The sequence below is a fragment of the Oncorhynchus mykiss genome, chromosome 10, assembly GCF_013265735.2.
Source record: "Oncorhynchus mykiss isolate Arlee chromosome 10, USDA_OmykA_1.1, whole genome shotgun sequence".
NCBI classification, from domain to species: Eukaryota; Metazoa; Chordata; class Actinopteri; order Salmoniformes; family Salmonidae; genus Oncorhynchus; species Oncorhynchus mykiss.
This window is the reverse complement of record NC_048574.1, coordinates 59,364,307-59,425,254: the sequence shown is the minus strand read 5'-3', so window position 1 is coordinate 59,425,254 and position 60,948 is coordinate 59,364,307. Positions and strand designations below refer to the sequence as shown.

The window sequence follows — 60,948 nt, the reverse complement described above, 5'->3', positions numbered from 1 at the left end:
ATGTAGGAGTTTTACCTAGTTACATCAGGAAGAAGAGATCTCTGTGGTGCCACCTCTGCTCCTAGTCTCTCCTGTCCTGTTTGAGTCTTTATGTGTGATTGACTGACCCAACAGGATTAGTGGGCTAATTACAGCTTTGGAGAAAGAGCGAGAGAGAGAGAGGGGTGGAGACAAAAGGAAGATGGAAAAGAAGGACAAAACAGGCGAAGAGGGAGGGCAATGAGGAAGAAAATGAAGAAAGCATTAGAGGTACAACACACCCACTTTGGAATGTTATTAGTTGACACAAGGAAAGTATATGTTTTGGAAAAACTTTATTTTACTGTATAGACATTAGCAAGTATTTACTCAAAATGACACTAAAATGGTAATTACATAGTAAAAAGCTATGAATTACAAGCACCAGTAGATTAAGATACGTCAATTGCTGACTTTGCATTTTGGAAACTGGCCTTTCTCTTCCATCCCTTCCTTTCCCCCACCCCCCACTAACCTTCTCTTTCTCATCCATCCCTTCCTTTCCCCCACCCCCCACTAACCTTCTCTTTCTCATCCATCCCTTCCTTTCCCCCACCCTCACAAACATTATCTTTCTCATCCATCCCTTACTATCCCCCACCCTCACAAACCTTCTCTTTCTCATCCATCCCTTCCTGTCCCCCACCCCCACTAACCTTCTCTTTCTCATCCATCCCTTCCTGTCCCCCACCCCCACTCACCTTCTCTTTCTCATCCATCCCTTCCTTTCCCCCACCCTCACAAACATTACCTTTCTCATCCATCCCTTCCTTTCCCCCACCCCCCACTAACCTTCTCTTTCTCATCCATCCCTTCCTTTCCCCCACCCCCCACTAACCTTCTCTTTCTCATCCATCCCTTCCTTTCCCCCACCCTCACAAACATTACCTTTCTCATCCATCCCTTCCTTTCCCCCACCCCCCACTAACCTTCTCTTTCTCATCCATCCCTTCCTTTCCCCCACCCTCACAAACATTATCTTTCTCATCCATCCCTTACTATCCCCCACCCTCACAAACCTTCTCTTTCTCATCCATCCCTTCCTTTCCCCCACCCCCCACAAACATTATCTTTCTCATCCATCCCTTCCTTTCCCCCACCCTCACAAACATTATATTTCTCATCCATCCCTTCCTTTCCCCCACCCCCCACTAACCTTCTCTTTCTCATCCATCCCTTCCTTTCCCCCACCCTCACAAACATTATCTTTCTCATCCATCCCTTACTATCCCCCACCCTCACAAACCTTCCCTTTCTCATCCATCCCTTCCTGTCCCCCACCCCCACTAACCTTCTCTTTCTCATCCATCCCTTCCTCTCCCCCCACAAACCTTGCACCTAAGAACTTATGAAAAATGTATGATGATGGCTCAGATCACAATCAATGTCTTACCTCTCTCTCTCTCTCTCTCTCTCTCTGTCTCTTTCTCTCTGGGAGACTCAGCACTTCGTACTGCAGTAGTTTAGGACCAGCAGAGGGAGTTCCTATTACATCATAAATGTTGCCAACTGAAATCTGATCTGAGAATAACATTAACGGGAAGGAGGCACCAGGAAGAGGGGAAAGGAAAGAAGGGAGGGATTGATCAAAGAAAGTTCCGTCTGCGAAAATTGGGGATTTGTTAAGGGCGTGGTCTGCTGTTGTGTGTGTTTGTGTGTCTTTGCACACCCTTGCGAGTGTTTGCGTGGTGTGTGTGTCAGGTCTTTCTTGTTTCTTCTCTGTCATTGAAAAGTCCTGCTGTAGTGCCTGGTTTGCTTTGTTTACAGATTGTGAAATTTGGCTCACGCATGGGTGGGCTAGTTGAAAAGTTCAAAGGTTGCTGACTGCTCAGTATAACTTGGGAGACTGTAGTCCCAGCCAGGGAAGGAACTTTCACCTACACCACACGGTAAGACTGCTAGCCTTACACCTTTCTCTATACCATGTCGAGAGTTCTTACCTGTCTCTCATATGGATTCCTTTGGATGTTAGTGACTGAGTGTGAGTGTGTGTATACTTGCACAGCTGGTGTCTGTGTGACTGCACACTTGTTTGTGGGAGGGGTGTTTTGTATACATACAATATGTGTGCCTTGAAGTGCAGAAACTGAGTGGCCGGAAAACACATGCTAGTATATCAGCTGATACATTTCCTGCTTGCCTGTTTGTCCGGAATTGAGATTTCCCTTGCTCTCTGGCACAGTGAAGACAAACGAAGTGGGTCTGTTCATATGACAGAGGGTTAAAGTTCAGGACACGTTATATGACAGAGGGTTAAAGTTCAGGACACGTTATATGTCAGAGGGTTAAAGTTCAGGACACGTTATATGACAGAGGGTTAAAGTTCAGGATGTAAACATTGTTGTCAGTGTATGGTGACACCATGGTGGATTTATACAACATGAGCTCTGAGAGCCACTTTATATATTTATGATCGAGCATTTCAGAAACACCATTCTCTATGAAAACAGCTTTATAATATTCACAGTTGGTTTCCATAGAATGTGCCATGCAAAAAAAATACATTAGGAGAAGCCACTTATAGATTAGAGCACAGGTGGCCAACCATTCTGGAGAGCTTGGTTATGTAGGCTTTTGCTCTAGCCTTGATTCAGCTAATCAATGTCCTGGTGAGCAGCTGATGAGTAGAATAATTTATGATAGATTGGGATTAGATTGAGGGGAAGTGAGAATAACATGGAGAAAGACAAAGACGGACAGAGAAAACAGAGTGTGATAGAGATAGAGACAGAAACCTGAAGATGATTCCCCTGCTCTTACAATAACCCAGTGACACAAAAAACAGTGATAGGATATCTGAGTCAAATTTTTCAACTGTGGATAAGTAACATACAATGAATAGAAGCTATGAGGTCAGGCCTTAGTTTCCTGCATAGAATAGTTTTACAATGGTTGTTACCTAAATGCAACTTTAATTATTATTATTTTTTTTAACCTTTATTTAACTAGACAAGTTAAGAACAAATTCTTATTTTCAATGACTCGCCTAGGAACAGTGGGTTAACTGCCTGTTCAGGTGTAGAACGACAGATTTGTACCTTGTCAGCTCGAACTTGCAACCTTTTGGGTACTAGTCCAACATTCTAACCACTAGGCTACCCTGCCGCCCCAAATGGATTCATGTAAACATTACAGTTTTGAAAACAAAGTTTGTCCAAAAAAAGCTGTCTCCTGGCACAATTTACCACAGGTATGGGGTAAGTTGAGTTGTGTGTAACGATCTCCTTCATCTGAGGAACAGGAAAGATCGGACCAAAACGCAGAGTGGTAAGTGTCCATGTTAATTTAATAAAACAACATAATCACTTTTTTGTCTTTTAATAATTGTAAGTATCTTTTAACACTAGCTTAACACCTAACAAACGATTATAACGCATTTAATTAACACTCATTGTTACCTCATATCCCAGTGATAATGCTTTGGATTGCGCATAGGAACTAAACACTTACATTTGGTCAACTTGCCAATGGCTCAACTTACCTCATGGTCATTTCATACTAGGTTTACGGACCTCATATTGAAGCTTATAGAGACCCCAACGGATGAATAGAATAATCTTAAAATGATCTACTTTTGCTTCGATAAGCGTCATGAAACCTTTAACACAAAACATTTATTTTACTTGGTAACAATACGTTTTTTTGGAACTAACTTTTTCCATGTGGTTTCTTCCTTCACAGACTCCATGAAATGATGACCTCTTCCTAAATACTTGGTCAAATGATTAATTTTGTGTATGCTTTCCTAGATACACCGGTGGCTCAACTTACCCCTTTGGCTCAACTTACCCCACTCTCCTCTACCCATTGTTTCAAATAACACCGCTGACCCTCACTAGCTTGCGAAAACTGTAAAGGTTGGTGCATTCATAGTTAATGAGAGAGAGAGAGAGAGAGAGAGAGAGAGAGAGAGAGAGAGAGAGAGAGAGAGAGAGAGAGAGAGAGAGAGAGAGAGAGAGAGAGAGAGAGAGAGAGAGAGAGAGAGAGAGAGAGAGAGAGAGAGAGAGAGAGAGAGAGAGAGAGAGAGAGAGAGAGAGAGAGAGAGAGAGAGAGAGAGAGAGAGAGAGAGAGAGAGAGAGAGAAACTTCTGTATCTAATCGGTTGTTAGTGTAACCATGGTTAATGGTAAACAGCTTGGATGCTAACAATGCTCCTTAACTGGAATCTAAACAATTAACTTAACCTTACCAAGCCTCAGTTCATACAGTAAACCTGGACCAAGGAGCCCATGAGGAATCACATAACCACCCCAGAGGACATCGGAACCAGAAGAAGTAATGGTCTTATTGGGGAGAGTTGTCCATAGTAGACTGTGAACATAATAACCGGGAATACCTCTAGGGCCTCTGGGGTTATTTAGGGCATTGTCTGACTCTTGTACCTGTAATGAGCAGAGGTGGCACCACAGGTCTCAGAGTGGTGGTTCAATTTTATTTTCTTCCTGATTGTAACCAGGTAAAACTCCGGAACCTTGTTCTGGGGCAAGTGAACTGAGCAGCCGGGCAAGTTTAGCCTGCTGTAATGTTGCCCCAAAAAACTGTAATGAATGACAGTAGGCCTAGCCTAAAACTTATCTTTCTGGTTTATACCCATTGTTTAAGTGAAAGATTAACAATGTATGGCATTCATAGCTAGGGGTGCTGAGGGGGCTGCAGCACTGGCTGATCAAATAAGAAATGCTAGGAACTAGGCCTTTATTGCTCCTGTATGTGAAGACAGAAATAGTCATCAGCAGATCATTAAGTTTATTAAACTAAATCAGAAGTGGTGAAAAGGGCTGAGGCGAATGTCTGCTCACCACATTACCATGGCCCTGGTAATGTGTAATGCGATAGAGAGCTCAAAGATGACTATTTGCTTACACTGTGGTTATTATTTTACAATACCTCTCTCTCTCTCTCTCTCTCTCTCTATCTCTTTCTCTCTCTCTCTCTCTCTCTCTCTCTCTCTCTCTCTCTCTCTCTCTCTCTCTCTCTCTCTGGCCAGCAGATGGAGCCAGTCTCTCTCCCACCGCAGTCCCGTGTCGCCCTCTGCGGCGGCACCCATGGCAACGAGATGTCGGGCGTGTATCTGGTGAGGGAGCTGCAGAAGTTGGAGAAGGTAGGGTCGGCGACCTTGACCACAGTCATATCCAACCCGCGTGCCGTTCAAATGTGCAAACGCTACACCGACGTGGACCTCAACCGTTGTTTCACCGACGCCATACTCAGGTAAAGGTTGCCATAAGCACAAATGAAACTACGCATGCAATCAGTGTGATCCAGCAAGGGATAGTCCACCACAACTACAGATGTATCCTATCATCTTACCACTAACAAGTATGGACCTGTTGGCAAATTAACTATTCAGGTGTGAACTGTATGAATCAAAGACGAGATCTTACAATGCATTGTAAAGAGACAAGGAAGCATACACAAGATAGTTTCCAAATAATATATCCCTCCACCGTGGAGTCAGTAAATTAACAATGTGGTCATGGCAACATTTCCAGATAACTTTGTTTTGGAATATTCTGAACCTTGCAGCCTGGGTTGTTATGTGCCTGGTTACCAAGGCCACTAATTATCTGAACAGTCTATTAAAGTTTTTGCATTTATGGGACTATATCATAATTCATTCTTAGTACTTATTGATACTCAAGATTTACTCAACCCTACAGAGCTGAAGGGATGACATCCCACAGAGTTTGGTGGCATTTACTTCCTCCTCTCAGTCTCTCACCAGCATAGATGAGTTGTTGGTATTCTCCCATGCCAAGGCGATACACCTTTCTTCTAGTATGTTCACTCTCTGTTTCTGCCTCTCCCACTCCCACTCTCTCTTTCGCTGTCTCCATTCTCTCTCCCTCCCTAGTTCACCTGTGACGGACGCCACTCCGTACGAGGTGAGGCGAGCCCAGGAGCTGAACACTCTACTGGGGCCCAAGGGCAGCGCGGGGGCCATGGACCTGGTGTGTGATCTCCACAACACCACAGCCAACATGGGCCTCAGTCTCATCTCCTACTCTGCCCAAGACTGGGTCATCCTGCACATCTATAGACAAATCCAGGTGAGCAGAGTTTCAATTCAATTAAATCAAATGAGGGTTAAGGACAAGGTGAAACTGATCCAAGACCTGATCTTTGAAACAACGTCCGCTTGTCCTTAGTTGTACTGCCAGTCCCCAATGTGGGCCATCAAATAGGCTCTCTATGTTGTTTTGTTTCCGTGCGTGGGAATTAAGAGCAATCTTCTTTGGACACTGTGTTAACTAACATCCAGACGGGCTTCAATGCCATACAACTCTCCTTCCGTTGCCTCCAACTGCTCTTAAATGCAAGTAAAACTAAATGCATGCTCTTCAACCGATCGCTGCCCGAACCTGCCCTCCCGTCCAACATCACTACTCTGGACGGTTCTGACTTAGAATATGTGGACAACTACCAAATACCTAGGTGTCTGGTTAGACTGTAAACTCTCCTTCCAGACTCACATTAAGAAAAAATAAATAAAAATAAAATCTAGAATCGGCTTCCTATTTTGCAACAAAGCGTCCTTTACTCATGCTGCCAAACATACCCTCGTAAAACTGACTATCACCGATCCTCGACTTCAGCGATGTCATTTAGAAAATAGCCTCCAACACTCTACTCAACAAATTGGATGCAGTCTATCACAGTGCCATCGTTATGTCACCAAAGCCCCATATACTACCCACCATTGCGACCTGTACGTTCTCGTTGGCTGGCCCTCGATTCATACTCGTCGCCAAACCCACTGGCATCAGGTCATCTACAAGTCTCTGCTAGGTAAAGCCCCCCTTATCTCAGCTCACTGGTCACCATAGCAGCACCCACCCGTAGCACGCGCTCCAGTAGGTATATCTCACTTGTCACCCCCAAAGCCAATTTCTAATTTGGCCGCCTTTCCTTCCAGTTCTCTGCTGCCAATGACTGGAACGAACTGCAAAAATCACTGAAGTTGGAGACTCATATCTCCCTCACTAGCTTTAAGCACCAGCTGTCTGAGCAGCTCACAGATCACTGCACTTGTACATAGCTCATCTGTAAATAGCCCATCCAATCTACCTCATTCACATACTGTATTTATTTATCTCGCTCCTTTGCACCCAGTATCTCTACTTGCACATTCATCTTCTGCACATCTATCACTCCAGTGTTTAATTGGTATATTCTAATTACTTCGCCACCATGGCCTATTTATTGTCTTACCTCCCTTATCTTACCTCATTTGCACACATTGTATGTAGACTTTTTTTCCCTACTGTATTATTGACTGTATGCTTGTTTATTCCATGTGTAACTCTGTGTTGTATGTGTCAAACTGCTTTGCTTTATTCTTGGCCAGGTCGCAATTTTAAATGAGCCCAACTAGCCTAACTGGTTAAATAAAGGTTAAATAAAAAAATCTGTTTTAAAGGGAAAGTGGATGGTTGATCTGACTGTTGCTGTCATAGAGACGATATGCTGGTTGGAAGCATTGCTGTCTGGAAGGGGAAGGAAATGACTCTGTCTGTTGCTGTCTTTAACCATGCTTCCATCCACAGTTTTTATGCGAGTAAAGTCACACTGTGTAACAAAAATAATCATGACAGCTGTGATGGAAACAGGAAGATTCGGGAACAATTTATCAATGTTCCTTCGATATGGTGGGATCTTTTTGCGTAAAAAAAAAATGTATTATTGTAAAGAAATGGCGGTGGAAACACATTTAATGCGCAAATATTGATATAATAACCATCATGTATAAGTCAACTTGGAGTCACACGGTGATATGGTGTGTGGTCCTCCCACTACGACTCGCAGTTTATTAGGTTGCAGATGGTGAAAGTGCTTGATGCTCCTTTCCAATGAATATCTCGAGTCTTATTCTGGTGACATGATGATCGTGATTGACTGCCGTTTGCCCCAAATAAATTTTTTGTTGCTCTTATCCATAATAATCTTGTAACGTAGACTAGCCTACCCACATAGCCTACCCGCACTGTATCTGCAAGCTGTTGTGCGCTGCGGTTTACTAGAGTGCGAGTGCCAAGAACATTTGCTATTTAACTCAACAGTTTTTTTTAGTTGAAAATGTGATGGAAACACATTGCGGAAAAAGTACATTTGGTGGAAACACATCACTGGTGGGAAAATTGGCATATTTTCTTTATGCAGATTTTAAAATATTCGTATGAAACTCTGTTCCCAATTGGATGGAAACTTAAGTTGGCTGGCTGGACTGATTGGAGTGTATAATTTCAACATGACTCTATTACTGTCTTAAAGGGGAAGTGCATGCACCATCTGACCCGGTTTCTATGAGAAGGGCTTCATTTTACTGCTACAATCTGGGTTATATGGGAGTGTAAAGTGTTAATCTGTTGTGTTCTCAGAGGAAGATCACCTCGGCGCCAGTGAGGTTTATCCTGCTGGATCTACCACTAGCTGACGCCTACTCCCAGGACTCCCTGGGCAAGCATGGCTTCTGTAAGTGCTTGTGCTGTGTGTTCATAGGAAACACACCATGCAATCTTCTTCCTGTCATAGGAAACCAGTGTTTTTTTTCCTGTATGTTTTCCCATTTACATGACAAATGTATTCATTCAAATGCTGTCACTCCACAGCGATAGAGGTGGGACCTCAACCCCATGGTGTGGTCAGAGCCGACATCTTCAACATCATGAAGGAGGCAGTCGACTAGACACTAGATTGGGTCCAGTGCTTCAACTCAGGTACTTGAACTCCCATCAACCGTAAACATTGCTGACCCCTCACATCCCCTACACACAGAGTACACAACCCTTGATCATCGCTACCTGGCCTACAGCCTTGGTCAACAACAAGAATAGCATTAACATCATTCATACCTACAAGCATTTAGCACATTTATTGGATATTTCAAACTTTTTTAACAAATCAAAAACTGAAAAATTGGGCGTGCAAAATTATTCAGCCCCCTTAAGTTAATACTTTGTAGCGCCACCTTTTGCTGCGATTACAGCTGTAAGTCGCTTGGGGTATGTCTCTATCAGTTTTGCACATCGAGAGACTGACATTTTTTCCCATTCCTCCTTGCAAAACAGCTCGAGCTCAGTGAGGTTGGATGGAGAGCATTTGTGAACAGCAGTTTTCAGTTCTTTCCACAGATTCTCGATTGGATTCAGGTCTGGACTTTGACTTGGCCATTCTAACACCTGGATATGTTTATTTTTGAACCATTCCATTGTAGATTTTGCTTTATGTTTTGGATCATTGTCTTGTTGGAAGACAAATCTCCGTCCCAGTCTCAGGTCTTTTGCAGACTCCATCAGGTTTTCTTCCAGAATGGTCCTGTATTTGGCTCCATCCATCTTCCCATCAATTTTAACCATCTTCCCTGTCCCTGCTGAAGAAAAGCAGGCCCAAACCATGATGCTGCCACCACCATGTTTGACAGTGGGGATGGTGTGTTCAGCTGTGTTGCTTTTACGCCAAACATAACGTTTTGCATTGTTGCCAAAAAGTTCAATTTTGGTTTCATCTGACCAGAGCACCTTCTTCCACATGTTTGGTGTGTCTCCCAGGTGGCTTGTGGCAAACTTTAAACAACACTTTTTATGGATATCTTTAAGAAATGGCTTTCTTCTTGCCACTCTTCCATAAAGGCCAGATTTGTTGTCCTATGGACAGAGTCTCCCACCTCAGCTGTAGATCTCTGCAGTTCATCCAGAGTGATCATGGGCCTCTTGGCTGCATCTCTGATCAGTCTTCTCCTTGTATGAGCTGAAAGTTTAGAGGGACGGCCAGGTCTTGGTAGATTTGCAGTGGTCTGATACTCCTTCCATTTCAATATTATCGCTTGCACAGTGCTCCTTGGGATGTTTAAAGCTTGGGAAATCTTTTTGTATCCAAATCCGGCTTTAAACTTCTTCACAACAGTGTCTCGGACCTGCCTGGTTTGTTCCTTGTTCTTCATGATGCTCTCTGCGCTTTTAACGGACCTCTGAGACTATCACAGTGCAGGTGCATTTATACGGAGACTTGATTACACACAGGTGGATTGTATTTATCATCATTAGTCATTTAGGTCAACATTGGATCATTCAGAGATCCTCACTGAACTTCTGGAGAGAGTTTGCTGCACTGAAAGTAAAAGGGCTGAATAATTTTGCACGCCCAATTTTTCAGTTTTTGATTTGTTAAAAAAGTTTGAAATATCCAATAAATGTCGTTCCACTTCATGATTGTGTCCCACTTGTTGTTGATTCTTCACAAAAAAATACAGTTTTATATCTTTATGTTTGAAGCCTGAAATGTGGCAAAAGGTCGCAAAGTTCAAGGGGGCCGAATACTTTCGCAAGGCACTGTATGTATCAAGACAAGTTCCCTTTCAAGAGAAATGACATTTTCGATTCTATTCTAGTCATTAACCAATTACAAACCATCTCTCATCTTATCTCTACCAGGAAGTGCCTTTGAAGGTGGCGAGGTGGACGATGTGTACACCTTCGTGAAGAGTATAGACTACCCAAGAGACCCAGAGACCAATCAAATCACTGCTGCCATACATCCCCAACTACAGGTTCAGGAACCTTCTGCCCTTGTATATAATTTAACCTTCCTGCAGTTGGTTAAAGTCCTGTACATGGACCCTTCAATGCATAGCTGCTGCAGCACTCCCTGATAAATTGAAATACTTTTTCCATAATTAGGCAACAAAAATCAAATGTTTTCTCCTAAAGTTATATTACTCCTGTCTGAACAGTCATAAATGACATAATTCAAAATACTAAACCAGAGTGCATATTTTAGCCACAGAGGATAAATAGCTTCTAAAAAATAGCTGTGGATTAAGTTTTATCACAAGCACTTACAGTCGGGAAGTCCGCAATTTGGGCAGCATGCGAGCCAAGTATGAAACAGGTTGTTGAGTTGTGGCCATAGACATAATCCCCAAAATTTAGAACCAAAAATTAGAACCAAATTTAGAACCTCTAACCATGGAACTTTGACTGTTAAACTCATGGGTACACTATCAATGGCTGCCAGTTCTGACATGAATGGGAACTGTAATTTTTGCATTATATTTCTATGGGTGGTTGCAGCTGCCAGTTCTGACATGAATGGGAACTGTCATTTTTGCATTATATTTCTATGGGTGGTTGCAGCTGCCAGTTTGCCTTTCGCAAATTTCAAAATACAATTTCGAGAAAAACGTAGGCCTACCGTTTGAAAAGTAAATGCCTTACTGCCGAAAAATTTGAAACAACTTTTGAATGAGTCTGAGTAAATAGCACTGTTTTTCAAAGTAGCTTATCTTGAGATATTGGCACGAGCTCATCGGCCATCACCAGTGAGTAGCCTCTGCTTCATCTTCATCATTGGGTAAATCAGTGTCACTGGGAAGTGTATATTGTAGCCTACTGTAGCCTATACTATATACTGTATACAGTATACTACATATCAGGGTTTCCGATTATGACAAATTGACACCGGACAAGTCGTTGGGAAGGTTTTTATTTATCGGAAATTTGAGAAGTTTACCGGTAGTCCATATGCATTGGGTGCTTAATCCATTAGAGCGTCCACCCACGCAGCCAACGCCAACAATAAACTATGGATAATGGCCAAATGTATACATGCTCTTAAAAACAGCCTATAACAAATTACAAAAACACTATTAATTTTGTTTCCATGTTTAGCATAAGCAAAACTTCATAGCATATTGTTTTATTATTTTTTTTTGTTTCCTAAAACAATAATTGTCCACCTCGCGGTTCAGCTGTGCATCGTATAGGCTTAGGTGTCCACTATATGAGAGAGAGAGAACTGCCTTCATATCATAGGCCTGCAGTATAATAGGCTAGCAGCCACACCGTTTCAACATTTTATTAGGGCAATATCAAAAGTAAGTCAAGCCATTGTTTACAGGGAAAATATGAGTAGAATATTATATCAAGACAGACACAACATTACAGTTGGAATGTAATTTGGCCAAAGAAAATGGCTCAACAGAATGAAACAAAACCTTCACAGAAGATATAAACAGTCTATATTGCAGAAATGACCAAGAAAGGCAAGTGCCTACCGTACTCAACACATGCTGACAGCTATAGGCTAATGATATTTATTTTACAAAAGTTACTTATAACACTCTTAAGTTAAATACAGAGCACATCATTCAAAAGACAGCTCAAACTTAATTTAGCCAACATAAATGTCTCAGCAGAATGAAACAAAACACATTTAGCATATTTCAAGAATATGTTTAGATGAATAAATAGGCCTACAATAATAACAATGATATGCAGTAAAGATACCAACAAAAAAAAAAGTTCAAAAATTGCATCCTACCTGAATAGCATGCTGCACTGCTCAGACACATCAGATGATACGGTGTCCCGTAAAGCTGAATTGGTCACCTTCTAAAGTAAACAACTCCCATGTAATCTTAATCTTTTTGACCTGTTGCATAGACATACAATGATGTACAAAATGTCCCAAATTTCCTCACGGTGTCTCTTACAGCCTGTTCGAGTTCAGTGTGTACGTACTGGCAGCTATCGTTCCACAGGAAGCTTATCTTAAATCACAAACAACAGATGACTTAAACATGAGAGCAGTGGACCAGGCCTTGAAGAGTGAGCGGCCTCTAATTTAATATCAATCCCAATGCTCAATCTTCTTCAAATTACTAAAATATTGCATTATTGGATTGCTATCTGAAAGCCGATTACCATTTACTTGTTACCTTCACTAGTCTCCATAATCTGTTTCCTTCAACCAGGACTCTCTTCTTCCCAATAGGAAGACTTTCTCAATCTACTACTTATGTACACTGATCACTCCCAAGCAACATTCTGCTTTTCCCCCTATTAGAAGGTTTAAAACAAAACAAACGATAACTTTCTCCATGTTGGAAGGCATTGTTCTCATTTTAGTATAATTTCACAGCATAGAAGTAGTACATGATCTAAATGCAAAGCATGCTGATGTGAATCTCTCTCACCAGGACCGTGACTTCTGCCTCCTCCATCCGGGAGATCCCATGTTCCTGATGTTTTCCGGGGAGATAGTGAAGTACGAAGGGGTAGAAGTCCTCCATCCCTACTTTGTGAACGAGTGTGCGTACTATGAGAAGAGCATCGCATTCCACCTGGCACGAAAGATGACACTCACTATCCCCCCCTTGCGAGTGAAGAGAGATTGATGGGGAGGAAAAGAGAGACCATTTGAAGAGCGGGAGAATTAAAGGAAAAACACGCACAGAGCCTTAAGAAGCACTTACTAGTCTAACCTCATTTTCAATTGATTTTTTATTATATTGTTTTTAGTCATCACCAAATATTCTCAGGAATACTGTATGTGAAAGGATGCACGGTTTAATGCCATAATCTAGTATTTCAATTAAACATGTACATTTTCTGTTTAATTAGTTGTCTTCATAGTGATGTAATGTTGCATTTCATTGCTCCATCTAAGTTTGTGCTAGGTACAGACAACACCTTTGAGATAGTTTAATGCAGGAAAAGGTTACAAGGTACACTATATATACAAATTATGTGGACACCCCTTCAAATGAGTGTATTTGGCTATTCCAGCCACAACCGTTGCTGACAGGTATATAAAATCAAGCACACAGCTAGCAATGTCCATAGGCAAACATTGGCAGTAGATTGGCCTGACTGAAGAGCTCAGTGACTTTCAACGTGGCACTGTCATAGGATGACACCTTTCCAACAAGTCAGTGTGTCAAATTTCTGCCCTGCTAGAGCTGTCCCTGTCAACTGTAAGTGCTGTCATTGTGAAGTGGAAACATCTAGGAGCAACAACGGCTCAGCCATGAAGTAGTAGGCCACACAAGCTCACAGAATGGGATTGCGAATGCTGAAGCTCTCGTAGGGGTAAAAATTGCCTGTCCTCGGTTGCAACACTCACTACCGAGTTTCAAACTGCCTCTGGGAGCAACTTCAGCACAATAACTGTTCATCGGGAGCTTCATGATATGGGTTTCAATGACTGAGCAGCCGCACACAAGCCTAAGATCACCATGTGCAACGCCAAGCGTTGGCTGGAGTGCTGTAAAGCTCGCCGCTATTGGACTCTGGAGCAGTGGAAACGCGTTCTCTGGAGTGATGAACCACGCTTCACCATCTGGCAGTCTGATGGACGAATCTGTGTTTGGCGGATGCCAGAACGGTACCTACCCTAATGCATAGTGCGAACTGTAAAGTTTGGCGGAGGAGGAATAATGGTCTGGGGTTGTTTTTCATGGTTCGGGCTAGGCCCCTTAGTTCCAGTGAAGGGAAATGTTAATGCTACAGCATACAATGATATTCAAGACAATTCTTTGCTTCCAACTTTGTGGCATACATTTGGGGAAGGCCCTTTCCTGTTTCATCATGACATCGACCCTGTGCACAAAGTGAGGTCCATACAGAAATGGTTTGTCGAAATCGGTGTGGAAGAACTTGACTGGCTCGCACAGAGCCCTACCCTCAACTCCATCAAACACATTTGGAATGAATTGGAATGCCAGGCCTAATTGCCCAATATCAGTGACCGACCTTACTAACGCAGTTGTGGCCGAATGGATGCAAGTGCCTGTAGCAATGTTCCAACATCTAGTGGAAAGCCTTGCCAGAAGAGTGGAGGCTGTTACAGTAGCAAAGGGGGAACCAACTCCAAATGAATTCCCATGATTTTGGAAGATTTTCAACGAGCAGGTGTCCACATACTTTAGGTCACGTAGTGTATCAACGCAGAATGTCGTCATGCAAAAAACAGCTCGGGTTTGGCATGAAGTTGGATGATTGATAGGTGGTTGTCTTGGTAGGCATCGTCAGAGGTAGTGTCGCAGAGGAACCCTGGATGATTAAAGGAGCATAATGGTTCGGAATGGTTGAAAGAGCGTGGTGGTTTCGGGAGGATGGTTTCTTGGACGTTATGGTATCGGGAGATGAAGACAGTGTTTGGGGTGGGAGTCCTAGTGGTATCTGCTTCTCAGCAGAGTTAATGTATCCTGGAAAAAACAAGAAGAGCAGAGAAGGGAGGAGATGGGTGGTGGAGGGATGTGGAACGCTATCAAAGATCAAGAGAACAAGAACTGGATTGGGTGAGTATATACAAATCAAATCAAATCAAATCAAATCAAATCAAATCAAATTTTATTTGTCACATACACATGGTTAGCAGATGTTAATGCGAGTGTAGCGAAATGCTTGTGCTTCTAGTTCCGACAATGCAGTAATAAGAAGTAATCTAACTAACAATTCCAAAACTACTGTCTTGTACACAGTGTAAGGGGATAAAGAATATGTACATAAGGATATATGAATGAGTGATGGTACAGAGCAGCATAGGCAAGATACAGTAGATGGTATCGGGTACAGTATGTACAAATGAGATGAGTATGTAAACAAAGTGGCATAGTATAGTATAAAGTGGCTAGTGATACATGTATTACATAAGGATACCGTCGATGATATAGAGTACAGTATATACGTATGCATATGAGATGAATAATGTAGGGTAAGTAACATTTATATAAGGTAGCATTGTTTAAAGTGGCTAGTGATATATTTACATCATTTCCCATCAATTCCCATTATTAAAGTGGCTGGAGTTGAGTCAGTGTCAGTGTGTTGGCAGCAGCCACTCAGTGTTAGTGGTGGCTGTTTAACAGTCTGATGGCCTTGAGATAGAAGCTGTTTTTCAGTCTCTCGGTCCCAGCTTTGATGCACCTGTACTGACCTCGCCTTCTGGATGATAGCGGGGTGAACAGGCAGTGGCTCGGGTGGTTGATGTCCTTGATGATCTTTATGGCCTTCCTGTGACATCGGGTGGTGTAGGTGTCCTGGAGGGCAGGTAGTTTGCCCCCGGTGATGCGTTGTGCAGACCTCACTACCCTCTGGAGAGCCTTACGGTTGAGGGCGGTGCAGTTGCCATACCAGGCGGTGATACAGCCCGCCAGGATGCTCTCGATTGTGCATCTGTAGAAGTTTGTGAGTGCTTTTGGTGACAAGCCGAATTTCTTCAGCCTCCTGAGGTTGAAGAGGCGCTGCTGCGCCTTCTTCACGATGCTGTCTGTGTGAGTGGACCAATTCAGTTTGTCTGTGATGTGTATGCCGAGGAACTTAAAACTTGCTACCCTCTCCACTACTGTTCCAACAGCCATTGATTGGCGAATGGGAGTTGTAAATTGTTTGATTGTCAAGAGGGAAGATGTAAATTGTTTAAGGTGTGGTCTTTCCTCATGTTACACACATCATTTCAATTATTTACAACACACTCTCACGCACATACAATATTAACACTCAGACAACCAGACCGGAGGTCAGCATAGGTTTACTTTATTCTTATGGAAAACAATTAAGCAGTGTGCTTTAGGTATAGTGACATATAAAAACACAAAAGCCACAAGGTGTTTCAACACATTTAAACACCCTTCATAAAATGTGTCCCGGTAAACCATATCTGTTGAGTGCTCATTTACCAAGCGTACTTGGAGTTAGTGTCAATAGTCTTGTGATTGGTGGTTTCAAGCTGGCTTCAAAACACTGTAGGCTTCCGAAAACCTAAGTATTGTAAGTACACTTCAACATAACCGAGAAAATATCATAAACATCAAAAGGAAGATCAAAACACTGGTTAGCTATAGTGGTGTCAAAACGACACAGGGCAACATGTCTTTACATTCAAAACGTTTTAAGTTAACAAAGATGGATGACAATGGCAAAGAAGTGGTTACATTCCAATAGGTGACATTCAGTCAACATGTGACAAAATTAAGCAGAAAATTCTCATCTGCTGAACAAAAAAAATGAAATGTAGGCAAATGGGGTCATGTCACTACAACGCGCTATAGATCACATAATACAAAACCACAAAAAAAAAAAAACATTTAGTTGAGGAAAACCCACAAAAAAGGCTAGGATTATCTATCCATGCAGTGATGCAAAAAGCTTTCATTCATAAATGGTAGAGATGGCAACAGAAGCAAAGGCAAAATATGACTCCAACTGTTGTTTACTTGAATAATAAAAAAAAAAAGCATTGCTAAAGATGCACCTACAAACAAATGGTTTCAAGAAAAAAATGTAGAAAACGCACCTCACCTTCTCATAATCAACCACAGGTTTTGTTATACCTGATGCACATACAGTACATGCTGCTGGGGAGAAATGAATCGTAAAATCAAATTGACCACTTGTCTCTATGAATCTCTTAGGATATGTTTATACAGGTGATGTCTCGTTTGAGGTTTTATTGGCTAGTGTCAGCTGTCAAACAGTTGTGCTTAAGGTGGAGTGATCGTTTAGGCCACCCTGTGGGGTGTAGTTAAGGTGTTGTGAAGATTCAGTCACCCTAAAATCTGTCATTCAGGTCTAGGAACGGGGAGGATTGTCATGACGACAACACTGTAAATCCGTAGCTGTTTCAGAGTGAATGATTGGGCCACCCTGTGCTCTTCATGCCTCGTCCTGGCGAGGCCAAAGTGTGCAGGCTTTTGTCCCAGCCCGGCACTAAATCACTCGAGTTGTGTTCAGTAGGGCACAACGTTGTGGAGCCTTCGGATATTCTGACATGACGAGTAAGAAATGTCAGCTCTATTTATCCCATTTCTATTCACAATGTTTCAGTACATTGCACCCCCCTGAACGTGACCCAGATCAGGACCTTTAACAGCTTCGGTGCTGGGCGAAGACAGACGCCTTCCAAGAGCAGAGGGGTGTCCAACGAAGCAAGCTAAAACTACTCAGCGTTTTCCAAAATTAACCAGCCATCTTCGTTTTATTACTTCTCGCGAATGCCGTCTTTGGTGCGCTCGTCCACGCACAAGCACTTTCTTCCCACTCCAACCCCCTCCAAAAAAATATTTATGATGTTATATACAAAAGTGTTACATTGCTTGAAGTTTGAAATGCATTCGGTTATTACTAAATGTGTAAAGTAATACATTTCTTTTTTTCAACACAAACAAAACATTTGATGAAATTATTGAATCATTTGTCTTCCTCAAATGAAAGGGATGACAACGCAATCGTTGATAGAGGGGAATCTGATTTCATTGGTCCTCAACTCAAGGCTCAGTAATTTTATTCAGGATAAGTGGAGTTAGCTGCAAGTTAGTCTGCCCCGGAGCAGGTTAGTTCTGAAGGGTTCGTTGCCATAGAAATGTACGTATTTGGCTAAAAGATGAGCCACTTTTGTATGACTGGTATCCCGAATTGAACTCAGACTTGACCAAAGTTACATTGCTAACTAACTACTCAAATCTGCTTCGTAGGACACCCCTCAGGAGTATGAATCATTGTTGTGTAGACTGCCGTTTAGGGTCACATTCAGTAAAACATGCAGTTTGTAAAATGTTTAGAAACGTAGCCATTTCATAGAAACAATCTCACCTTCTACAAATTGGAGTCCGCATGTGACTGGAAACACTACAACTTCACATGTTCCATTTCAAAACGTTATGCTCTTACTGAACGCAACCCTGACATATGAAATAAACCCCTGTCTCTTTAAGCCACCCGGTAGGCAGTCATGCGGGTGTAGTTCTGGCGGTGGCTCCGGGCGGCCCACAGGAAGAGGGCGGCCGCCATCATCTGCAGCGGTGAGGAGATGAGTGCCAGGTAGAGGGACCAGCCCAGGGAGCCGTCCACACCGTCGGGAAGCACTGAGCCCCCTTGGAGCAGGTCCATGCCAGCCAGGAAGCAGCACACTGTGCCCAGGGAGCACAGACCTGGATGGGAAGGACAACAATGAATGTAACTTCATGCAATTGTACATTTAACCTTCATGAATCCCTTAGCTTTCATTAGTACTTTTTACATGTGTTGTTGGGTGTAAAGTGTGTTTGTGTGTGGTGGGATTAAGGGTGTTGAGAGGCATTGTGATTATCCATGTAGTTCTCAAACCTGCCAGCAGGTGGAGCACTCCTACACACAGGGTGGGGGTGATGCTGCGGCAGAGGCAGGCGCACACACCGATGAGCCCGCTGATGAACACCAAGGCTAGGGACACCAGAGGCAGCAGGAACTGGCACCTCCACAGGTCTGCTCAGACACAGAGAGAAACCAATTTAGAAATGTCAGAAAAGTGCAGTACCAGTAAAGTTATTTTTATAGATTTGTAGACAGATGAACAATATCTGAAGAAAGAGCTTTATAATGCCAAACCAATGTATTACTGTGTCTATTTGCTTGAGAGAGAAAGGGAAAGAGATGAGTTCACATGACTGTCAGTAACAATAAACAGTGGAAACCACCAAGTTTCAAACTCTCATTTCTATGAAACACAGTTTGAACCAAGGTTATTATAGCAAATGAAAAACGAAAACTAATCCGGAAACTGAAATAAAATTAACAAACCTGTTTGAAAAACTAAAATTTATACGACTTCAAAAACAACACAAATAAAATCAAATGTTCCGTTTTTTTCTCTCTAAATTTTTGGGAAAAATTCTAACAGGTTTTTCAAGCCTCTGAATCTGGTGGGTTACAGATTGGGTTTGAGTGGTAAGGTTCAAGCAACCGACTGTCGAGGAGTGAAGTCAGAGGTGCAACTGCAGAAAAGGGGACACAAATCAAAGTGATCTTTTAGACCCCTCTAACCAATTCATTGTACACGTTAGGCCTATGTTTTCTGCTGGTGAGTGTGTGATATGGGAGTTTAGAAAAGTTCATTTAAACTTTCATAAAAAATAAATGTAAAAAAAAAGCTAAACAATCGCAGGTTTGTTGACACTGCCATCATGTTGATCTGAGCCTTGCTGTTTGAAAACCACTAAATGTCACAGATGTACCTCCCCAGACTTCACTCATCGACAACAGTCGGCTTCGTTAGCCTTACTACTCGATCACATCCAATGAGCGTGATGGAAGACTTTGCTCTAACACAAAGTAGCTGTGCATGTATACATACGGGTGAGCTTCACGCTTCTACAACGTGGTAGCTACGGGACTAAAACAGCTGAGAAGTTTAGCCTCGCTCTTTAATGCTGCTGGTTGTTGAGGAAATTGACCCACTACTACTGGTTTACTTCGTGCATCTACATCATCTCACTGGCGGAGTCTACCTTTAAAACCTAACCTATGACTTGACCCATCACCTGACGCATCCCCACCCCACAGTGGCAAGACGTGACATCTCAAAATACACAAAAACTATGTAACACAAGTCTCCTAGCCTCCCACGCACAGTCTACTTTCTGTCCCTAAAACAGATTCTAAATAATATACAAACGAAAAAAATGTTTAATAAAACTTAAACTAAATAAAACCAGTGAACCTTGTTTGAACTACAGTATGTTTATACATTCTGTGTATGTACAGTGCCTTAGGAAAACATTCAGACCCCTTGGCTTTTCCCACTTTGTTAGGTTACAGCCTTATTCTAATTTTGGCTAATTAATTAAAAATAAAAAAAACAGAAATATCACATTTAAATAAGTATTCAGACCCTTTACTCAGTACTTGTTAAAGCACCTTTGGCAGCAATTACAGCCTTGAGTCTTCTTGGGTATGACGCTACAAGCTTGGCACACGTGTATTTGGGGAGTTTCTCCTGCTCTTCTCTGCAGATCCTCTCAAGCTCTGTCAGGTTGGATGGGGAGCGTTGCTGCAGGTCTCTCCAGAGATGTTCGATCAGACTCAAGTCCAGGCTCTGGCTGGGCCAATCAAGGAAATTCAGAGACTTGTTCTGAAGCCACTCCTGCGTTGTCTTGGCTGTGTGCTTAGGGTCGTTGTCCTGTTGGAAGGTGAACCTTCGCCACAGTCTGAGGCCCTGAGCGCTCTGGAGCAGGTTTTCATCAATGATCTCTCTGTACTTTGCTCCATTCATCTTTCCCTCGATCCTGACTAGCCTCCCAGTCTCTGCCGCTGAAAAACACCCCCACAGCACCATGCTTCACCGTAGGGATGGTGCCAGGTTTCCTCCAGACTTGGCATTCAGGCCAAAGAGTAAGCCAAAGAGCTGGGCTGCTAGCTCTAGGAAGAGTCTTGGTGGTTCCAAACTTATTCCATTTAAGAAAGGCCACTGTGTTCTTGGGGACTTTCAATGCTGCAGAAATAGTTTTGGTACCCTTCCCGAGATCTGTGCCTTGACACAATCCTGTCTCTGAGCTCTAGGGACAATTCCTTCAACCTCATGGCTTGGTTTTTGCACTGACATGCACTGTCAGCTGTGGGACCTTATATAGACAGGTATGTGCCTTTCCAAATCATGTCCAATCAATTGAATTTCCCACAGGTGGATTCCAATCAAGTTGTAGAAACATCTCAAGGATGATCAATGGAAACAGGATGCACCTGAGCTCAATTTTGAGTCTAGTAGAAAAGGGTCTGTATACTTATGTAAATATGGTATTTCATTTTTTAGCAAAAAAAATTGAAATACCTGTTTTCGCTGTGTCATTATGGGGTATTGTGTATAGACCGCTGAGGATAATTTGTTTTTTTTTTAAGTAATCCATTTTAGAATAAGTCTGTAACAAAATTTGGAAAAAGTCAAGGGGTCTGAATACTTTCCAAAGGCACTGTATGTGTGTGTGGCTGCAAGGCAAGACTCACATGTCCGAAGCACATCCTCCCCAGTGTTGTGATTCCCTGGGTCTTTGTACTTGGGTACAAACTGCTGAGGCAGAGTGAAGCTCACACACTGTGTTACCATCTTAGGATCTGAGAATACAAGAGAAGAGACAGAGTTAGACCGGGATTCAATCTGATGTGGGTTGTCGACATTGCAGCTTTTAAAAGGCAATGTTCACACGTTTGCATTCACGGTTAAACGAGGCAGATGTCCACTCAATCAGAGATTGCCTTTAAAAAGCTGCATTGTCGACAACCTGCGATCATATTGAACCCCAGACTCATTGGAAGTAAGCACCAAATATTTATACTAATATCAAACCCAGTGTTGCTCCTGTGTGGGTATCAGAAAAAAGGAGGCCTTTATTTTATAATACAATATTAGCATGGTGTTGAACACTGATTGGCACAGCTATGTGTAACTGGTCCACCTGTCTATCCAGCACACCGTTTCTGTACCAACACCTGCAATGAATGCTGTAATAAATATAATATATTCATATATAATCATAATAATATATAGTAATATAATAAATGACATTTAGCAGATGATTTTAACCAATGTGACTTAGTCAGTGACCCTGCTCCTCCACTCTAGTGTGTGTAGGTTCTTACCAGGCTCTTTGAACCAGTGTGACTGGCCTGGCGCCTGCACACACCTCCACCACAGCCCCAGTGTGCCGTTGAGGCGGAACAGCGTGTCGCTGTAGGTCTTTTCATCAAACTCTCCGTTGATGAAGTCCTCGCGGAGCTCCGAAGCGTTGCTGGCCTCATGGTTGCCGGGTGGACTTCGGTACTGGTACCAGTGCTGTGTTCCCACAGCAATGGAGAGATAGACAGTGGCCAGCAGACTCAGAACAGAGCCAATGACCAGGGCCGTAGCGTAGCGGTTATCCACCATGGTTTCAATTCAAGAGTGTGTCTGTTTGTGGGTGAAAATTATTTCCCTCTTACTTCATTTGTTAATGTCTACTTCTGCCCTCCTATGAAGTCAAAAAGTAGGGGATAAGGGCCCTATAAGAGGTCAGCTTGTCAGTGAGAACTTGACAGCATGGCAGTGATGTCCTTAACATTGAAAGCACAGTTCCTGAGCATGATGATTGTTTTAGTGCTTTCCAGCCTGTCGTCTTCTGTGCCTTCCTTGTAGTCCAGGTCCTCACAACCACCAAGTAGGCCAGCGTCACTGCTTTGAAGGAGAACAAATCAGAAGAAAATGTATTTCAAACTGTCATTCACCTACATTTGAATGCAGTTCTTAGACTGGCACATTTTGGCTCTGACAGCAAGATCCTGTAACGTTAACTAACAAGCAGCAAAGTTACCGGTATAAGCACAAATTAAAGGGAGTTAGCTAGCTGTCAGTATCTTGCTAAGGCGAATGCAAATAAGCATATGGTAATAATGATTAAGTAATGACATTTATCTGCCTAGCTTACTAAACAGAAATCTATTTCCCTGCTATGAGGAAAGTGGCAAAAAATTACATATATTGCCTTTTATCTACCGACTGTCATCAAAGGCTAATATTGCTAGCTAGCTAACGTTAACTGGTGCAAAACCGCCACGATAGCGGCATGTTTCTTGAAAAAAAAAATATTTGTTGTGAATGAAAACAACCAACATGCATTTAAATAATTGACGAATGTAATGCCTAGCAGATGAATTTAAACGATACTAACGTTGAAAGCAAATACTAAATAGCTATTCAACTCACTCAGCGTTCCTTTTCCGGATGATTTAAGGCTTTCACTAGTTACCACAATCACAAAGTCAGAATTGGTCCAAAATATGCAAAACAATTCATGAAAACAAAAATGTTTTTTTTTTTGCTTTTTGGTCTTAATTTAAGGTTAGGTATAAGGTTGACAGTGTGGTTAGGTTTAAAAAAAATCAGATTTTATGAATATTGTAGAAATACGACTTCGTGGCTGTGGTAACTATTGAGGGGTGTGGGTTCTTTTGTCAAAGCAGCGTCATCAGACAGACAGCGTCTTGTGTACCACTACCACATGGGCTTTGTAGTTTTTGACTATACGTTCGCCGTTCTATACAGTGACGTGATTCTATGAATGCCTACACATTCGCTGTTCAATACACTGGTTGCATTCCAAATATATATATATATATTTTTTAACTAGGCAAGTCAGTTAAGAACAAATTCTTATTTTCAATAACGACCTAGGAACAGTGGGTTAACTGCCTGTTCAGGGGCAGAACGACAGATTTGTACCTTGTCAGCTCGGGGGTTTGAACTTGCAACCTAACCACTAGGCTACCCTGCCGCCCCAATCACCCCACCTGGCCTCCACAATCACCCGACCTCAACCCAATTGAGATGGATTGGGATGAGTTGGACTGCAGAGTGAAACTGCTCCTTAAAGACTGTTGGAAAAGCATTCCAGGTGAAGCTGGTTGAAAGAATGCCAAGAGTGTAAAAAGCTGTCATTAAGGCGAATGGTGGCTACTTTGAAGATTCTCAAATCTTGAGATTTGTTTAACACTTTTTTTGGTTACTACATGATTCCATATGTGTAATTTCATTTATTTTATTTTTATTTCACCTTTATTTAACTAGGTGGGCCAGTTGAGAACAAGTTCTCATTTACAACTGCGACCTGGCCAAGATAAAGCAAAGCAGTGCTACAAAAACAACAACACAGAGTTACACATAAACAAACGTACTGTCAATAACACACAAAAAAATAATAATAATACAAAAATTAAATATTGAATAGAAAAAACTATGTACAGTGTGTGAAAATGTAGAAGAGTAGGAAGGTAGGCAATAAATAGGCCCTAGAGGCTAAATAATCACAATCTAGCATTAATAGATGTGCAGATGATGACGTGCAAGTAGAGATACTGGGGTGTAAATGAGCAAGAGGGTAAGTAATAATATGGTGATGAGGTGGTCGGGTGTGCTATTTACACATTGGCTGTGTACAGGTAAAGTGATCGGTAAGGTGCTCAGACAGCTGAAGCTTAAAGTTAGAGAGGGAGATATAAGATTTCAGCTTCAGAGATTTTTGCAATTCGTTCCAGTCATTGGCAGCAGAGAACTGGAAGGAAAGGCGGACAAAGGAAGTGTTGGCTTTGGGGATGACCAATGCAATATACCTGCTGGAGCGTGTGCTACAGGTGGGTGTTGCTAAGGTGACCAGTGAGCTGAGATAAGGCGGGGCTTTACCTAGCAAAGAGTTAGATGACCTGGAGCCAGTGGGTTTGGCGACGAATATGTAGTGAGGACCAGCCAACGAGAGCATACAGGTCGCAGTGGTGGGTAGTATATGGGTCTTTGGTGATAAAATGGATGGCACTGTGATAGACTGCATCCAATTTGCTCAGTAGATTGTTGGGGGCTATTTTGTAATTGACGCCAAAGTCAAGGATTGGTAGGATAGTCAGTTTTACGAGGGTATGTTTGACGGTATGAGTGAAAGAGGTTTTGTTGCGAAATAGGAAGCCGATTCTAGATTTAATTTTGGATTGGAGATGTTTGATGTGAGTCTGGAAGGAGAGTTTGCAGTCTAACCAGACACCTAGGTATTTGTAGTTGTCCACATATTCAGTCAGAACCATCCAGAGTAGTGATGCTAGTCGGGCAGGAGGGTGCGGACAGCAATCGGTTGAAGAGCATGCAATTCGTGTTACTAGCATTTAAGAGCAGTTGGAGGCCACGGAAGGAGTGTTGTATGGCATTGAAGCTTGTTTGGAGCTTTGTTAGCACAGTGTCCAAAGAAGGGCCAGGTGTCTACAGAATGGTGTCATCTGCGTAGAGGTGGATCAGAGAATCACCAGCAGCAAGAGCGACATCATTGATATATACAGAGAAAAGAGTCGGCCTGAGAATTGAACCCTGTGGCACCCCCATAGAGACTGCCAGAGGTCCGGACAACAGGTCCTCCGATTTGACACACTGAACTCCATCTGAGAAGTAGTTGGTGAACCAGGCGAGGCATTCATTTCAGAAGCCAGGTCGATGAAGACGGCTGCACAGTACTGTCTTTTGTCGATGGCGGTTATGGTATTGTTTATATACTTCATAGTTTTGATGTCTTCACTATTATTTTGCAATGTTTACAATAGTAAAAATAAAGAAAAATCCTTGAATGAGTAGTTTTGTCCAAACTTTTGACTGGTACTGTACAGTATGTCCAAAGCCCACCAAACCAGACCCACCTGCGGATATTTCAGCTGGATTAGTGTCACAACGAAAACAAGGCTGTTCCAGTTCCCAGTGGTGGAAAAAGTACTCAATTGTCATACTTGAGTTGAAGTAAAGATACTTCAATAGATAATGTCTCAAGTAAAAGTGAAAGTCACCCAGTAAAATACTACTTGAGTAAAAGTCTAAAAGTATTTGGTTTCAAATATACTTAATTAAGTATCAAAAGTAAATTGAATGATGAAATGTACTTAAGTATCAAAAGTAAAAGTATAAACCATTTCTAATTCCTTATATTAAGCAAAGCAGACCGCACCATTTTCTTTTTTTTTATTGACGGATATCCAGGGGCACACTCCAACACTCCGACATAATTACAAACAAAGCATTTGTTTTGAGTGAGTCCGCCAGATTAGAGGCAGTAGAGATGACCAGGCAAGTTCATGATTCATGATTTCGACTGGCTGTGAAACGCTGCCTGTCTGTCTTGTCCCGACACGCTCATACTATGGAACAGATCGAATTTCAATATTGAAACAATGTTGCAAATGTCGGAGAGACAGACAGAAAGGTTTATACAAATCTCCGCTGTTGAAAATGAAATGTTAGTCTAAAAGAAACATGAGATAATGTCTCAATGCTTTTTATTGTGGAGAGTTTATACATTGCCTGGCTGGGCTGATGAGACAGTGGATTGCTCAGCCAAATGGAATGGAGTTTTAACCAATCAGCATTCAAGATTAGACACAGTCGTTGTATAAATATATGTATATCTTTTTGGTTTTGTTTACATTCCGCTAGTTTTTGGGGGATCAAAAGTGGAAATAAACATCAATACATCACATTTACATTTCATAATACAAAAATGATGGAGATTGATTGTAAAGAAAGTTCAAATAACAAGAATCTCCCATCGTTCACCCCCTCCATGTTCTGAATCAATGTCACCTTTTTGACAAAGAAAATGTTTATGCCATCGGCTCTATCTTACCAAAAGAAACCACCTATGTTCCTTTTACCCATTTCTTTAAAAAAAAACTTGGTCAACGTCTGTTAGATCTTCCAGAGAGAGTTCTTGTGCAAAAAGAAAACCAGCCGAGTGTCATTTTTCACATTCCTATTCAGGGTGGATTACTTTGTAGGACTAGGTTTCTCTTATTTTCTTTTTGTATTACCTGTTGATTGGGAGCTGTGAAGTTGTTTGACAGGTTGGGCAGTCATGCTAGTCTTCTCGGGAGGGGTGGGGGGCAGGGAGGAGGATCCCTTGTTGTCTGTAAAGGCAGAGAGGAAGAGCCGAAGCGAGAGGCCCAACTCGTCCCAAAATCTGTTTCCTCCAGCAAGTGGCGATTTTTAGCCCACCAAGCGAAGAATGTGCAAAGCTGTCATTTAGGCAAAGGGTGGCTACTTTGAAGAATCTAAAAAAAACTGTAACACTTTTTTGGTTACTATATGATTTCATGTGTTATTTCATAGTTTTAATGTATTCACTATTATTCTACACTGTAAAAATAAAGAAGAACCCTTGAATGAGTAGGTGTGTCCAAACTTTTGACTGGTACTGTATATACTGTACATATATACATACATACGTTCGGAAAGTATTCAGACCCCTTGACTTTTTCCACATTTTGTTACGCTACAGCCTTATTCTAAAATCATTTTTTAATTTTTTTTATTTAATCCTCATTGATCTACACACAATACCCCATAATGACAAAGCAAAAAACAGTTTTTTAAAAAAAATGTTCAGTTCTCTCCAGAGATGTTTGATCAGATTAAATTCCGGGCTCTGGCTGTGCCACTCAAGGACATTCAGAGACTTGTCTGGAAGCCACTCTTGGCTGTGTGTCTTAGTGTCGTTGTCCTGTTGGAAGGTGAACCTTCGCACCAGTCTGAGGTCCTGAGCACTCTGGAACCGGTTTCATCAAGAATCTCTCTGTACTTTGCTCTGTTCATCTTTCCCTCGATCCTGACTAGTGTCCCAGTCCCTGCCACTAAAAAACATCCCCACTGCATAATGCTGCCACTACCATGCTTCACCTTAGGGATGGTGCCAACATTCAGGCCAAATAGTTCAATCTTGGTTTCACCAGACCAGAGAATCATTTTTCTTATGGTCTGAGAGTCCTTTAGGTGCCTTTTGGCGAACTCCAAGTGGGCTGTCATGTGCCTTGTACTGAAGAGTGGCTTCCGTCTGGCTACTCTACATTTAAGGCCTGATTGCTGGAATGCTGCTGAGATGGTTGTCCTTCTGGAAGGTTCTCCCATCTCCATAGAGGAACTCTGGAGCTCTGTCAGAGTGACCATCAGATCTTTGGTCACCTCCCTGAGCAAAGTCCTTGTCCCCCGATTACTCAGTTTGTCCGGGCAGCCAGCTCTGGAAAGAGTCTTGTAGGTTCCAGACTTCTTCCATTATAGAATGATGGAGGCCACTGTGTTCTTGGGGACCTTCAATGCAGCCGATATGTTTTGTACCCTTCCCAGATCTGTGCATCGACACAATCCTGTCTCGGAGCTCTACAGACAATTCCTTTGACCTCATGGCTTGGTTTTTGCTCTGACATGCGCTGTGAACTGTGGGACCTTATATAGACAGTTTTGTGCCTTTTCATGTACAGTGCATTCGGAATGTATTCAGACCCCTTCACCTTTTTCCACATTTTGTTATGTTACAGCCTTATTCTAAAATGTATTAAATGTATTTATTTCCTCATCAATCCAAACACAATAACCCATAATCACAAATCTAAAGCATATTTTTAGAATTGTTTGCAAATGTAATAAAATACAAAACAGAAACACTGTATATACATAAGTATTCAGACCCTTTGCTTTGTGACTTGAAATTGAGCTCAGGTGCATCCTGTTTTCATTGATCATCCTTGAGGATGAACATTCACTCACAACACACCATGGCCCAGAAAAGGTTGAACACATTGGCCATGGTGTCAATCCAGCTTGACTTCTGCCACGTTCAAAATTACTGGAAACTCTGAACTGGGAAATCTCAGCCTTCAGTGAGTTCAAGCCAACTGGGAACTCTGAAAAAACGACTGGTAAAATACATCCTGGTAAAATCCAAATCAGAATTCCGAGTCGGGAACTCGTGCCTCTTTCTTGAGTTCCGACCTGAATGTCGCTGACATCATGAGTTCCCAGTTGTCTTGAAAGCACCATAAATCCAGAGAATGCCAGACTTTGATGTCAAAATCTGCCCACAAGAAGGACCGCCGCTCCACCTTCCTGTTCAATTGAGCACAGCACAACAAGGTGAGTCCAAAAATGTCTTGTATGCTGCTGCATAAGTGATGCAGTATGCCAGGGAGATATGTATACTGTAGCTAAGAAAGTAATACTAAGTGTATGTTGTGTAGTTAGCCATTAGTATTCCATGTGCCTCACCCTAATAATTTGATCCCTTTCCCCCTCATAACTTAGCCTACTGTTCTGACTTGGTGGTGCACATGTAGCCTATAGCCTGTTTTAGAGAAATGTAATCATTGAAAATTGAAAGAACTTTCATTGTCTGCTTTTATGGCCCCTTTATTTATCCTACGGTTCTGACCATGTTCTGAATTCTGTCGCTGTACGTTTCAAAAGTCCTGAACAAAGAGTTATATTGATTACATCCGTTCCACCTTGCTCATTAAGGTCTTAATCGAAATCACGGATTGCCTCTTATACGCTTCTATATGCCATAGTTTGTACATCTCAATTGTCAGTAGGACCCATTTGTTTTAAGCAAGTCTGCCATATCAGCTATGCTTTTTAAAAAGGCAGTAAATGAGGCTGAATGAACTGTTTCGCTGCCAGACAAGGCTCCGCTGATAGCCAGGTTTAGACATGGTAAGGATTCACTCCATGGTGCTGAAAAGAAAGCTCTGCAGTTGAGACAGCTTTATGTAGGCCCTAACAGTTTGTGGGAACCGTTTGTCACTGTTCTAGTGCAATTCATGTATTGTGTTGTGTGGTTGCTTTGCTGGCATGCGTCTAAAACAATTTTAGGAGTTTGCCCAACCAAGATTTACATGCTAAAATCGCCACTGACAATCATACAACATTCCATTATTTACACACAGTATTTGCTTTACAACAGTCAAGTGCTAATTGCCTTTATTCCACTGCTGAAGAAGCATGACTCCAATCATTATGTCTACTCATATTTCAAACATCCAGCCTGACAAAATAAAAAATATTCCATGCCTCACAGTTAAGTGAATTATTGCCAATACATATTTAGAACTGGGTTCCCATTTGGTTTTGATATTTAACATTTACATTTCATGTAACATTTAGTAATAATAATTATCTCTGCAACCAACTGCAATTTTTTCTTCTAACAATTATTTTTTTTACAAACAATGGAGTAAAACAAGCTTAGATTTTGAGTTGGACGTTGCATCCTATTCTTACTCTTTTAATCAACGGCATCAACATATTGCAAAACCAATCAACCGACTTGCGAAAACCAATGAACAAGTATGTGCAAAAGCAACACATATCTTGGTCTATCTTAGCATGAAAAACAGCATACATTCAGCATGTATCTTCCGCTATGTCAAAATTGTGCATGGTATGTAAGTTTAGTATATCTTTCCCGACCCATCCAGTGCATTTGAAAAACATTTTTAAATCAACAATATGTCAAAGGATTCAATTGCTGAAAACTGAAGCAAACAAATGGATCAAACAAAGACAAAACAGATCAATGTCACTTATCAAGCCTGCTAAAGGCATGGTGGTCTATGGAAGGCTACAGTGGTAAACACCACCCCCATGGCAGGCTGCAGTGGTAAACACCACCCCCATGGCAGGCTGAAGTGGTAAACACCACCCCCATGGCAGGCTGCAGTAGTAAACACTCCCGGCTCTACCAGGGGCAGGCTTGAAGTAATCTTCCACAGCTCTGTGTAAGTCATGTTCTGTGGCCTTGCCATTCCATTTATTGACTGCCCCTGCAACACAAAAATAAATACATTTAGTAAAACACTCAAAGTAATGAATATGGATACTCTATGGCCTTGGTTACACCCGGCACATTTTGTTCGGAAATTTGATATAGTCTGGATGCAATCATGCCACCAAATATGCATATGCAATGTAAAGAGATGGGGTGAATGAGTGGGAAAAAATACATTCCACACAAATGACTTTCATAATAACAAAGAACAAATGTGCGTGCCTGAGGGGAAGTAAACTTTCATACAGCCAAAAGGGGCAAGAAATGACATGAATTTCGGTGGACAATTTGCACATGTAAATTAACATAGACGATGGAACATATTCCCTTTTGGATACGTGATGAACCGATAAGGGGAATATAAAGTTTTAACATCTAAGTCGTGTGTGACCTATCACCTCTCTGTGAGTGGAAGTGTTCTTCCTAACCAGTCCCTCAACAACTCTCAGACTGAGTTCCACACTCACTGGGTCCTCAGATGAGAGGAAGTCTGGAGAGAGATGGAGGGATGGAAGAATGGATGAATCATTCAACAAGTCAGTTAAATAAAGAGAGCGTTGATAAGCTTAAATGTCCACCTCTCGTCCTCCAGACAGCCTCGGAGGTAGATAGGTGGGACTTGGCTCATCTGCTGGTCAGCTGACGTATCGGAAGGGGTCATCACTGGTTCATACACATACAGGACAGGGACATAGAGTCAATACAACAGTGCTACAGTATGTGGAAGCATTATGGAATTTATTTTCACCTGTCAAGTTCTTTTAGATCAGCATGAGCAGAGAACAGAAGCTAGGGAGCCATTTCAGACTATTGAGACACACCCAAAACCTTGGGTAAGGTGCCATACTGTACCTCGAATGTGTGTTTGAGTCCGCTGATGTTCCTGCAGGAGTGGAGACACTTCCCCACCCCCATGCCCATGCGACTCACACGCAGTACCCTGTTGTCCAGGTTGCTCTGCGTCCTTCCCAGCATGCACTGCAGAAGCTCTGACAGGGGGAAAGTACATCACGGTCGTGATCATTAGGCACCAAACAGAAGAAACTGGACTTCCAACAAGGCGGGACTACATGGACATGTCCCATAACAAAACGTCCCATTGTTGTTTTCCGTAGGAAAATGCTTTCCATTTCTCCAATGAACACAAGCCAGAGGTCAGAAAGTTGTGTGAACAGCTCTAATCGTGTGACGTAATACTGTCTCGTAGTGTTGGGGGTGTTACCTGAGCGTGGCTCCTGTAACTCTGCATGTTTCAGTAGTCCCACACAAGGCAGCAGAGCCCGGCTCACATAGAGCTGCTGCACCAGAGGGGGTTGGCCCAGGTCTGGCACTGCGACCGCAGCACCTGAACGCACACAGTCAACAACATTGTCATAAATCCACATATTGTATCATCACAACACTAAAGACCGTGTTTTACACTCACCTGTATAAGTAGTGGCCTCTCTCTGTCCTGAGCCAGGTAGCCCAGAAGAATCCTCAAAACATCAGCCTAAGAAGGGAGTTGAAGACTTCAGCTATAACAGAGGCTTGGTTCATTTCTAACAAGGGTAGATTGACTAGACTCATAGCACAGAATGAATGACTGCCCAGTTCACCATCCGTTCACTGACTCACCTCATACTTGTATTGGAGCAGCAGCAGGTTATGGGTGTTGACAAACTGGGCCTTTTTGTTCTTCCTGATCCTGGACCTCAGTCAGGCCTTAAGGAAAAAGAAGACTTACATTACGAGAGGAAGAAATGGGACATGGTAGCCTCCACATTAATGTAGAAGTGTTTAGAAACCTATTCCATTCTAATTTACAATAAAAGTGACTCCAAAATATCACACATTACATGATTTACCATTCATTTCTATTTGGCATAAAAAATTCAAGCAAAACAAACAGCAAATGCACCCAACAAGTTTGTAGCGTCACAAGCTCGATCTAATCAGGGACCAAATACTATATTTTTGATTACTTTAATGCATGTAAGTGAATTAATTAATTTGTTCCCCTAAAATGGGGGGGGACTACAATTTATACAAAAAGTGCTGTAATATATAAATGGCAATACCCTCAAATTAAAGCTGACAGTCTGCACTTTAACCTCACAGTCATTGTATAGTTTCAAAGTGCTGGAGTACAGAGCCTAAAGAACAACTAATGTGTCACTGTAAACAGAGTGCACAGGTTCTGTGATTGGATGTTCAGATCTAACCCCTACCCCTTAGTCGCTTCACTTTATGTACATTTGGAAATGGATAGGTATAAGTAAAAAGGGGAATTTCTCAACATGCCTATCTAATCCTTTCACATCTACGTCTATCTACAGGGTGTTTCTGAACAGGACCTACTGTGCATGGCTAAGCGCAATGGGTATGTGAGCCTGGAATGCATGAGCAGACTCTTTCGACACAAATGAGGATCTGTGGATCGGTGGAGATGCTTGACACCTGCGGAAAGGGTTTCCTACCTCCATTTTGTGGGAAATACAAAAAATGGAAACAAACATGATCTTGAGTTCCAGGTCTTTCATCACCTTGAGTCGGTAGTAGTGTTTCAAACTCTACATTTACAGCAACGCTTTTGGACGGATGGAATGGTTGAAACAAACCATATCTTGATTTCACTGTTTACACAGGGTGTTTATATTCTTAGCATGTTTTTAATAAACCAGGTTTTGTCTTCATGATGGTGACTCGGTCCCTCCCTATGGTGCATGCAAGTGCTCAGTTGCACTTAAAATCTGTGTATCTGAGTTTGATTTATTTATTATTATCTCCATTGTAAAGAAAATGGAATGCTCATAAATATTATGTTGACTACTATATGCCTATATCTGTCAATATCAATAAAATAACAGCAAATCATTATACTAGGTTGAGCCAAAAGAACAACTAATGTGTCACTGTAAACAGAGTGCACCGGTTCTGTGATTGGATGTTCAGATCCAACACTGTTTATGACTAAATCAGTGTTGGGGTCAATTCTGCGTTTGAAATTAGACGTGTCCAATACAAATTCAATAACTCAATTGGTATTAAAGAGGAATTTGCTGCTTTTATCAGAAGTGATGTGATACATTGGTCTGTATCGCCCAGTCTATATGTTGGTCTGATACAGGTCATGTCTCTGAGAAGTCTACTTTTTTTTTCTCCTGATCCGAAAGTGTCCTGTAAGGAGGATGGCAATCAGGTCGGGGGGTTTCTGTTCTCTCTCTAAGCACCCATAATGATTAGCCTACTTTGTACTAACTGTCCAAAATAAGGATTCTTCATCCACACATTATTTGGCTCACAAGTGGTTTGGAGCCTACTTTTTGGTGTTTGTAAAAAAAGAAAAAATTGTTGAAAAGAACGTCAAGCAAATATTAATTATCAAGACTGTTTTGTGTTCAATAAATACCTCTGAGAAAAGTTATTGTTATGGAGTTTGACTTTACTTTCACTTTATGTGGAAAGTACCTTATCGTAGCTCTGCCGTGACTTGCGGTGAGTTCTGAGGCCAGCTATGTAAATCCGGGACACTCAAATGAGTATGATATGTTATGTTTGGTATGGTTAGATAAGATAGATGGTAAGTTAAGGCAAAAACTTAGCTTGGTTGGTTGGGGTGGATGGGTAGATATATAATATGAACTTGATAAAATTGCATCACTAACAACGTTAGTATTTTAGCTAATTAGCAAATGTTTAACTACTTACTACTTTTTAGCTACTTTGCAACTACTAGCATGTTAGCTAACCTTTCCCCTAACCTTAACCCTTTTAGCTAACCTTTCCCTTAACCCTTTAGCCTAACTCCTAAACTTAACCCTAACCTTAACCCTAACTCTAAAACCTAGTCTAGCTAAAGTTAGCCATCTAGCGAACATATTGTACATTTTGCAAATTTGTAACATATAATACGAATTCTTATTCATAATATATCATACTGGGTGATGGACATCCACAAATGAATACATACCATACAAAACGTAACATAAATGACAAAAGAATGTATTTTTGAAAAGAATGTCCCAACAATATTTATAACCACGACTATTTGTGCACAAAAAAAATACCTGTGTGAAAAGTTATTGTTGTAGTTTCACTTAATGAGTTTTATGGGTACCTGGGTTTCGTCTCTGGGAATTTACTTCATTGATTTGAATTTCATCTTTGGAGTGTCTCTCAATAACAAAATGCCCAATACAGTACAACGCTTGTAGAGTGTGGAGTTAGTAGCTAGGGTAACATATTATTATATTGCCCTACCACGAGGATGTGGTTCCCCCAAATAAATGTTTTCGTGGAGTTTCATGCTGTTAACACTGTTTGACAAATAATGCAGCACAGACAATTAGGCATGACCGGGACTGAGTACTGAGTTGAGGTTAGGACTCATGTTACCCCAGACACTTGTTTTGCTCGAATAGGAAATACGCTTACCAAATACAATAGTGATACCAATCATTTTATTGACTTTTAAAACACTAATGTATAGACATAGTCCAAAGTAAACTTGTGATTTCAAAGAAATGAGGGCTAGAAATGCAGTTGTTTCCACTGTTGTTTTATTATTGTTGTTAACAGTCATAAGGAGCTATTCATCTCTTTCCCGTTCTCTCTCAGGCAAACACACGTACACACACACACAGGTCAAGGTCTCTGCACATATCTGTGCCACATTATCATGCTGATGGTTTTGGTTTTGGCCTTTCTAGGGAGTTTTTCCCAGACACCGTGCTTCTACACCTGCATTGCTTGCTGTTTGGGGTTTTAGGCTGGGTTTCTGTTACAGCACTTTGAGATATCAGCTGATGTACGAAGGGCTGTATAAATACATTTGATTTGATTTGATTTGATGCAGTAAACTGTTGTGTATCACTCCCAATAACCAGGTTTTTATTGTTGCTCTCTTCCGGGTGCAGGTTGTTGTTGTTAGAGAGTCATAACTCTATGCCCTTTGCCTATCTGATGGAACAGGTACCAGTAGTTGCGACAGTTTGTGGAAATCACCTGACAAATAGGATCATGCTGGCTACACTCCAGAGAGAGGAATGGTGGCCAAATGTGATTACACTTTGAATTTGGGGATCTAGGGACTTCCCTCTGGCTTCTGCAGCTTCTGGACCTCCCTTATTGATTTAGTATAAATACAGTTCAAGTTAAAAGAGGAACATATGAGGTTGATGAGTAGTCTTCACAAACCCTCTGCAAAATGGCAACGGCACAGCTACAATGGCCAATGGTAAGGCTATTAGGTGTTTAACTACACATTATTATAGTTTTCTTCATGCAATAGTACTTCCAAAATAAAATATAATAGATGTTAAAGTTTTAGTTGTTAGTAACATAGCATTGATTAGAGCTTTTTTTAAGAGATACTGTTTGTATTGGTCATAAATGTTGAAAATGTGACAGACATTTTTTTGTGCCCAAGAGTAAAATGGGAGTACGTAATCTTTTATAATTCATATTTGTTTAGCATTGTATAAACTCTGTTCATCTGCATGACTGACTGTAACAGAAACTGAAAGCAGCCATAGTGCAGTGCATGAAATAAACAAATCTGTGGCATATTCTTCTTATTTTATCTCATAATTTTTTTTATATAGCAAAATTTATGTTAATTGATGTAGTGTGTCAGAAAAGGAGGAAGAGGATTTACAACCTTGACGCTCTTCATGATATAGCCTGTATGTATGACATATGTCTCTCATCTCACACACACTCTCTATCTCTCTCCACCCCCCCTGCTCTCTCTCTCTGTCCCAGGCCTTACCTGTTAGGCGCCAGCATTGTCCCAGAGGAGACTCACCAATCCCTGTTCCGTACGATCCAACATTCCTGAACGCAACTCACGCCTCTCTGCAGGTTGTCCAAGACCGTAAATCGACCCGATCCTCCCGGTTAACTGTCACCGTGCTCAACGGCTCAGACGGCAAAAGAGTCCCATTGGTCCTCAAGAGCACAGACACCATCGGCAAACTTCAGAAGAGTTTCCTACTGAAGCATCCTGACCTGACGGGAAGCCTGAACCTCGCCTACAACGGCAAGCCCGTCCAGGGGCACCAGAGCCTGGGAGAGCTGGGGGTGAAGAATGGGGCTACCTTCATCACCTTTCAGAGATGCCGTGGAGGGTAGATGTGGAGTAAACGTGGGGCAATAGATGTGGAGGAGGGCTGATTCCATTTATCTATCCCATAGTATGAAATAATATACAAACATTATCTGTTAATGATTTTGTAATTTACAAAGAATAATTGCATTGGACATATCAGGTGTTTTTTTTGCACAACATAATATATGGTTTCTTGATTCAAATACCAACCAAGGTGATACTGTAGCCTACTGAGGGATGATTCACAATGAATAATGTCAAGCCATCTCTTTCCTTTCTTTATGTTAAAGTAACTGTCCAGTCTTTCCCATACTTCTATAAAATATGACCTATAAATACTTACAATAAGAGAAATTACAATGAGAATTAAGTATGTTAAAAAGCAGCTTTTTTTTTGTGTTGGAATTGTGTGGGCGTACACCAGTCATTAAAAATATTAACTTGAGTAGACGGCTGATTGGCCAGCTCATCCTCCTCAGGGAAATAATTTATATGAGGAAATAGCAAGAGTTTCTTAAATGGCCTGTTTGAGGTACATTTGTTTGAGATGGGGTTTTCAAAGTGTTTTTTCTCCCATTTTTGCTTTGGCCACAAATATGTACGGGACAAATCAGAAACGGAACTTTTAAAAGTGACATTTCCACTGGGCAGTTACTTTAACTCCACCAGGCACAGCCAGAAGAGGACTAGCCACCCCTCAGAGCCTGGTTCCTCTCTAGATCTCTTCCCAGGTTTCTGCCTTTCTAGGGAGTTTTTCCTAGCCGTGCTTCTACATCTGCATTGTTTACTGTTTGATGTTTTAGTCTGGGTTTATGTATAAGCACTTTGTGACATCTGACTGATTTTAAAAAGGGCTTTATAAATACGTTTGTCTTGTTTTGCTCTTGCCTGGTACTAGCTAACAAAGTGCACGACGAGCCGGTCACCAATCAAGTGATTTAGTTCACCACGTTAAATGTGCCGTTTGTGAGGTTTTATTGATAGATTTGATATACAATTGTTGTTTAAAGACGACTGTATTTCTTACTTTATTGTAACAACAAATATTTTTGTAACTAGAAATATGTTTTCAATGACAACCAAAAAGGCTAGCCAATCAGAACAAAATAAATTATGTTTAAACGTGTATTTATTTTATCTGCATATACGGAATGGACATTGTATTCACCCTTCATTAAATAAACACTTAAATATTTAAAGCATATGCAATTTGTGTTTGGTAACATTTTAATGATAAAACATTGGCCAATAACTAGTTTTGAAAATAAATGAACCACACTTGTTGCCACATCGACCTGAGCTAGCGTAGGTGGTGCACAAATCTAATGATCTGCTGATGCTCACTCGTTCGGTTGTCAATTATTCTAGTATCAGTAAAAGGACAGTCTTCATGGAAATCACCTGACAAAGAGGATGGTGCTGGCTACACTCCAGGAAATGGCTGTTCCAAAAGTACCAAAAGAAAGTGTGGTGTTCCTTAATGGACACGAAGGGGATTCCCTTTGGATTAGATTTCCCCCTGCAGATTAAAGGTATAAAATAAATCCATATCTTCAAAGGAACAGAACGAGAAACATATACAGTACCAGCCAAAAGTATAGACACACCTACTCATTCAAGGGTTATCCTTTATTTGGTCTATTTTCTACATTGTAGAATAATAGTGAAGACATCAAGACTATGAAATAACACATGGAATCATGTAGTAACCAAAAAAGTGTTCAAGAAATCAAAATATATTTGAGACTTTAGATTCTTCAAAGTAGCCACCCTTTGCCTTGATGACAGCTTTGTACATTATTGTCATTCTTTCAACCAGCTTCATGAGGTCGTCACCTGGAATGCTGTCATGTATTGTCATGTTGTGTCCTGTTCCTGTTCTTTCTCTTCACCCTGTCTCCCTCTGCTGGTCGTATTAGGTTACCTTTTCTTCCCCTCTTTCCCCCAGCTGTTCCTTGTCTTCTCTAACTACCTCGTTCACCCCTTTTCCCACCTGTTCCCTTTTTCCCTCTGATTAGGTCCCTATATCTCTCTCTGTTTCTGCTTCTGTCTTTGTCGGATTCTCGTTTGTGTTACTCATGCCTGAACCAGACTATCGTCGTGTTTGCTGCAACCTTGTCCTGTCCTGTCGGAATCTGCCTGTTCATCTAACCTTGTCCTGTCCTGTCGGAATCGGCCTGTCCATCTGAGCCTACGTGTGTTTCATCATTAAAGAAACTCTGTTTTGTTAATTCGCTTTTGGGTCCTCATTCACGCACCTGACAGAAGAATCCGACCAAGAATGGACCCAGCGACTTCGGATCCTCTCCACTCAGCCGTCGAGATCCAGGGAGCGATGCTAGGCAGACACGAGCAGGAATTGTCTGCTGCTCGACATAACGTTGAGACCCTGGCCACCCAAGTCTCCAACCTCACAGAACAGGTTCACCATCTCCGCCTCGATCCACCGGCCACTTCCAGGGCTTTCGAATCTCCGGAGCCCAGAATCAATAACCCGCCGTGTTACTCTGGGGAGCCCACTGAATGCCGCTCGTTCCTCACCCAGTGTGATATTGTGTTTTCTCTCCAGCCCAACACTTACTCCAGGAGCACTGCTCGTATCGCCTACGTCATATCTCTCCTTACTGGACGGGCTCGTGAGTGGGGCACGGCAATCTGGGAGGCAAGGGCTGAGTGTACTAACCAGTATCAGGACTTTAAGGAGGAGATGATACGGGTTTTTGATCGATCTGTTTTTGGGGAGGAGGCTTCCAGGGTCCTGTCTTCCCTATGTCAAGGTAATCGATCCATAACAGACTACTCTATTGAGTTTCGCACTCTTGCTGCCTCCAGTGACTGGAACGAGCCGGCTTTGCTCGCTCGTTTTCTGGAGGGTCTCCGCGCAGAGGTAAAGGATGAGATTCTCTCCCGGGAGGTTCCTTCCAGCGTGGATTCCTTGATTGAACTCGCTATTCGCATAGAGCGACGGGTTGATCTTCGTCACCGAGCTCGTGGCAAGGAGCTCGCGTTCTCCATTGCCCCCCTCTCCGCATCACTACCATCTTCCTCTGCCGGCTCGGGTGCTGAGCCTATGCAGCTGGGAGGTATCCGCATCTCGACTAAGGAGAGGGAACGGAGAATCACCAACCGCCTCTGTCTCTATTGCGGTTCCGCTGGTCATTTTGTCACTTCATGTCCAGTAAAAGCCAGAGCTCATCAGTAAGCGGAGGGCTACTGGTGAGCGCTACTACTCCTGTCTCTCCTTCAAGATCCTGCACTACCTTGTCGGTCCATCTACGCTGGACCGGTTCGTCAGCTTCCTGCAGTGCCTTAATAGACTCTGGGGCGGAGGGCTGTTTTATGGACGAGACCTGGGCTCGGGAACATGACATTCCTCTCAGACAGTTAAGGGAGCCCACGGCCTTGTTCGCTTTGGATGGTAGCCCTCTCCCCAGGATTCAGCGTGAGACGCTACCTTTAACCCTCACTGTCTCTGGTAATCATAGCGAAACCATTTCTTTTTTAATTTTTCGTTCACCTTTTACACCTGTTGTTTTGGGCCATCCCTGGCTAGTTTGTCATAATCCTTCTATTAATTGGTCTAGTAATTCTATCCTCTCCTGGAACGTCTCTTGTCATGTGAAATGTTTAATGTCTGCTATCCCTCCTGTTTCCTCTGTCTCTTCTTCACAGGAGGAGCCTGGTGATTTGACAGGGGTGCCGGAGGAATATCACGATCTGCGCACGGTGTTCAGTCGGTCCAGGGCCACCTCTCTTCCTCCACACCGGTCGTATGATTGTAGTATTGATCTCCTTCCGGGAACCACTCCCCCCCGGGGTAGACTATACTCTCTGTCGGCTCCCGAACGTAAGGCTCTCGAAGATTATTTGTCTGTAGCTCTTGACGCCGGTACCATAGTCCCCTCCTCCTCTCCCGCCGGAGCGGGGTTTTTTTTTTGTCAAGAAGAAGGACGGGTCTCTGCGCCCTGCATAGATTATCGAGGGCTGAATGACATAACAGTGAAGAATCGTTATCCGCTTCCTCTTATGTCTTCAGCCTTCGAGATCCTGCAGGGAGCCAGGTTTTTCACTAAGTTGGACCTTTGTAACGCTTACCATCTCGTGCGCATCAGGGAGGGGGACGAGTGGAAGACGGCGTTTAACACTCCGTTAGGGCACTTTGAATACCGGGTTCTTCCTTTCGGCCTCGCTAACGCTCCAGCTGTCTTTCAGGCATTAGTCAATGATGTCCTGAGAGACATGCTGAACATCTTTGTCTTCGTTTACCTTGACGATATCCTGATTTTTTCACCGTCACTCCAGATTCATGTTCAGCATGTTCGACGTGTCCTCCAGCGCCTTTTAGAGAATTGTCTTTTTGTGAAGGCTGAGAAGTGCACTTTTCATGCCTCCTCCGTCACATTTCTCGGTTCTGTTATTTCCGCTGAGGGCATTAAGATGGATCCCGCTAAGGTCCAAGCTGTCATTGATTGGCCCGTCCCTAAGTCACGCGTCGAGCTGCAGCGCTTTCTCGGCTTCGCGAACTTCTATCGTCGTTTCATCCGTAATTTCGGTCAGGTGGCAGCTCCTCTCACAGCCCTTACTTCTGTCAAGACGTGCTTTAAGTGGTCCGTTTCCGCCCAGGGAGCTTTTGATCTCCTCAAGAATCGTTTTACATCCGCACCTATCCTTGTTACACCTGACGTCTCTAGACAGTTCGTTGTCGAGGTTGACGCGTCAGAGGTGGGCGTGGGAGCCATTCTTTCTCAGCGCTCCCTCTCTGACGACAAGGTCCACCCTTGCGCGTATTTTTCTCATCGCCTGTCGCCTTCGGAACGTAACTATGATGTGGGAAACCGCGAACTGCTCGCCATCCGCTTAGCCCTAGGCGAATGGCGACAGTGGTTGGAGGGGGCGACCGTTCCTTTTGTCGTTTGGACTGACCATAGGAACCTTGAGTACATCCGTTCTGCCAAACGACTTAATGCGCGTCAGGCTCGTTGGGCGCTGTTTTTCGCTCGTTTCGAGTTCGTGATTTCTTATCGTCCGGGCTCTAAGAACACCAAGCCTGATGCTTTATCTCGTCTCTTCAGTTCTTCAGTAGCCTCCACTGACCCCGAGGGGATTCTCCCTGAGGGGCGTGTTGTCGGGTTGACTGTCTGGGGAATTGAGAGGCAGGTAAAGCAAGCACTCACTCACACTCCGTCGCCGCGCGCTTGTCCTAGGAACCTTCTTTTCGTTCCCGTTCCTACTCGTCTGGCCGTTCTTCAGTGGGCTCACTCTGCCAAGTTAGCCGGCCACCCTGGCGTTCGGGGTACGCTTGCTTCCATTCGCCAGCGTTTTTGGTGGCCCACCCGGGAGCATGACACGCGTCGTTTCGTGGCTGCTTGTTCGGTCTGCGCGCAGACTAAGTCCGGTAACTCCCCTCCTGCCGGCCGTCTCAGGCCGCTTCCCATTCCCTCTCGACCGTGGTCCCACATCGCCTTAGATTTTATCACCGGACTGCCTTCGTCAGCGGGGAAGACTGTTATTCTTACGGTTGTCGATAGGTTCTCTAAGGCGGCTCATTTTATTCCCCTTGCTAAGCTTCCTTCTGCTAAAGAGACGGCACAAATCATCATCGAGAATGTTTTCAGAATTCATGGCCTTCCGTCAGACGTCGTTTCGGACAGGGGTCCGCAATTCACGTCTCAATTTTGGAGGGAGTTTTGCCGTTTGATTGGGGCTTCCGTCAGTCTCTCTTCCGGCTTTCACCCCCAGTCTAACGGTCAAGCAGAACGGGCCAATCAGACTATTGGTCGCATCTTACACAGTCTTTCTTTTCGCAACCCTGCGTCTTGGTCAGAACAGCTCCCCTGGGCAGAATACGCCCACAACTCGCTTCCTTCGTCTGCGACCGGGCTATCTCCTTTTCAGAGTAGCCTCGGGTACCAGCCTCCGCTGTTCTCATCTCAGTTCGCCGAGTCCAGCGTCCCCTCCGCTCAGGCTTTTGTCCAACGTTGCGAGCGCACCTGGAAGAGGGTCAGGTCTGCACTTTGCCGTTATAGGGCGCAGACTGTGAGAGCTGCTAATAAGCGTAGAACTAAGAGTCCTAGATATTGTCGCGGTCAGAGAGTTTGGCTCTCCACTCAGAACCTTCCCCTTAAGACAGCTTCTCGCAAGTTGACCCCGCGGTTCATTGGTCCGTTCCGTATTTCTCGGATCATTAATCCTGTCGCAGTGCGACTTCTTCTTCCGCGATATCTTCGTCGCGTCCACCCGGTCTTCCATGTCTCCTGTGTTAAGCCCGTTCTTCGCGCCCCCGCTCGTCTTCCCCCCCCCCCCCCATCCTTGTCGAGGGCGCACCTATCTACAGGGTCCGTAAGATTTTGGACATGCGTCCTCGGGGCCGTGGTCACCAGTACCTAGTGGATTGGGAGGGGTACGGTCCTGAGGAGAGGAGTTGGGTTCCCTCTCGGGACGTGCTGGACCGTTCGCTGATCGATGATTTCCTCCGTTGCCGCCAGGTTTCCTCCTCGAGTGCGCCAGGAGGCGCTCGGTGAGTGGGGGGGTACTGTCATGTATTGTCATGTTGTGTCCTGTTCCTGTTCTTTCTCTTCACCCTGTCTCCCTCTGCTGGTCGTATTAGGTTACCTTTTCTTCCCCTCTTTCCCCCAGCTGTTCCTTGTCTTCTCTAACTACCTCGTTCACCCCTTTTCCCACCTGTTCCCTTTTTCCCTCTGATTAGGTCCCTATATCTCTCTCTGTTTCTGCTTCTGTCTTTGTCGGATTCTCGTTTGTGTTACTCATGCCTGAACCAGACTATCGTCGTGTTTGCTGCAACCTTGTCCTGTCCTGTCGGAATCTGCCTGTTCATCTAACCTTGTCCTGTCCTGTCGGAATCGGCCTGTCCATCTGAGCCTACGTGTGTTTCATCATTAAAGAAACTCTGTTTTGTTAATTCGCTTTTGGGTCCTCATTCACGCACCTGACAAATGCATTTCAATTAACAGGTATGCCTTGTTAAAAGTTAATTTGTGGAACTTCTTTCCTTTTTAATGTGTTTGAGCCAGTCAGTTGTGTAGTGACAAGGTAGGGGTGGTATACAGAAGATTGTCCCATTTGGTAAAAGACCAAGACCATATTATTGCAAGAACAGCTCAAATAAGCAAAGAGAAACGACAGTCTATCATTACTTTAAGACATGAAGGCCAGTCAATGCGGAACATTTCAAGAACTTTCAAAGTTTCTTCAAGTGCAGTCGTAAAAACCATCAAGTGCTATGATGAAACTGGCTCTCATGAGGACAGACAAAGGCAAGGAAAACCCAGAGTTACCTCTGCTGCAGAGGATAAGTTCGTTAGTGTTACCAGCCTCAGAAATTCAAATCAAATTTATTTATATAGCCCTTCGTACATCAGCTGATATCTCAAAGTGCTGTACAGAAACCCAGCCTAAGCACGGTGGCTAGGAAAAACTCCCTAGAAAGGCCAAAACCTAGGAAGAAACCTAGAGAGGAACCAGGCTATGTGGGGTGGCCAGTCCTCTTCTGGCTGTGCCGGGTGGAGATTATAACAGAACATGGCCAAGATGTTCAAATGTTCATAAATGACCAGCATGGTCGAATAATAATAAGGCAGAACAGTTGAAACTGGAGCAGCAGCACGGTCAGGTGGACTGGGGACAGCAAGGAGTCATTATGTCAGGTAGTCCTGGGGCATGGTCCTAGGGCTCAGGTCCTCCGAGAGAGAGAAAGAAAGAAAGAATTAGAGAGAGCATATGTGGGGTGGCCAGTCCTCTTCTGGCTGTGCCGGGTGGAGATCATAACAGAACATGGCCAAGATGTTCAAATGTTCATAAATGACCAGCATGGTCGAATAATAATAAGGCAGAACAGTTGAAACTGGAGCAGCAGCATGGCCAGGTGGACTGGGGACAGCAAGGAGTCATCATGTCAGGTAGTCCTGGGGCATGGTCCTAGGGCTCAGGTCCTCCGAGAGAGAGAAAGAAAGAGAGAAGGAGAGAATTAGAGAACGCACACTTAGATTCACACAGGACACCGAATAGGACAGGAGAAGTACTTCAGATATAACAAACTGACCCTAGCCCCCCGACACATAAACTACTGCAGCATAAATACTGGAGGCTGAGACAGGAGGGGTCAGGAGACACTGTGGCCCCATCCGAGAAATTCCAGCCCAAATAAATACACAGATTTCAAGTAACAGACACATCTCAACATCAACTGTTCAGAGGAGACTGTGTGAATCAAGCCTTCATGCAACGGCTGTTGGAAGGAGAGGACCAAGGTGCAGCGTGGTATGTGTCCATATTTATTTAACGAACACTGAAATCACAAAAATTACACCGCGAACGACCAAAACAGTTCTGGCTGGTGCAGACACACAACAGAAAACAACTACCCTCAAATCATAGTGGGAAAACAGGCTGCCTAAGTATGGTTCTCAATGAGAGACAATGATAAACAGCTGCCTCTGATTGGGAACCATACCAGGCCAAACACAGAAATACAAAAACATAGAACAACACATAGAATGCCCACCCCAACTCACGCCCTGACCAAACTAAAATAGAGACATAAAAAAGAAACTAAGGTCCTGACCTTGTGTGTCTGCACCAGCCAGAACTGTTTCGGTCGTTCGCGATGTCATACGTGACACTTTATGGTTGAAATGCTGCAAAGAAGCCACTACTAAAAGACACCAATACAAAGAAAAGACTTGCTTGGGCCAAGAAACACAAGCAATGGACATCAGACAGTGGAAACCTTGGTGGAAACCTCTCATTTGGTCTGCCGTGTCTTTGTGAGACGCAGAGTAGGTGAACGGGTGATCTCTGCATGTGTGGTTCCCACCGTGAAGCACGGATGGTGTGGGGGTGCTTTGCTGGTTACGCTGTCTGTGATTTAGAATTCAAGGCACACCTAACCATGATGGTTATCACAGCATTCTGCAGCGTCATGCCACCCCATCTGGTTTGTGCTTAGTGGGACTATCATTTGTTTTTCAACAGAACAATGACCCAAAACACACCTCCATGCTGTGTAAGAGCTATTTGAGCCAGAAGGAGAGTGATGGAGTGCTGCATCAGATGACCTGGACTCCACAGTCACCCAACCTCAACCCAAATGAGATGGTTTGGGATGAGTTCGACTTCAGAGTGAAGGAAAAGCAGCCAACAAGTGCTCAGCATATGTGGGAACTCCTTCAAGACGGTTGGAAAAACATTCCAGGTGAAGCTGTCTGAGAGAATGTAAAGAGTGTGCAAAGCTGTCATCAATTCAAAAGGGTGGCTACTTTGTAGAAATACATAAATATTGTCACGTTCTGACCTTAGTTCCTTTATTATGTCTTTGTGTTAATTTGGTCAGGGCGTGAGTTGGGGTGGGTAGTCTATGTTCTTTTTTCTATGTTGTATTTCTGTGTTTGGCCTGGTATGGTTCTCAATCAGAGGCAGCTGTCGATCGTTGTCTCTGATTGAGAATCATACTTAGGTAGCCTGTTTTCCCCATTTTGGTTGTGGGTGATTATTTTCGGTGTCTGTCTTTTCCACACGGAACTGTTTCGCTTTCATTTTGTGTAGTGTTCACTTTTAATAAAAAATATGACTAACACTTACCATGCTGCGTATTGGTCCGATCCTTCCTACTCCTCCTCAGAAGAGGAGAACGAAAATCGTTACAAATATGAAAAATATTTTGATTCCTTTAACACTTTTTTGGTTACTACATGATTCATATGTGTTATTTCATAGTTGTGATGTCTTCACTGTTATTCTACAATATAGAAAGTAGTAAAAATAAAGAAAAAGCCTTGAATGAGCAGACGTTTGAACCTTTGACTGGTAATGTATGTTTGAGAAGAGTAGTTTTCACACACTGACTCCACCAGTAGTAATGACAAATGCACTCCAATGGCCGAAGGTAAAAGTGCTGGGGTACAACGTTTGAGATGATATTGTCCGCAGTTTGCTCCATGCCAGTCAGGAGAAGCCTACTTCTGCAATGCCTTTCATAGATTTGGAAACTGTAGTGGCAGCTATGTGTTGCACTTTGTGACATCTGCTGATGTGAAAAGGACTTTCTAAATACATCTGATTGATTGATTGATTGATATGGATTTTCACGCTGTTACCATTGTCATGACGTTGGCCTGGGGGGTTGGTTTATGACAGTCATAAATACCTCTTCCCCCCTTTTCCCTTCTCTAACCTACTGAGGTTACATTTGAACCTTTGTTAACAGAGAGATTCTGGGAACATCAGAAGGTAGGGGAGATGAACTATATTCTGGTAATCCGAACAATTGAACATATGCAGTGGTACTTAATGAAATGATGTCATGTTCGGTTGTCATCTGAGACATTCTCATCAATGAAAAGATGACAAACTCTACAGCGGAAAGTCTACACATCAGAGTTATCGGATTCACATGGAATTGTTGTTCAATTTAAATGTTTGAATATTAAATTATTTGTGATGGGATGAAATGTGATTTTAGCTTCTGAAATGTGATATTTGGATTATCATAAGATGGGGAGGGCTGCTCAATCAGTGGAGGAACAAGGGCTATAAAACTTTTCAAACACACCCTCCTCTCCCTTCCCATAAGCCCTTGACAACAACATAACTTCCTGTTCCGAGGATATAAGGGCGACGGTCCTATGCCAGAATGGTTCAGATAATAACTACAGAACGAAGCAAACATCAGCATGAGCTTTGGTTGCGAATGGTATGAACTTTTGAACTCTTATTCACTACAGAAGTGAAGCTAGTGACCTCCTAGCTAGTGAAGCTTGCTAGTGAAGCTAGTGACCTCCTAGCTGTTGAGTTAGCGACCGCAGCTGCAAACGCAGGTTAGGAAAGAACAGACAGAGTATCCCGTCTATCACACAACGACGTTACTACAACGTATCCAATTGACAACCAGAGACATTCTTCAAAGGACAGAGGACTCGGTTTGGCAATACGGCCTTCCATCTACCACCAACCTACTGAAGCGCAGCTCAGAGTAAATATTTACTGCATTTTCCTTTTCCAAATGGGCGGTAATTTAAGATACTGTATTTACGATAGCACAGCTTTTTTCCTTTGTTCCTCAGTCTCCCGCTCTTTCACTACAACCCAGCCCCTTTTCCTTTGTGTAACAAGCTGTCATATCTGTTCTGTCCGCTAGGGATGTTTTCCTTTATGACGTAATTTGTAATCACGTTATGATTAATTGTGTGATTATTTAGGTATTTAGTAAATAAATAATTAAACCCAATTTTGTATTGCTGATTCAAATTGTTAGCCAGGGTTTTTGCAGATAACCAAGAATTTACAACTTTCAGATGAGACTGAAGTAAGATGAAGATTAATGTTGACTGCTATGGATGTAAAATATTACTAGATCTTTAAGAGTTTATTCGGAAGATAACAGCTCTATAAATATTATTTTGTGGTGCCCGACTATCTAGTTAATTACATTTACATGATTAGCTCAATCAGGTGATATTAATTACGGAGAAATGATTTTATAGAATAGCATGTCATATCACTTAATCCGGCATAGCCAAAGACAAGAAATGCAGCACAGAGACACTATTGAGTCGAGGTTAGAGGTTACTGAGTCGAGGTTAGAACTCGTGTCACCCCAGACGCGTCGATAACAGTCTTGATTGAATAGGAATACGCTTAGCAATTGCAGTAGTGTTACCATTCATTTGAGTGTCTTTTAAAACACTAACATATAAACATAGTTCAACCTAAACTTGTGTTTGTAAAGAAATGAGGGCTAGAAATGCAATTGTTTCCTCTGTTGTTTTATTACTGTTACTAAAAGTCATGTGACCTCTTCAACTCTTTCACTTTCTCAGGCAAACAAACACACACGCGCACACACACAGTCAAGATCTCTGCACGTATTTGCTTCACATTATCATGCTGATGCATTAAACTGATATCACTCCCAATAATCCTTCTCAACAATTCTTCATTCTTTTGCAGGTTTGGATTGAATATCAGCATGGGTGGGGTTCAAGTGGAGAATGTTACTGTTATATTTTGAATTATGATGCCCAGCTCAGGAGGTCTCTGGATGATGTGAGACCTGAGGCAATTGCCTATTCTGCCTAATGGTAAGTCAGCCAGTGATTAACAACTCACAACTACTTGGCAGTCAGGTGCTTTTTGTTGCTCTGTTCCTGGTAACAGGTTGTCGTTGTTAGAGAGTTATAACTCTATGACCTTTGCCTATCTGATGGAACTGGTATCAGGAGTCGCGGCAGTTTGTGGAAATCACCTGACAAATAGGATCATGCTGGCTACACTCCAGAGAAGGGAATGGTGGCAAAATGGTAGAAAAATGTAACTTTAGGGGATCTAGGGACTTCATTTTGGCTTCTGACACTTTTGGACCTCCCCTTCAGATTTAGAATAAATTACAGCCACACACAGTCACAGTCACACATTCCAAGGTGAAAGAGGAAAAGATAAGGTTGAGGAGTACTCGTCACAAACCCTCTGCAAAATGGCAACGGCAAAGCTGCAATGGCCAATGGTAAGGCTATTAGGTGTTTTTCTACACAATATTATAGTTTTCTTCATGCAAAAGTACTTCCACACGATAATGTCATAGATGTTAAAGCTGTAGTGATTGGCAACATAGTATGGTTTAGAGTTTTTGTTTTTATAAGATGTATTAGTCAACAATGTTGAAATTGTAAGCACTATTTCTTGTGCCAAAAAGTAAAATGTGTGTGAGAGTGTTTTTCTTTTATCATGGTATCATCTGTATGACACAGTACCAGAAACTGAAAGCAGGCATAGAGCAGTGCATGAAATAAACAAATCTGTGGCATATTCTGGCATTTTTTTATTGCAAAAGTGATGTTCATTGATGTAGTGTATCAGAAAAGGAGGAAGAGGATTAAGAACCTCGACGTTCTTGATTACATAGCCTATACTTATGCCATCACTCTCATCTCACACACACTCTTTCTCTCTTTACCCCCCTCCTCTATCGTTCTCTTTCTCTGTTCCAGGCCTCACATGTTAGACTCCAGCATTGTCCCAGAGGAGACCCACCGATCCCTGCTCCGTACAATCCAACATTCCTGAATGCAACTCACACCTCTCTTCTGGTTGTCAAAGACACTAAACCGACCCGAGCTTCCCATTTCACTGTCACTGTGCTCAACGGCTCAGATGGGAAAATAGTTCCATTGCTCCTCAAGAGCACAGACACCATCGGCAAACTTCAGAGGAGGTTCCTACAGAAGCGGCCTGACCTGACGGGAAGCCTGAACCTCGCCTACAACGGCAAGCCCGTCCAGAGGCACCAGAGCCTCAGAGAGCTGGGGGTGAAGAATGGGGCTACCTTCATCACTTTTCAGAGGTGTCTTGGAGGGTAGATGTGGAGTAAAAGTGCAGCAATAGATGTGAAGGAGAGCTGTTTTTCACTGGGCAGTTACTTTAACTCCATCCAGCACAGCCAGAAGAGGACTGGCCACCCCTCAGAGCCTGTTTCTGCTTTAGGTTTCTTCCTGGGTTCCTGCCTTTCGAGGGAGTTTTTCCTAGCCACTGTGCTTCTACGTCTGCATTACTTGCTGTTTGGGGTTTTAGGCTGGGTTTCTGAATAAGCACTTTGTGACATTGGCTTTCTAAATACATTTGATTGATTGACTGATTTAACTGTCTTGTTTTGCTCTTGCCTAGCTATACTATACACCGGTCACCAATCAATGTGAGTTAGTTCACCAAGTTAAATGTATCATTTGTGAGGTTTTACTGATAATTTTGATAAACCATTGTCGTTTAAGAGTGGGGCTACTACTGAATCAGAAATAGCTCAGTACTGATTTCTTACTTTATTGTAAAAATACTATATATTTTCAATGACAACCAATAAGGCTAGCCAATCAGGAGGATGATGAACAAAATAAACTATGTTGAAACATATTTTATCTGCATATATGGACATTCTACTCACCCTTAAATAAACACCTAATTATTTCAAGTGTATGCCATCTGTGTTTGGTGAAATGTTCATGATAAAACATTGGCCAATAACTGGTTCAGAAAATAAATGAACCACACTTTTTTGCCACATCGACCTGAGCTAGCGTAGGTGCTGCACAAATCTAATGATCTGTTTATTTTTTTATTTTTTTATTTCACCTTTATTTAACCAGGTAGGCCAGTTGAGAACAAGTTCTCATTTGCAACTGCGACCTGGACAAGATAAAGCATAGCAGTTCGACACATACAACAACACAGAGTTACACATGGAATGAACAAAACATACAGTCAATAATACAGTAGAAAAAAAAGAAAACAAAGTCTATATACAGTGAGTGCAAATTAGGTCAAATAAGGGAGTTAAGGAAATAAATAGGCCATGGTGGCAAAGTAATTACAATATGGTAATTAAACACTGGAATGGTAGATGTGCAAAAGATGGATGTGCAAGTAGAGATACTGGGGTGCAAAGGAGCAAAATAAATAAATACAGTATGGGAATGAGGTAGATAGATGGGCTGTACATAGATGGGCTATGAACATTTGCAGTGATCTGTGAGCTGCTCTGACAGCTGGTTCTACAAGCTAGTGAGGGAGATGGGAATCTCCAGCTTCAGTGATTTTTGCAGTTCGTTCCAGTCATTGGCAGCAGAGAACTGGAAGGAAAGGCGGCCAAATTAGAAATTGGCTTTGGGGGTGACAAGTGAGATATACCTACTGGAGCGCGTGCTACGGGTGGGTGCTGCTATGGTGACCAGCGAGCTGAGATAAGGCGGGGCTTTACCAAGCAGAGACTTGCAGATAACCTGTAGCCAGTGGGTTTGGCGACGAGTATGAATCGAGGGCCAGCCAATGAGAGAGCGTATAGGTTGCAGTGGTGAGTAGTGTATGGGGCTTTGGTGGCAAAACGGATGGCACTGTGATAGACAACATCCAGTTTGCTGAGTAGAGTGGTGAAGGCTATTTTATAGATGACATCGCCGAAGTCAAGGATCGGTAGGATGGTCCGTTTTACGAGGGTATGAGTGAAGGAGGCTTTGTTGCGAAATAGGAAGCTGATTCTAGAAAACATTTTTGATTGGAGATGCTTAATGTGAGTCTGGAAGGAGAGTTTACAGTCTAGCCAGACACCTAGGTATTTGTAGTTATCCACGTATTCTAAGTCAGAGCCGTCCAGAGTAGTGATGCTGGATGGGCGGGCAGGTGCAGGCAATGATCGGTTGAATAGCATGCATTTAGTTTTATTTGTGTTTAAGAGCAGTTGGAGGCCACGGAAGGAGAGTTGCATGGCATTGAAGCTCGTCTGGAGGTTATTTAACACAGTGTCCAAAGAAGGGCCAGAGGTATACAGAATGGTGTCGTCTGCGTAGAGGTGGATCAGAGAATCACCAGCAGCAAGAGCTGTTGATGCTCACTCGTTTGATTGTCACCTGTTCTAGTAGCAGTAGAAGGACAGACTTCCTGGAAATCACCTGACAAAGAGGATGGTGCCAAAAGTACCAAAAGGAAAGTGTGGTGTTTCTTAAATGGACATGGCTTGGATTTCCCCTTGTAGATTAAAGGTATTTAAAAGGGGGTTTACATTCAAAGGAACAGAAAGAGAAACTCTATGGTTGAGAAGACTAGATTTGACATACTTACTCCACCAGTAATAATGGCAAATGCACACCAATGGCCAAAGGTCAAGGTGCCGGGGTTTAACATTTGAGATGATACGGTCTGCAGTTTGCTCCAAGCAGCACAGAATGAGACTGCTTCTACAATGCCCCTCATATATTTGGAATCTATAGTGGTTACTATTGATGAATATGCATTTAGAGGAAATATTAGCACACACTGCCACAACACCATAATCACGTAACATTCTTCAACTGGTCGTTCAGAACAGCACCGTTTCCGTTTGATGTATTATGCTCACTGTAGTGTCCTGCTGAATGGGGCTCTGGCCAAACCGACCGTCGAGCAAGTACACTAATTAAAGGGTCTTCTCTAGTTACCACAATCAGAAAATCATAAACCCCGCCTATTTCTACAATTTTGATAAAAATGTCATTTTAACCTTTAACACCAACATTAACCCTGACCTTAACCACACCGCTAACCTTATGCCTAACTCGTGTTACCCCAGACACTTTGTTGATAATAGTTGTGATCGAATGGGAAATAAGCTTACCGGTTACATCATTGTTACCAATCCTTTGTCCGACTTTTAAAACACTAACGCATAAACAAACGTGTGTTTTCACAGAAATTAAAGGTTTGAAATGGTGGCGGATTGCACCCGTTGTTTTATTAGCTATCGTTACTATGACCTCTTCATCTCTTTCACTTTCACAGGTTTGTCTTGTTACTCTGTTCCTGGCGCAGGTTGTTGTATTCAGAGAGTCATAACTCTATGACTGTTGCCTATCTGATGGAACTGGTACCAGGAGTCATGACAGCTCGCAGAAACCACCTGACAAATAGGATCAGGCTGGCTAAACTCCAGAAAAGTTTAAAAAAAACAACAACATTGAATTTGGGGGATCTAGGGACTTCCCTCTGGCTTCTGCAGCTTCTGGACCTCCCCTATTGATTTAGTATAAAGTTCAAGTTAAAAGAGGAACATATGAGGTTGATGAGTACTCTTCACAAACCCTCTGCAAAATGGCAACGGCACAGCTGCAACATCCAATGGTAAGGCTTGTTTATTTACGCACCAGTACTTCCACACTATAATGTCATACTGCCGTGGTTGGTAACATACTTTAGTATTGTTTCGAGTAAAACATTTTTTTAGAAGAGATATGTATTGGTCATCAATGTTGAAAATGTAAGCACTATTTCTTGTGCCAAAAAGTGAAATGTGTGTCAGAGGGTTTTTCTTTCATCATTCACAATTCTTCATCATGATATCAACTGTACGACACAGTAACAGAAACTGAAAGCAGGCATAGTGGAGGGCATGAAATAAGCAAATGTGTGGCATTTCCCGTCATTGTTGTACATTGCAAAAGTTCATTGAAGTAGAATGTCAGAAAAGAATGAAGAGGATGAACAACCTTGACATTATTGATGATAGAGCCAGTATTTACAGTATGCCATATCTCTCTCCTCTCACGCACACACTCTATTTATCTCTCTACCCCCCTGTCTCTTTCTCTCTCCCTGTCCCAGGCCTTATCTGTTAGGCGCCAGCATTGCCCCAGAGGAGACCCACCGATCCCTGTTCCGTACGATCCAACATTCCTGAAAGCAACTCACGCCTCTCTACTGGTTGTCCAAGACCATAAACCGAACCGAGCATCCCGTTTAGCTGTCACCGTGCTCAGCGGCTCAGACGGCAAAAGAGTCCCATTCGTCCTCAAGAGCACAGACACCATCGGCAAACTTCAGAGGAGGTTCCTACAGAAGCGGCCTGACCAGACGGGAAGCCTGAACCTCGCCTACAACGGCAAGCCCGTCCAGGGGCACCAGAGCCTGGGAGAGCTGGGGGTGAAGAATGGGGCTACCTTCATCACCTTTCAGAGGTGTCTTGGAGGTTAGACGTGGAGCAATAGATGTGGAGGAGGGCTGTTTCCGTTCGTTTATCCCTTGGCATACAATATGAACAATATCTGTTAATGAATTAGTGATCTATAAAGCATAATTGCATTAGCCATATCAGTTTTTTTTGCACTACATGATAGATTCTTTATTGATTAAAATACCAACCAAAGCGATGCTGTAGCCTATTGAGGGAGAATGCACAATGAATAATATCAATGCATGTCTGTCTTTTCTTTATTTTAAACAAACTATCCAGTATTTCCAAACTTTTATGAAATATGATCATCACTATCATTACCAACAATATGAGTGAAATTGGTTTTTTTTATACAGAAAATGGTAATTAAGTATGTTGGAATGGCGTGGGAGTATACCGTTCGCAAGTAGACAATTGATTGGCCAGATGATCCTCCTCAGGTCGATAACATCCTTTCTACAGTATGAGGAAATATCAAACGTTTTTTAAACGGCATGTTTGAGATACAAGTTTGAGGTATGGTTTTTAAAGTGTTTTTTTCCCCCTCCAATTTATGCTTTGACCACAAAAGCAAGTATTGGACGAATGAACAGCATTATTTGGGTATGCGCTAAGAGAAAACAAACTTTTAAAAGTGAGTTTTTCACTGGGCAGTTACTTTAACTCCACCCAGCACAGCCAGAAGAGGCCTGGCCACGCCTCCGCTCTAGGTTTCTTCCTAGGTTCCCGCCTTTCTACATCTGCATTGCTTGCTGTTTGGGGTTTTAGGCTGGGTTTCTGAATAAGCACTTAGTGACATCGGCTGTCTAAATGCATTTGATTGATTGACTGATTTAACTGTCTTGTTTTGCTCTTGCCTGGTATCATTTTGATAAACCATTGTCATTTAAGAGTAGGCTACTACTGTATCTAAAATAGTTTTGTACTGATTTCTTACTTTATTGTAAAAAGAAATGTTTATATTTGTGCAATATAATTTTGTTTTCAATGACAACCAATAAGGCTAGCCAATCAGGAGGATGATGAACAAAATAAATTATGTTTAAACATATATCTATTTTATTCACCCTTAAATAAATACCTAAATATTTCAAGTGTATACCATCTGTGTTTGGTGACATTTTCATGATTAAACATTGGCCAATAACTGGTTCAGAAAATAAATGAACCACACTTGTTGCTACATCGACCTGAGCTAGCATAGGTGCTGCACAAATCTAATGATCTGTTGATGCTCACTTGTTTGGTTGTCACCTGTTCTAGTAGCAGTAGAAGGACAGTCTTCCTGGAAATCACCTGACAAAGAGGATGGTGCCAAAAGTACCAAAAGGAAAGTGTGATGTTCCTTAATTGGACATGGCTTGGATTTCCCATTGTAGATTAAAGGTATTTAAAAGGGGGTTGTACCTGCAGACTACAGGTACAAAATAAATCCTTATCTTCAAAGGAACAGCAAGAGAAACATATGTTTGAGAAGAGTAGTTTTCACAAACTCACTCCACCAGTAGACATATGTACTCCAATGGCTAAAGGTAAAGGTGCTGGGGTTTAACATTTGAGATGATATTGTCTGCAGTTTGCTCCCTGTCTGCACAGGAGAAGCCTACTTCCGCCTTTCACAGAGTTTGAAACTGGATTGGTTGCTACTGATTAATATGCCCTTAGAGGAGATATTAGCACACACTGCCACAATACCATAAATCACATAATATTATTCAACTGGTTGTTCAGAACAGCACAGTTTCCATGGAATTAACGCTGCACACCGTAGCGTCCTGCTGAATGGGGATCTGGCCAAACCGACTGTTGCGGAAGTGCACTAATTAAAGGGTTGCCAATTTTAAACCTAACCTTAACAACTGACTTTAACCACGCTGCTAACCTCATGCCTAACCTTAACCTTAAATGAAGATCAAAAAGCAAATGTTTGTTCACACACATTTTTCTGATATTGCCAGTTTGGACTTTGTGGCTATGGTAACTAGTGACAACCCAATTTCACATGTGTAATATTGTTTGAGACATCAGGTAGCCAATTTTTGGTTTGTTTTTATCAGATCAAATCCTCAAATAATAAGCTGTCTTAACCACGCCATCTACCCGTCTTGGATGTATACATCTATATTAGCCCAACAGCCGGAAGATGGTGATAGTGAGTCCTTTCCTCTTACCAGACATAGGAAATGTATGCAGGCAGATACACTTGTATTCCCCTTGGATCGGTTTGTACATAAAACATTCTCCATTCAGGCTGCAAAGACTCAATTTCCTCCTTAACTCAATTTAATGGCGAGAAGGCATAAAAAAATAGTAAAATATGCATATTTTCATTATGCTAGTCCTGGGGGTTGCCACAGTATGTTTTTTCACCCTGGTCTTAGTGGCTGAACGTGAGTTGCCTTAGCGACTGCCCAAGAAACCATCCAACAACACTGTAGGTCTATTGGAACTAATTAAAAATAGGAATTTTACAAGTAATTCACTACAAAAATATAGTCTATTTGGACAGGGCACAATTGCTCCTGGAGCTGCAACTTCGACGATGATGGTAGGAGTGGTTTTGCCAAAACATTATGGGAGTTTGAGCCTTAAATAACAGGAAAATATTGGAGTAGGTTGTCGTAGAATATAATTCAATAGGTTTTTGAGTCTCTATTTAAAATATTTATTTGCCGTTAGACAAAGACAACCAAACCATCATAAAGCAAGGGGTTTCAATAGGATCAGAAAAAAATAGTCATCTTAGGGATCTTAGGGATCCTACTTGAAATCATAAAATTAGACTGAAACTGTGTAGAACCTCACTAGATACTTTAGAACATAAACCCAAATGTTACTTCCGGCGCCGACAGAGATGGCCGCCTCGCTTCGCGTTCCTAGGAAACTATGCAGTTTTTTGTTTTTTTACGTGTTATTTCTTACATTGGTACCCCAGGTCATCGTGGGTTTCATTACATACAGTCGAGAAGAACTACTGAACATAAGAGCAGCGTCAACTCACCATCAGTACGACCAAGAATATGACTTTCGCAAAGCGGATCCTGTGTTCTGCCTTTCACCCAGGACAACGGAATGGATCCCAGCCGGCGACACAAAAAAACGACTTCATAAAAGGGGGAAACGGAGCGGTCTTCTGGTCAGACTCCGGAGACGGACACATCGTGCACCACTCCCTAGCATTCTTCTCGCCAATGTCCAGTCTCTTGACAACAAGGTTGATGAAATTCGAGCAAGGGTAGCATTACAGAGGGACATCAGAGACTGTAACGTTCTTTGCTTCACGGAAACATGGCTCACTGGAGAGATGCTATCGGAGTCGGTGCAGCCAGCTGGTTTCTCCACGCATCGCGCAGACAGAAACAAACATCTTTCTGGTAAGAAGAGGGGCGGGGGCGTATGCTTCATGGTTAACGTGACGTGGTGTGATCATAACAACATACAGGTACTCAAGTCCTTCTGTTCACCTGATTTAGAATTCCTCACAATCAAATGTCGACCGCATTACCTACCAAGGGAATTCTCTTTGATTATAATCACAGCCGTATATATTCCCCCCCAAGCAGACACATCGATGGCTCTGAACAAACTTTATTTGACTGCATTCATTGTTGCTAGGGATTTTAACAAGGCTAATCTGAAAACAAGACTCACTAAATTTTATCAGCATATCGATTGCACAACCAGGGCTGGAAAAACCTTGGATCACTGCTAATCTAACTTCCGCAACGCATATAAGGCCCTGCCCCGCCCTCCTTTCGGAAAAGCTGACCACGACTCCATTTTGTTGATCCCTGCCTACAGACAGAAACTAAAACAAGAAGCTCCAGCGCTGAGGTCTGTTCAACGCTGGTCCGACCAATCTGACTCCACACTCCAAGACTGCTTCCATCACGTGGACTGGGATATGTTTCGTATTGCGTCAGACAACAACATTGACGAATACGCTGATTCGGTGAGCGAGTTCATTAGAACGTGCGTTGAAGATGTCGTTCCCATAGCAACGATTAAAACATTCCCAAACCAGAAACCGTGGATTGATGGCAGCATTCGCGTGAAACTGAAAGCCCGAACCACTGCTTTTAATCAGGGCAAGGTGATCGGAAACATGACCGAATACAAACAGTGTAACTATTCCCTCCGCAGGGCAATCAAACAAGCTAAGCGTCAGTATAGAGACAAAGTAGAATCTCAATTCAACGGCTCAGACACAAGAGGTATGTGGCAGGGTCTACAGTGAATCACGGATTACAAAAAGAAAACCGGCCCCTTCACGGACCAGGATGTCTTGCTCTCAGGCAGACTAAATAACTTTTTTGCCCGCTTTGAGGACAATACAGTGCCACTGACACGGCCCGCAACTAAAACATGCGGACTCTCCTTCACTGCAGCCGACGTGAGGAAAACATTTAAACGTGTCAACCCTCGCAAGGCTGCAGGCCCAGACGTCATCCCCAGCCGCGCCCTCAGAGCTTGCGCAGACCAGCTGGCTGGAATGTTTACGGACATATTCAATCAATCCCTATCCCAGTCTGTTGTTCCCACATGCTTCAAGAGGGCCACCATTGTTCCTGTTCCCAAGAAAGCTAAGGTAACTGAGCTAAACGACTACCGCCCCGTAGCACTCACTTCCGTCATCATGAAGTGCTTTGAGAGACTAGTCAAGGACCATATCACCTGCACCCTACCTGACACCCTAGACCCACTCCAATTTGCTTACCGCCCAAATAGGTGCACAGACGATGCAATCTCAACCACACTGCACACTGCCCTAACCCATCTGGACAAGAGGAATACCTATGTGAGAATGCTGTTCATCGACTACAGCTCGGCATTTAACACCATAGTGCCCTCCAAGCTCGTCATCAAGCTCGAGACCCTGGGTCTCGACCCCGCCCTGTGCAACTGGGTACTGGACTTCACGACGGGCCGCCCCCAGGTGGTGAGGGTAGGCAACAACATCTCCACCCCATTGATCCTCAACACTGGGGCCCCACAAGGGTGCGTTCTGAGCCCTCTGCTGTACTCCCTGTTCACCCACGACTGCGTGGCCACGCACGGCTCCAACTCAATCATCAAGTTTGCGGACGACACAACAGTGGTAGGCTTGATTACCAACAACGACGAGACGGCCTACAGGGAGGAGTTGAGGGCCCTCGTAGTGTGGTGTCAGGAAAAAAACCTCACGCTCAACGTCAACAGAACTAAGGAGATGATTGTGGACTTCAGGAAACAGCAGAGGGAACACCCCCCTATCCACATCGATGGAACAGTAGTGGAGAGGGTGGTAAGTTTTAAGTTCCTCGGCGTACACATCACAGACAAACTGAATTGGTCCACCAACACAGACAGCATCGTGAAGAAGGCGCAGCAGCGCCTCTTCAACCTCAGGAGGCTGAAGAAATTTGGCTTGTCACCAAAAGCACTCACAAACTTCTACAGATGCACAATCGAGAGCATCCTGTCGGGCTGTATCACCGCCTGGTACGGCAACTGCTCCGCCCACAACCGTAAGGCTCTCCAGAGGGTAGTGAAGTCTGCACAACGCATCACCAGGGGCAAACTACCTGCCCTCCAGGACACCTACACCACCCGATGTCACAGGAAGGCCATAAAGATCCTCAAGGACATCAACCACCCGAGCCACTGCCTGTTCACCCCGCTATCATCCAGAAGGCGAGGTCAGTACAGGTGCATCAAAGCTGGGACCGAGAGACTGAAAAACAGCTTCTATCTCAAGGCCACCAGACTGTTAAACAGCCACCACTAACATTGAGTGGCTGCTGCCAACACACTGACTCAACTCCAGCCACTTTAAAAATGGGAATTGATGGGAAATGATGTGAAATATATCACTAGCCACTTTAAACAATGCTACCTAATATAATGTTTACATACGTCGATACATTTGTACAGAAGGCAGGAATATCAGGGTTCTCTGGCTGCTTGGAACATTCCAGCATGACCTGGCACCAGATCCAAATGGCCAAGGTGAAGAAAAGGGACCTCCATGTAGTCTTCCTCGACCTCGCCAATGCATTTGGCTCTGTGCCCCATGAACTCCTGTGGTCTGCCTTCAGATTTTTCCACATACCGGACACCATCACAACCCTGGTGAAGTCGTACTTCCAGGATCTGCAGTTCTGCTTCACCACCTCAGAGTTCACCACCTCATGGCATTGCCTGAATGTAGGTATAATGACGGGATGTACCATTTATCCGTTGGCATTCATAATGGCAATGGAGGTTATCATCAGATCCACAAAATGGGTTGCTGGTGGACAGCGAGTCGACTCTGGTTTCCGCCTCCCTCCACTCAGAGCCTACATGAACGACATTACAATACTGACCACCACTGTCCCATGCACCAGGAGACTGCTCAGAAAACTCGAGGAGAACATCAGCTGGGCCCGTATGAAGATTAAACCATCCAAGTCACGCAGCATCTCGATTGTGAAGGGAGTACTCTCTGACCTGAAATTCTTCATCGGAGATGACCAAATCCCAACCGGCAGCCGGTAAAAAGCCTTGGAAGGTGGTATGATGCAAGCCTGAAGGACAAAGACCAGGTGCAACAGCTGCGCAAAGACATCAGTAGTAGCCTACAGTCCATCGACAACACCCAACTACCTGGAAAGTTAAAGGCCTGGTGTCTGCAGTTTGGTCTCCTACCCCGGGTGTT

General features: G+C 43.0%; 3 protein-coding genes across 4 annotated transcripts; 2 read left to right on the top strand and 1 right to left on the bottom strand.

Annotated features, from left to right (window-relative positions):
• The first annotated feature begins 1,504 nt into the window (after positions 1 to 1,504).
• On the top strand, positions 1,505 to 13,413 carry LOC110534382 (N-acyl-aromatic-L-amino acid amidohydrolase (carboxylate-forming) B). The gene is given in 9 exon segments (XM_036933492.1): positions 1,505 to 1,907; positions 3,209 to 3,285; positions 3,768 to 3,875; positions 5,008 to 5,228; positions 5,872 to 6,067; positions 8,396 to 8,489; positions 8,627 to 8,734; positions 10,448 to 10,563; positions 12,994 to 13,413. Coding segments are annotated over 6 exon segments (933 nt in total). The 5' UTR covers positions 1,505 to 1,907; positions 3,209 to 3,285; positions 3,768 to 3,875; the 3' UTR covers positions 13,192 to 13,413.
• Positions 13,414 to 16,310: 2,897 nt separating this feature from the next.
• Positions 16,311 to 23,547, bottom strand: LOC110534381 (claudin domain-containing protein 1). Of its 2 annotated transcripts, none has more exons than XM_021619224.2 (5): positions 23,286 to 23,547; positions 22,187 to 22,754; positions 21,554 to 21,661; positions 18,902 to 19,039; positions 16,311 to 18,726 (listed from the first exon to the last, which is right to left on the bottom strand). In XM_021619224.2, exons 2-5 carry the CDS (start codon positions 22,470 to 22,472, stop codon positions 18,506 to 18,508), a joined length of 753 nt encoding a protein of 250 aa, XP_021474899.1. In that variant the 5' UTR covers positions 22,473 to 22,754; positions 23,286 to 23,547; the 3' UTR covers positions 16,311 to 18,505. The 2 variants fall into 2 exon arrangements, with proteins under 2 accessions (XP_021474899.1, XP_021474898.1); XM_021619223.2 differs by having other exon boundaries at positions 22,187 to 22,757; positions 23,286 to 23,546.
• A 12,129-nt stretch (positions 23,548 to 35,676) lies between these two features.
• Positions 35,677 to 37,991, top strand: LOC118936721. The gene is made up of 2 exons (XM_036933491.1): positions 35,677 to 35,914; positions 36,442 to 37,991. Exons 1-2 carry the CDS (start codon positions 35,885 to 35,887, stop codon positions 36,808 to 36,810), a joined length of 399 nt encoding a protein of 132 aa, XP_036789386.1. The 5' UTR covers positions 35,677 to 35,884; the 3' UTR covers positions 36,811 to 37,991.
• The last annotated feature ends 22,957 nt before the right edge of the window (positions 37,992 to 60,948 follow it).

Coding starts and splice junctions, on each gene's coding strand:
- LOC110534381 (XM_021619224.2), bottom strand. CDS start 22,472: ATGGTGGATAACCGCTACGCTACGGCCCTGGTCATTGGCTCTGTTCTG. Junction 21,662..22,186: donor ACACTGGTTCAAAGAGCCTG/GTAAGAACCTAC, acceptor TTGTATTCTCAG/ATCCTAAGATGGTAACACAG. Junction 18,727..18,901: donor AGTGCTCCACCTGCTGGCAG/GTTTGAGAACTA, acceptor CTTCCCATCCAG/GTCTGTGCTCCCTGGGCACA.
- LOC118936721 (XM_036933491.1), top strand. CDS start 35,885: ATGGCAACGGCACAGCTACAATGGCCAATG. Junction 35,915..36,441: donor CACAGCTACAATGGCCAATG/GTAAGGCTATTA, acceptor TCTCTGTCCCAG/GCCTTACCTGTTAGGCGCCA.